The 72089-nt window shown below is 41.0% G+C and overlaps 1 protein-coding gene across 4 annotated transcripts; it reads right to left on the reverse strand.

Annotated features, from left to right (window-relative positions):
- Window positions 1–4869: 4869 nt before the first annotated feature.
- On the reverse strand, window positions 4870–45403 carry Txlnb (taxilin beta). Of its 4 annotated transcripts, none has more exons than XM_048425389.3 (10): window positions 45246–45403; window positions 42129–42571; window positions 35160–35251; window positions 29133–29303; window positions 20302–20496; window positions 17838–17957; window positions 15022–15096; window positions 9707–9799; window positions 7102–7197; window positions 4870–5927 (listed from the first exon to the last, which is right to left on the reverse strand). In XM_048425389.3, the coding sequence occupies exons 2-10, from the start codon at window positions 42556–42558 to the stop codon at window positions 5169–5171; spliced, it is 2031 nt and encodes a 676-aa protein (XP_048281346.3). In that variant the 5' UTR covers window positions 42559–42571; window positions 45246–45403; the 3' UTR covers window positions 4870–5168. The 4 variants fall into 4 exon arrangements, with proteins under 4 accessions (XP_048281346.3, XP_048281348.3, XP_048281347.3 ...); XM_048425391.3 differs by lacking the exon at window positions 45246–45403 and adding an exon at window positions 44285–44388; XM_048425390.3 differs by lacking the exon at window positions 45246–45403 and adding an exon at window positions 44232–44364.
- Between the last annotated feature and the right edge of the window lie 26686 nt (window positions 45404–72089).

Raw genomic sequence — 72089 nt, forward strand, 5'->3', positions numbered from 1 at the left:
CCTTTTCCCTTTCTGTCCTGTAATAGAAGTGTCAAGGTCATGCATTCATCTCTTAAAAGGAAACACTCCTTAGAGAGAAGGGAACTTGACCTACTTTCATGGTCTTGAAGATGTAATCAGAAATACCCAAATTCGCAAAGATCATCCAGTGCAAGTGTATTAGCTAACTGTTGCTGTGTACAGACACCTGCGGTGTGACCTTGGGGGAATGAGAACTTACTTCTCTGTGGTTGTAGAGGTGTTCATCCATCCCAGCAGGACCAGGATGATGGAAGAACTCGGGTCACAGTGACCAGGAAGCAGACAGAAAGAGAATGCCTTCACTGCCTTGCTCTTTCTTTTCTTTTTCTTTTCCCTTGGTAGTCCATCCAGGCTCCTCACCTGTGAGACAGCACTACACGTGTTTATATCTAGTCCTCCTGCTTTAGTTAGTTCTCCCTGAAAGTCTCAGGCAGTGGCAATGCTTCACTAACCCATCCAATGCTTCTCGATCCTATCAAGTTGACAGTCAAGATTGGCCATTATAAATCCTCCTCTTTGTAAGTAAGCTTGATACAAAGGTACTTCCTTAAACCGTAACCCCAAGGTTCTCATTTTATGGATAGGTGGCTGGGTGCCCAGAAATATTAGACTTTTCTCCAAAGTAACCCAAGTAGCTGGCAGCAACTGAACACTAGGAATTCAATAATGACCCTTGGAGTAGTGTCCTCTATTAGACTTGGGCAATGCTATGCTAGGGTAACTCCTTGATTAAAATGCTAAGTGAACTGAACATACTTGGATTCTCAATGTTCTTTTAGTACATAAAGGCTCTGAGTCTCTGGACTCTTTCATATTCTGGTTGATATACTAGCACACTCCTGTGATCACAATGGTTGCTAGACTGGCCATTCTTAACAATCACTTCAGTAGAGCACAAAACTACTGCTTGTTCCACAAATTTTGGAGGGTATATAGGCTTTTGTTGTTGTTGTTTAAGAACTGTGACTTGTAAGAACATTGACTAAGTAGTCAATGCTATAACTTTTGGAATTATCATTCTTATCACTTCATAAAGAGGAGTTTGATTTTTTCATTCTTTTTGTATTTATTATGTATACAGTGTTCTGTTTGTATGTATGTCTTCAGGCCAGAAGAGGGCACCAGATGGTTGTGAGCCATCATGTGGTTGCTGGGAATCGAACTCAGAACCTCTGAAGAGCAGCCAGTGTTCTTAACCTCTGAACCATCTCTCCAGTCCCAGACTTTATTCTTTTCTTAATTACATTTGTATGTATGTTTCTAGAATTGACCTTTTAATTTTTATTTTTTGTACTGTGTCAACTTTTATTTTTGTTTGATATTTTGAGACAAGGTTTCTCCATATGGACTTAGCTGTCCTAGAACTCACTATATAGACCAGGCTGGTCTTGAAATCACAGAGATCCTCCTATCTCTGCCTCCCAGGTGCTTGGATTAAAGGCATGCACTACCACACTCCGATCAGCTATGTCAAGTTTAACTATCTCAGCTATCCATTGTCCAGTAAGTAAACCTGAAGTGTGTGGAATGGGGATTTGTGTGTGTGCTGCTACATGTTTAAATGCAAAGCATGATGTTCCTATAGGCATGGTGTTCATTTTCCGTGGGCATCCTATTTATAGCTTCTTTCACAGAGCTCTGTGTTTTGACTTATTGCTATGATCTCTCTCTCTCTCTCTCTCTCTCTCTCTCTCTCTCTCTCTCTCTCTTTATCCCTTCACCCCCTTCCCTTTATGCCCCCAAAAGTACATATGCATTTTATTTAAAAAACCCGAACTCAACCAACAATAAAATAATGCCAGATTTTTTACTTGGTATTGTTGAATCATGAAAGAATAAAACAGAAAAAAAATTAAAACCACCAGAAAACTTGGGGAAAGAAGCCTTTTTAAAGTGGTACAAACATTATCTTATTACATTTAGAAAACAATAATTCTAGTGTTTCTAGAAAGACTTGGCATCTCTAAAAACAGTTGCATGAACTTGATAAAGAGATAAATTTTCTGCTTTCAGAATGTATGAGTTGTTGTAAGGCCAAATTTGAACACAAAGAACTCAATAAAACATTCTTTACTGTTAAAATAATTCTCCCAAAGCCTATATTAAAACCTTACAGATTTCAGAGAAGCTATAGCCTCTGAAACTGTGCCAAAGTTACATACATTTGGGATGTGCTGCTGTGAAACCCTTTTGGATGAAAATAATAAACTTTGGGTGTTAGAATACTTAATTTATTGGACATCAGCACCTCCTGTTTGTTTGTCTTCCTAAGCTTTAGGACCAAGACCTATTTGTGATGATCTTACTTTATTCTTTGAAGCTCAACTCCTGTAAACAGAAGAGATTATTATGGTGAATATTTGACTTTGAGTTAATTGAATGTTTAATTTTCAGTAGTGTTGAACTTGGCTGTATATCATTATGATTATAATATACAAAGCCTCCAAAGACACATGGATTCTCAAATAATGGCATCCTTTTTTCCTCTGATTTTTTTTCCCAAATGGTATTTTTGTTATTTCCATTACTGTCTATTTCAAACAAATTTTATACAGTTTTATAATTTTTTTTTTACCATACGGCCATTGCCTACCAGCTCCTTGTGTGCCTTGGCAAACAGCCACATGCTCCTCTGAAGAATGACTTCCTGGACGAGTAGTGAGGAATCTCCCTATATCCATTCTTCTGAGTTCAACTTTTTGTTTGGTTTGTTTTGTTTTTGAGACAGGGCTTCTCTGTGTAGCCCTGGCTATCCTGGAACTCTCTCCGTTGACCAGAGTGGCCTCGAATTTACAGAGATCCACCTGCTTCTGCCTCCTGAACATTGGGATTAAACATGTGCACCACACTGCCCAGAAAGTTCAACTTCTTAAAGTAATGTTATATTAGACATTCCTCTCTTGGAGCTCCTTCTGTCTCCCTCCTTTCCAGCTCTTTTGCTTTGTTAGCCTAGTTTATTTTAGCCTAGGCTGAGTAATTTATGCTGTCAGTGTTATTAGAGGTTCTTGTCAACAATGAGAGTATAAAACTCATGTGGACAATCCCTAGTGCTCTAGCTTTGATATCTATGGAATCCTGTTGTGTTTGAATTATGAGTAGGCTCCTTCCCTTTTTTAAATTTTTATACTTCTGCCTGTACAAAAATTCTTAGAGCAGAAAATGTGTTGTCTTTGTAAGCCTCATAACTTCTATTGAAAACGTGTGTAGATTTCTGTTTTGGAAAAATAACGTTTTACTTAGCATTAATTGAGATGTGGGCCAGACATTGATACAGAAGAGGGAATTCAGAAAGAACAGATGCTTTGGATAAAGACAAAATTAGAGACAGCAAGAAGTGGGTATTTTCTTGAGATATAAGTAGCCAAAGAGGTAAGGATGAGGGCCAGAATCTGTAGTCTGAGGACATTCAACCCCTCAAGTCCTAGATTCTTTTCCCATTTCTAGTCATTTGCTCACAGGTAGCCAGGAGTAGGCTGCTTTATCACAGGGAAGTGATGCTAGGAACCTGGGAGGAAGCTGGCTCAGAAGATGAGAAGAAACATGTGAAGGGTATTACCCCCTTGTGATTTTTCTCCTTTGCTGTCCAGGGCCTCTTGCTGTCCTCTTTGAGTATATATGCCATCTCTACAGGAATTCTAACGTGCTTGCTATTTCTGTCATTTGATCAGTTGGTTAAATTTCTTTATCTTAGATTAGGTTACTTTTTCCAGCCAAAGTAACGATGGCCTAAGTATTTGCGTTATGAACCTATGGTGTGGGAGAATTGTCTGTATTCTGTCAATCATGTTTTAAATAAACGTTGATTGGCCAGGCAGGAAGTATAGGTGGGTCAACCAGACAGGAAGTAGAAGTGAGGTGAGGAGAACAGGAGAAGGCTAGGAAGGAGGAAGCCCATTCCTCCATTCCTACACAGACCACCGAAGAGGCAGGATGTCAGTTGCCCTGCTGAGAAAGGTACTAAGTTGTGTGGCTAACATAGATAAAAATAATGGGCTAACATAAGTTATAAGAGCTAATAAGTAGCCTGAGCTAATGGGCCAATCAGTTTATAATCTTATGGAATTCTCTGTGTGATTTTCTTTGGGACTTGCCGGTTGAGGGGTACTGGGCGGGACAGAAACACCAACAAGCTGGCCCTCCATGTTACAAACCTATTTCTGATTCATAAAGCATTAGTCTACTATAGTCCAGAGTGTAAGCAAGAGAACTTTTGATCAGCATATAAATGTCTTATAATGGTACGGGAGAATTGTCTGTATTCTGTCAATCATGTTTTAAATAAACGCTGATTGGCCAGGCAGGAGGTATAGGCGGGAAAACCAGACAGGAAGTGGAAATAATGCAAGGAGAGCAGGAGAATTCTGGGAGGAGGAAGTTGATTCCTCCCACTCCTGCCCAGATCACCGAAGCAGCAGGATGTGAACTGCCCCATGGCTAACATAGATCAGAAAAATGGGTTAATCAAGATGTGAGAGTTAGCCAGTAAGAAGCCTAACCTAAAGGGCCAATCAGCATTATAACTTACAGTGATCTGTGTGTGATTTTTCTCTGGGACTAAACAGCTGGGGGGCCGGGCAGGACATAAACCCCAACAAGCAGACCCCTTCATGTTACATTGCAATAGGGAAAAATTTGTAAGGAGTGAAATATACTTGTAATGTATGATGACTTTATATACATGTAAGAAAATACTTGAGTGTATATACACATGAATGTATTATTTATCCACACATGCACATGTATATTATATACACACATAAGCACAGTGTATATTATGCTATTTAAATAGAACCTGAGTATTCATTATAGCTCTTATTATTTGTGGAAATAAATGTAACACTCAGAATATTTATATATTGTAATGAGAGACCTTTAATAACAAATCTTACTGTTAATAAACTGGATTAAGGTACCAGCTTAACGGGAAATGAAATGTGCATTTTCTATGGCTATGTTTGACTGCCAATGGAAACATTAAACAATTACAGAATATTTTCACGTTACTTATAAATTGTGAATAGCAGCAAAGACTCAGCATTAAAAATGTCTTGACTCTAACTTTCTTCCTAATCCTTGGAGTTCCTTCCACAGACATTCTGCTGTGAGGAAGATGCAGCAGGGTGAACAGCCTGAAGGGTGCATGAGGCTTAGTCCACTCCATCCAGACTGGCCTCTATGGGGAACCCGGTGGAAGGGCCTGGAGGGATCTCTGTGGCTGCTGGTGGGGGTTGCTTGCCTGGCTGTGAGCCAGGCACCGCAGCAGGGACTCTCTCACTCTCTGGAGATGGTGGAGCAGCGACTGTTGTCTCCACTACATCTAGGGAGCCCAGGGCTGGGGCCTGATCAGAAGCTTTTGCCTCTGGCTTCTGGAGCTTCTGGTCCAGGAGATTCCCAGAAGACAACCCCTGGCTTTGGAGCTCTGCCCCTGCAGGGGTACAGCTGGCTGTAGAGACAGGTGCAGCCTCACAGACCATATTGGCTCCATCCTGAGGACCCACAGGAGGTTCAGGACTCCCCAAAGCAGCAGGAGGGTTCGGAAGGGCTAGTTGGGGCTGCTGGGGGGTGATGTCACTTCCATCCTGAGGACCAATCACTGCTGGTTGTCTTTCCTCTGTTTGGTCCAGTGTAGACTCTGGATGATGAAGGATGGTAAAAGCTGTGCTCAGGGTTTTTATGGAGTTTTGAACACTGTTGGCTTCCTCTGCATCTATTTCTTTATCTTCAGAGACATTTGACTCTGGCTCTTCCTCAGAGGTGTGCTGACCCTGCTCTTCCTTTTCAGACATTTTTGCTTCTCTAATTTTTTTGTAGAGTTCCTTTCTTTCTTCTTGTAAAGCACGACACAGGTTCTCCAGCCTCTGGATTTTCATCACGAAACACTCATATTCCTTAGCTCTCAGGGCTTTCTGTGACATAAACAGTCAGACACACACAAATGGCATGAGCAGTAAATTCCCTAGAATACTCTCCAGAGATAAAACTATTCGTCCCAGAATTTGTCTACTAGGTTTGAACAAATATTTATGGAAATCCACTTGGTTTTTCTGTTTTGTTTTTTGCCCTGATTGTTAGACTAATAGAATTTTAATCACCATTGCCTGTTCTTTGGAAAAGGAACATGGCAAGCCTTCTTTCTGCTTCAGTGAAGACTCTGTCAAATCTTAACCTAAATGAATCTTCTGCTTCTAAGAACTGGAGGGTATAAGCAAGCATTTGAATGAAATGAGTGAGACGGACTGGGGCTTCACCCTCAGGACTCCTGTATGTGTTTTAGAGAATATGTCTTTTTCCTAGACACACTGCTGTATGCTAATCGCAGCAGCCATTTGACTCGTGTTGATGAATCATGAACACATGTCTTAGGAATTGGTTGCAACTAGGAATGAATAGTTAAAGTGTTAATTATAACCACAGAAACTCGCCACATGCTTTTTCATGATGTTGGCTGCTTCAACTGTTCAGTTCTTCTTTTCTCTGGTAATAGTGGCGTGGCTGTGAGCATGGACCTGATCCTAATCATCTTACTACTTACTCCCACCCCAGGTACCTTTTTTACTTGTTAACACGAAGGGGTCTTCACATGTAAGCCCTGTCACTCAGTTCAGAGCTTATATATCTTTGCCTTTAGAGCTGAAAAAGCCTGCAGGTTCCAGCATAATAGCAGCAATCTAATACCTACTGGAGCAGTTTTTAAAAGGCTTTCTTCATATCTGTCTATAAAATAATTTATATATGGGATATCTGGGTTGGTGTCTTCTCTCAGTACGGTCAAACCAATCCATTCATTGTACTTGCTGAGTGCTAAACCGTAGAAATTCAAGGTCAAGTAAAACCTCCATCAGAACCTTTATCTTCCAGCAGGCCTGGTGCTACAGCTTTCTACTCAATAATCCTGTGACTAAGGTTTACAAAGGTCTTTGACTCTTCCTTAGATTTCTAAATGACCCTTGATCCTATTTTCACTATATTAAAATGTGTCACATCTCTCTTGAAATTCAGCCTGTGTTCAAACATAATCACTTGCACTAGTAGGTTATAGTGACTATTGTGATAGGATGGGGGAAATGGATAAAAGCTTACCTCTTCAATCATGTCCAACAGAGCTTTGTTACAGTTCTCAAATCGGGCTTTCCATGTGGCTGTATCCTTCTCCAGCTTCTTCATTTTTTTAGTTGTCTACAGAAATTAGAGTGTTTTAGTGTTAATCCTGAGGAGTTAATGTCTCTAGGAAGCAATTAGTTCCACATGTGACACCAAGGGCAGTCTTTTTGCTACCAGCTGGCGAAGCAAACAAATGTTCAATGTCAACAATGAAGATTGTGGAAGAGGAGTGATTTATTTCTGAGTCCTCTAGATCAGTAATGAATAAACTTATCTGCACAGGAGCCAATTCAGGAGGAAAGAAACTACTTAGGAACACATTGTTGTTGTTGACTTCTCTTTCATTTAAAGTAAAAAATTTCCTTCGTGAGACCCATGAATACGCTTGCAATTTGAATCAGTTACTTTATTGAATAGAAGCTATCACAGTGAGAAAGCTGGAGTTGCTTTTAGGTATTAAATTGTAGATAATAATTTGTGTGTACACAAAAAGATGCTTTTCATCTTCTCTTTATTTATGCTTATAGGGTAAATTTAGGTGAGTTCACAGAATGATTGTTACACATTTATTTCATCTTTGAAACAGTCCTATGAGAAAAGCTCCATTTTCCTCCCTATTTAATAAATGGGGAAACTGAGGCTCAAGGACATGTATTAATATCTAAGTGAGTTAGCAAAAGAGATCCCTCATTTTCTGCAACAAATGAAGTCATTTTTAGTCACTGTGTGTAAATGTGGATGATATGGAAGTGATCAAATCTTTTTTTTGAGTGTAAGATTACTGAATATTATTTATTATAGTATCTCTTCTCTGCTTGTATAAATTGAAGGGTAATGGTCAGATGTCATTCCCTTTCGTGAACCACACCTGAGTGCTTGCTTCTTTTTTATTTTTATTTCAGTTATTTTTGAGACCAGATTTCATTTTGTTTTCCTGGCTGTCCTAAACTTGTGCTGTAGACCAGGCTAGCCTGGAACACATGGAGGTCTGCCTGCCTCTGCCTCTTGAGCAAGTGCTAGGATTAAAAGTGTGTGCATCCATGTATAGTTATATGCTTGTTTGTTGAGCAAAGTTATCTTAGGCACCCACTGAGGCCAGAGGCTGAGCCCAGACTATCAGCTCTTGCTCTAAGAGAAGCTAGATGAGTCTTGAATGGATTTTTTGTTTGGATCATATGTCAGCCAGATTAGGATTTGTCAATTTAAGAGGTTAATTTAATAATTTGATAAAAGATATAGGATCATATTGAAAATTACACAAACATGCATACCAGGGGTTTTTGTTATTGTTTATTATCTGGGAATTATTGGGTCCATAAATTAATTTCAGATTAAGAACACTTGATTTAATATCTTGTTCTCAGAATATGCAATCTTGAAATAAAATTTTAATATTATCACTCTAGAATTAAAAAAAATAACTAATGGATAATTCTATTCAGAACCAAGAAAACTAACAACAAATATTAGTGTAAAGGTTACATTTTTTCACTAAAATAGATTTTGAAGGATACTTCTTTCACTTATAATTAATGCCATTGCCTGTTCAGAAACACAATTTGTGTGTATGTGTGTGTGTGTGTGTGTGTGTGCATGTGAGCATGTGTGCATGGTTATATTTGTATAAGTCAGAGGACAACTATTAGGAATCAGTCAGTTATCTTCATCCACCTTGTTTTGGGTCAGGGTCTCTCGTTCCGCTGCTATGCCTCCCTGTGCTAGGCCAGCTGGCCCATGAGCTTCCAGACTATTTTTCTGTTTCTGCTTCCAATGTTGCTGCAGGAGTTGTAGGATCACAGATGTATCATCACCTCACCCAGCTTTGAACATGGTTCCAGGGATCTAAACTCAAATCATCAGACTTGTACAGCACGTGCTTTCATCTTCTGCCCTCAGAGACAGGATGCTGGTGCTGGCTTTCTGTTGTGAAGATACTGTTCTAAATATAATGTTAATATTATGTCTGTTGGTAGTATTTGTACCTTATGTTTGTAAAAGGTTTGCAAAAACTTTTAATAGATTAATTTAGTTGTACTTCACAGTTTTGTGAGTTATGCAAAAAATAACATCTCAGTTTATAAATAAGAAAAATAAAATTTAAGAACAGTAACTAAATAGCCAAACAGCACTAATAGAATAGTTACAAATTCAGCATTTGAACTTACTCTTCCATCTTCTTATTCATATTCTTATCCATCAGTTATATTACAATTATGGGAAGGAAAATATCAACACTACTGTTGTATTTTTAGGTACTTAAACATTTGTTTTTAATCATTAGAAGGTGAGACTTTTAAACTTAATGTAATTCTGTCCTTTTTAAAACTAGCTATCAAGATGAAAAAAATATTGTTCATTCCAGAAAAAAATGAATCCTAGCATTTTGAGACTGTTGATTAGGTTGATTTACTGGAAAAAAAATTTTAAAGACAAAAAACCACACCCACTGGAAGTCTTTTTTCTGCTTATAAAAATTTCACTGCATTGTGAAATGCATTAAAATACCTTAGCCAGAGAAAAATGAATGCAAAGAATTGCCTGTCAAAACAAAAAATGTCAATCTTCATGGATTCGCAGTACTCACTTTATCCATTTCCTGCTTGAAAGTGGCAAACACTTCGTTGCTTTTTGACAGTGTACTCTGGAACTCCTCAAACCTTCCTGAGTAGAGAGTGAGCTGTAAACAGAGGAAAGAGTACATCTATTTTAGGGCTACTTTCAGAATGCTTCCAGGAAAAAAAAATGTCATTGTTCATTATTTGAGAAGAAAAATGATTTAAAGGCATTCTCAATACAGGGTTAGTCATATGTTCAGTTACTATGTTTACTACGAGGTCAATGTAGCTTGGTGAACACGATTGAAATTTTTCATTTAAAAATTTGTGTGTGTCTGTGTGTCTGTCTGTCGTCTCTCTGTCTATAGGTGTCTTCTATAGCTCTCCACCTTACCATCTGAAAGAAGGTCTCTCAGTGTGGCTAGAGCTTGCCATTTCAACTGCACTGGCTGGCCAGGAAGACCCAGGAATCTTTCTGTCCCTTCTACCCATCAGTGCTGCAGGTATAGACATGTATCATCGGGCTTTTACATGGGTACTTGAGGTTCAAACTCAGGTTCTTATTCTTTTGCAGCAAGCTCTCTACTCACTCAGCCATCTTTCCAAACTCATCGCCATTCCCTCCGCTCCAGTTTCCCCCTTATTCCCCTCCACAACCTTTTTTCTTCCAATTTCTTGTGCTCTATCTTTGGAAGAATCTATTGATGCCTCTTAACATTGTCTAAAATGTTTTTAAAGAATAAAGTAACATAAATCATTACAGTTTTATTAACTCTTAATTTTTACAAACATTTATTGATCACGGAACATACATAAGCACCACATATATAGATATTTATTTAATACATGGGTCTTGTTTTTGAGGTTCTTGCACTCCTAATGGGAAGACAAACTCAATGAACAACTTGACTATGAGATGTTTAATACAAATTACCAAGTCAGAGCTTTATTTGCCTTGGATTTTCCATGTAATCAACTTTTACAGCCTAAGCTAATAAATAGCTGTAATCTTAAGTTATATACATTTCCATGCCCTGACCCAAGAATGCATATAATAATCATTTGCTGAAAACAACAAGTAGAGATCAAAATCAACCTTATACATGACTATCTCCCATAAATATTGAAAGAGGCCTTTGGATATTTCTTGATAGTGTTTATTTGTTCTTTGTTATCTGGGTCAGTTGAGGTCATTGAGATCAGCTGGAGTCAAGGATGACTTAATCCCTTAGACAACTGTTAATAATTTCTGTAAAGGTCCTTTCCATTCCTTTCCCATGTGATGTTTTCTGTGCTGTTCAATAATTACACAGCAAAGCCCTTCATTGGGGACAGACAAAGGGACAGGAACAGACTCACAAGACAGTTTCCAGGCAGGCAACAGATTCAGGTTCATACAACAGGTCCACCAGGATGAAAGAAGACACAGGGAGAGTGAAGTAGAGAATTCAAACCTGGCTCATGGTGCTGAAATGCTAGCTCAGAGGTTAAAACTTAGGGTCACAACCAAAATGTCAAATCTGGATTCACTCTTGATTAAACAATAACAAGGGTCAGTGCTTTGATTTCTTTCCTTTACGTGACACCAACGCAGATCTATTATTGACTGAATTTATTATTGTGTTCAAGTCGATGCACTAACTGACAATAGTAAAACAAATGTTTTAAATATATGTATTTAGTATGTGACGTGTGTGTGTGTGTGTGTGTGTGTGTGTGTGTGTGTGTGTGCCATGGCATGCACGTGGAGGTCAGAACACTCTCAGGAGTTGTTTTTCTCCTGGCCCCTTGTAGGAGTGTGCTATGTAGCAAACTCGGGTTGTCACGTTGTCACATTTTTACCAAGAATTGGATATTACTTCATCACCTTTAGTTTTTACTAGGTTACTCCAATTGCCCATTTTTGTTTTGCTTTGTTTAAAGATTCAATTGTGTGAAAATATACACAAAATTAATCACCCTAACCATTTGAAGTATGCAGATCAACACCGTTATGCTCGAATTGTTGTGCAGCCATCTCCAGAATGTTTTCATGTTGCAAAATAGAAACAATGCCACATTAAACAACTCCATAGACGTTAAACAACTTCTCATATACTCCTTTAAGTGGTCATGTTTTAATATTCTCCTTTTCTTCCTATTGGACCTCTTTATCAAAGACAGGACAATTTATGTAGCTTATCAATTGCTTAGGTAACTAGCACCAATGCTATTTTATTCTAACTAAAATTTTGTACTTCTTATTTCCTTGGTTGATATTTATACCGTAGAGTTGGCCTTCTATTATCATGTTGACACAATGTGTGTTTCATTTGACAGGAGCTATTTCCAATTTCACTGTGGGGTTTCAAAGAAATGTGGAAAGGAAATCGAGAAGTCATGCCAGGAACATGCCAGGGACAGAAATATAAACAAGTACTTCATGGTTAAAAGTTACAAAAATTGCTGCAAAATATCACCTTAAGCCAAAGGGCTCACTTTTATTTTTTTTATTTCCTTTTTTGTTTTTATATTCAGTTATTTGTGTTTGGGGGTTCATGAATGTTATGTGGATCAGTGGAGCACAGAGTATAACTTTCCAGGGCTGGGAATCAGCTCTCTCTACATATGGGATCTGGGGAATCACCAAGCTTGGCAGTAAGTGCCTGTACCCACTGAACGATATCAAGCTGGTCCTCATGTATTGCTTTATCTGAACACCAAGTTCTAGTTAGAGGAGGAAATGAATGGAACTGTGCCTAGAAGTTATTTAGTAAGACTATGAGGTTTGACATGAAAACAAGTCCTATCCCCAGACCTGTTGCTGAGGGCTTTCCCCTTGTCTATAGCTAAGGAGAAGCTATCTGAGTCTAGAGACTATGATTATACTTTTTAAACAATTTCCTCCCTGATCTTTCCCCTTGGGTGGTTGTTTGTGTCTGTGCTGTCAGATACTGCTGACATTCCACATTTGCTACTCTCTTCACCCTAACTGATCTGATGACACCCCATTAGTCATGACTGTTGTATCTAACTGATCATCTATAACAGCTGCTGTTGCCTCGGTTTATATAACTGAGAGCCAGACACCGCTTTCCTAAGTGAGAAACGCGTTCCCAGCTCGCCAGTGCTGCCTCATGATTGAAAGTGACTTCCAATCTAGGAAAACAAGTAAACTGTCCTTTGGTATTTTTCTTGCTCAGGTCTTAAAAGTGGGCATCAAGCCCTTGACTTCCTGCTGTACCTACTCCTTTAAGGACAATTAGAAACAAGGGAAGCGTGTAATAGAATTCGGTTATGTAAGTTGGACAGGTAACACGGCACTTCTGTGGAAAGAGCCAGTAACTCTGATCTTAATACCTGGACTCATTCAGGATCAGTGGGTGAGTGGGGGATCAGGAATGTCCGCCAGGTAAATACTTTCCAAGTTTGAATGGATAGAGTTGAGAAATCGTGCTGCATCTCTGTGTTTTTATTTCCCACATCATTAAACTCTCAGATCCTTGGTTCTATTGAGATGGTTCAGTCAGTAAAATGCTTGCTGTGCTAGCATGAGACTCTGACTCCGGATCCCCAGCACCCACCTTAAAGAAGCCAGGCACAGCAGTGTGATGGAATTACTAAAGAAACGGAAATAGGCGGCCATGGGTAGGGCTCGCTGGCCAGCTAGTCCGACCAAATTGCATAACTCCAGATTCATTTCAAGACATGTCTCAAAACATGAGGTGGACGGTGACTGAGGAAGATACATGATACTGATTTTTGGCCTCCACATACACATGTGCAGATGTGTATACTCACACACAAGGACATGGACATGCCACATATCTACACATAGACACAGCTGTTGGCAGCCATATACACACACCCTGGACCCTGTTGGCAGCTGAATAAATTGCTCTGTAGTCTAGAAACTAATATTAATCTATTCTATTCAAGTTAATTACCGGCCTTTAGCGAAGTGATTTCTTGTAGTAGACAATGTGAACAATGCCTAGCTTGAAGTTATCCAATGTTTCTCTCAAGCTCAGTGTTGCTAGTGGAGCAGAGATGGGCCAGAGGCTCCGGCTCGACTCTCTGGCTTTTCTCTATCCGTCGACAGCAGAGTCATACCTTTCCCCCACTGTCCACAGGTTAGAGGCCCACCACTGCTTGCACTCTCAACACCGTGATTTAATGAGTTCTACGACCAACTCAAAGGTAGCCCTGAGCTTGTACCTCTGAACCCTGTGGTTCTATGAAAATCCAGAAACATTATCTTTCAAACCTCTAAAAGTTGGAAAACTTTTCTTGAATGTTTTCAAAGGATGGATTTTATAGGAGAAAACAGTTTTCCATCATATTCTCTGTACACATTTCATAAATATGCTTTAGGAAGGCTATCCCGGGCAATGTCACCTGTATGTATGTTAGATGCAATTTGTTTATCCTTGATATATTTTACAGTAAATGGTATTTGTTGAATTTGCTTATTTATACAGAAAGTATGTACCTTTTGTTTTTTTATTTACTTAATTATTTTTACAAATAGTAGAATTTTAAAGTCAGGGCATAAACATTTACAGTCTTAATGCCAAGATGAAGTTCAACTTCTGATGCCCTTACCTTCCATCCATTTTCTCTGTGAACTCCCATCCCTTTAGGACTTGGGCATTTCTCCCAACATCAGGTCAGAGTCCCTCTATGGCTTGTGACAGAGAATATTTTCCAGGAGGGCCAGAACCCTGTGCCAATAAGGAAGATGGATTTCCCTGGCTTTTGCACACAGCCAGTTGTCCCAGGTGGTTATAGTTTTGAGCCTGAAATGGGAATTCTAGTAATCTGACAAATATGCTAATGACACCTGAAGCCAAATCAGAAGGATTCCTGATTTCCCACCACTCCTAGTCAGTCTCTGATTTAAAGGTCAGTCTCTGATAACACAGAAACTTGGCCTCCATTTTTCTCATTTTCTTGGTGTTATAGACAGTATCCAAATGTGAAGACTATTTAGGATTGACAGTTATAAATGATGCTTCTGAACAGGTTTACATTTCTCCTCACCTTGGTTGTGCAGTGGATCAGGTGACAGAAAAGAAATATGAGAGAGAAGTGGGAAGCTGGACTTTAGCTTGCTGTGGCTGACCTCTTCACTGACATCATTTGCCTGTGGACCTCTGGCCTATGTAATGTTGGTGGCATCATTTCTTTTGCATAGGCATAACACTCTACTTTCTTAAGTATAACAAATGTGAAGTTGTTCATGTCTCATCCCCACTCCCCACGCCCTGCCACTGTAAAGCTTTGCACAGGGATCTTGAGTCCCAGCCCCTTGGTACCAGAAGAAGACCACCCCAACCCTCCATATTTTGTCTCCTCACTTCACCTGAGACTGTAGCACTGTCTCTTGTTCCTTCAGCACTTTGGCCTGAAGTTTCCACTCTGCTGCCTGGTTCAACAACTAGGAGAAAAGAGAATGCGTGGGAAGAAAGTCTAATTGTTTCAAATTGTCATTTGTTTACCATATATGTATAAAACTTTCTTCTTACACTTTGTCCCTTAAGTATTTTTTTTTGAGGAGAGAGATTTTTGCAAAATATAAGTTAACAAAGTTAAAGCTAAGAAAACAATTAGTTTAATATGTTTGCTTTCCCAAGGAAAACTGGTGTCTTTAACAAAAAAAAAAAATTAAGGATCCAAATCAAGTATCAATCACTCAAAATGTAACCTCTCTCCAGTCTCATTAGTGAAAAAATTCCCTAGAAATTGCAGGAGCTACCCAAGCAATCCTCTCCCACAACCATCATCAACCTTAGTTTGAGCAGCTCCAGACTCTTCCACCGGGGCCTGACTGCATGCAACTGGTCCATGATATTAGGACATAGTTTTTCTCCAACACAGCCACAGCACACGTGATGCATTAAGAAATACACATTCCTTTTTTTTACCCATGGTTCTTGACATAGCCCTTCAAACGTGTGTCTGACTCTCCTCAGGGGATCACTAACGGGTAGACTCCCTCTGGAGAATAGAATCTAGGATGTATAGGGCACCGTTGAAATCAGTGCTTTTCCAATACCCAAGATGGTTTGGTTGCCAGTGACCCATGCAGCACATTTGAGAAATGGGGAAGTTGGATGGGTTGTTCTGAACCTAAGAGTCCTCTAGTCCTAAGAGTCCTCATCTCTCTCCCACGAGGAAGCCTTTCATAAGTAGCCACTGTGGTTAGACATGGTGGAACTGGGAACAGATGGGCAAGCATGTTGTTTTGAATTAAGGTCATATTTGTTTATCTGGTTTGACGCACAGCTATAGTCTTTGGTTTAGGTTTGGATCTTCTGGTTAGAGGTCAGAAAAGTTTTTCATTTGGTTTGTTTGGTTTTGGTTTTTTGGCTTTGGTTTTTTTAAAAATGAAAGTCTACAGTGTGCCATGAGAATTCTAGTTGTTTTCCAGATAATTGTGCAGTATCCTAGAGATACTAGTCAAGTATACACTATTGGTCCTAGGAGAGGCCCAAGACACTGTGGGGTACAAGACCTGTAGGCCCCTCTGGCCATCTGAGGATGTGGTAGAGGAGTGCTGGTGCCCACTCTTGGAGCCAGCGGTGCCAGTCTGTTGGATATCTCCGATTATTCTGTTTGTATGGAGAAACCTCCAGTTTGGGCTTGATGTCTCAGCAGAAGTGAGGCGTCATTGCTGCAAACTGAGAACAGGGAGTGGGGTGAAGGTAAGGTGGGGGTTGATGGGCTTTGAGAACTGGCAGTGAGGGTTTGTTATTCAAATTTTCTTTTTTCTGTCATATTTTGCAGTTGCTATGCTAACAAATTAAGCGATTCTAGTCTATTTCAGCTAAACAGTTTCTGGTCAGATGTTAAGTGGCATCATTTGAGTAACAGGTCTAACAACTAACTGTCTTACAGACCTCTCAGTCTTCACACACACATACACAGACACACACACACACACACACACCTCGCCCACCTCTCTTTTCCTCCAGCTATTGGTGTATATTTCACACACTGAAATATACCTCTGAATATGATGCAGGGCCACAGAGAGCTTAAGGCTGGGAACAGGTGCATATGGGTTTGAAACACACTATTTCTCTTAGCAGCGTGAAACCTTAAGCTCTGTACCGTCTTTGAGCCTCAGTTTTGTCATCTGTGCAATGGTCTTGTAGCTTTCGGTGGTTACTTGGAGGTAAGAACAATAAATGCCACCACTCAGTTTCCTTAACCTGATACTCGGAAGTCAGCCTTGATAGCACCCATGCTCCACATTGCCATCCTCTTTGGAGTGATGGCTGCTTTTACCCTGAGGTAAACTTCCCTGTCATCTCCGTCTCTTCTTCTTAGCTGCCACCTTCCTAATCCAGGCCATCATCAAACCTCATGTGGATTGTTCTGGGAACCCCTGCCTTCTTTGTTTCTAGTCCGCTGTCCATTCAGGAGACACATTAACCTGTCACATGGGGAGCCGGTGGTGTCACTTCCCTTTCTAGAATGCTCAGTCATTTCCCATTATATTTGGAATAAGATCCAACCGCCTCCCCAAACTCTACAAAGCTACCCAGTCGTACCCTGATTACCCCACATCTTGAACATTTCTCCACCCACATGCCCCACCTTCTCTGGCCCTCCCCTGAGTGAGGGGGATGCCGTGGTAGGTCTAACATCAAACCTTGTCGGTGACAAGATACCACTGTTGGAGGAGACTCCCACGAGGCAGTTCCTCAGAAGGCAGAACATGGCTCATACACCCTCGCCACCTGTCCTGATCACTCAGGCTAAGGAAGGCCACCTCCAGTCCCACCTCAGGTCTTCCTTATTTGCCTAATAACTTACTATTATCTAAATACCCTTCCTGGTTTGCTTGTTACAGCTTGTCTCTTCCCACTCTGCCTCTAATCTGCCTGGTAGGAGATGGCCCTTCTCTGTCTTCTTCACAGCTATTATCTAGCACCTCAGATGCTCTCAGCAGATAATAGGCACTTGAAAAACACTTGTTGAGGATGCTGAGTGACTGTTCTGTGTGAATAATGAAATAGGCCCAGTGTCTCCTACTGGGCTAGCCCATTGACTTCCCTGCAGATGCATGGGCTTTTATGTGAGTGTAGCGATCTGCCATGTCAGACTGCTTTCCTGGAGAGCCGCTGACAATGAGATGAATTGCATATGAACACCGACTAAAAAGATAAATACATATTCCTTTTCCCGTCTGTGCCGCTCCTCGGCTTCCTGCATCATTTCTTGGGCCTGTTCAAGTTTCGCATCCACCAGCTTCTGCTGCAGTTCTCTGTGTTTAAATATTTTGTCCAGATGCTAAGGGAAAAGAACGCATAAAAGCCAGGCTTATGAGCAATGCTTAGAAATGCAAAGATGGAAAATAACTCACATGAATACAAATTTCCTAGTCTTTATCATTCTAAAGAATAAACACTCTGGCCTCTCTAAGGGCTTTATATTAAAGCCATAAATTGGTGAGGAGCCCCCCCCTTGCATTGTTCAGAGGAAGCTTCAAAAGGTGGAGGTGACAGACGTCACCAGTATTAATGCCTAAAGGTACCAACATGATTTTTCTCAGTTTGATAGCCAGTTGATATGATGCTATTGATTATGCTTGTCCTCCCAGACAATGCTCCACTTTTCTCTGGCTTGGAAATGTAGCCCTTTTCATGACTGTACAGCCTTTTTTTTTAACCATAAAATGAATATAATTTATCATGGTGAATTCTCTGTGTATTTGTCTCAAGGGATGTAAGAAAGCCTTGTAGTACCATCATGTAGTCCCTAGATGTGTGTGGCTAAGGCCCACACACTTAATGTTTTGCTTACTTTGTTTGAGGCTAATGTAGTTTGGACCTGAATGTCCCCCCAAAGGCCCAAATAGTAAATGCTTGGCACTTTGGGATGTGGTATAAATTCAAGAGGAGGGGCTTGCTAGGAGACCCTCTAGTCTTTGGCAGTTAGTGCCCTCTCTTCCCAGTTGCCATGAGGTGAACAGCTTGGCTTTTCCCCACCTCTCTCACCATGGTGATGCGCTGCTTTGTCATAGGCCCCAAAGTGACGGGGTCACTTGCTTCTGGACGGAAGCCTTTCAGTCTGTGAGCAAGAGCAAACTCTCTTCTAGTGAGCTGAGTGTATCAAGTATTTCTTACCATAAAGGAAAGCTGGGAAACCCAGAGAGATGACATGACCTGGGCTCATCAATAAACTGATAAGCAGTCAGTCTCTGTCCTTCACATCTTGACCTCTAGATTACCTGTTTGAAGGCTATCTTGACTGTTAAAATGCCTCCTTCAGGAAGGGGACAGATGAAATATTGGATTGGGCTTTACATAGAACCAGTGCTGGGGATGTAAACTAGTATTGCAGGCCATGTCTAGCTGACCTTTCTCAGGAAATAGACATTTTCCCTTTGGTTCTTCCTTTCTTCTTTACACCTCTATCCCAAATGAACTCAAACCTTGTGACAAGAGAAGATGATAGCTAAGCATTATGGTTTGCTGTGAAGGGTTTCCTGACTGCTGTGACAATGTGATCCTGACTCAAATATTATTTTCTGGACAAAATCTTAGAATATTACCAACCCAGCTCTTTGTTGTCTCAATGTAAAATACTGAAAATGAAAATCTTTGTGACTGTAAGTGATATAGTTTCCAGGCTGCTGAATTCATACGTAAAATGTGGAAACGATAGTGTGGTAGCTAATATTGATAATTTGATGGGATCCAGACTCACTGGGGAAGAAAAGACTCCCTCTTTAAGGGACTGTCTACATTTGACTAACTTCTGGGTTTGCCTGTGAGGGACTGTCTACATTTGGCTAACTTCTGGGTTTGCTTGTGAGGGATTGTCTATGTTTGGTTAATTTCTGGGCACACCTGTGAGGTACTGTCTAGCTTGGTTCGGTTAATTGAGGCAGGAAGACCCACCTTGACTGTGGATGGCGCTGCTTCATGGCCAGGAGTCCTAGGCTGTTCTGAGCATGGGAATCCATTGTTCTATATGTTTTATCTGTGGACCCTGTGGAACCGGCTGGCTACCTGCTCTGCTCACCATTCCTTCCCATCCTACTCCCATACTGTCCATGCCACAGTGGAATAATCCTCCAAAACTGTAAGCCAGAATTTACCTTGCCTTCCTTATTTTGCTTCATTTTAGATATTTGGTCACAGAAAAAAGTTACATAAAGTAACTTCTATAGATAGTATTTTCTGTTTGACAAAATAACATATTGTCTGCAAAGTATACTGCCTAATACATTGCTTGACACACATTAAACACTAAATAAATGATATTATAATTATTACATTATTAATGCTAGTATCAGCTAGTTAATTGAGATGGCACGGTGATCCTAATGAAGACCGTAGAGTTATCTCTTGTCTGCATGGAAAGGATTTTTAAAGGGCCAAAGCACTGTGCAGGATAAGTGTGCCCACGATCTACCACTTTAGGTTTACTGCTTTTATTTTGAAGTGAGTTCAGCCAGGTGTTTTGTAGGATTGCCTGCTTTTGTTTTGGTTAGTGAAAGAAATCCAATCTTAACTATTAATTAATTGAGAGGGCTGACCATGAATTGTCTCTTAACCGAGCCCCTCCCTTTCACAACCCAGATCTGGGCCTGCTTACAGTTCTGTGAGCTGTTTGATGTGGTTCTCACCTCCTCCCTGAGCTCATACTGGTCGATGATGCTTTTCAGTTTTTCTGCGAGCTCCGTGTTCTCCTGGCAGAGCTTCATGTTTCGCTCACTCTGTTGCTCGATCTGAGTCTGGATATCTGTCAGGGTAGTCTGAAAATGACTCGTGATATCCTTCCTCTTCTCTTCCTCCTCACGTGCGCGCTGGAGGGTTTCCTCCTGTGGACGAATAGGACAATTGTGCCGGTTTAGAAGCGCCCATGGTTTAGAGGCCTCAGGGTAAGGTCTCAGAGAGAGTCAGTGAGCAGAGTAAGTGGGGCGTTTCTCTTCAGTTCTCTGCAGCTAAAGTTGCCCAATCCCCAAGTAAATGTATCAGGGCACTCCCAGGACAGTCACAGGCAGTCCTGTGCTAGCAGGCCTCCTTAAAGATGGCAGTCTCCTGCTGAGTGAATGGCCAGCAGTGACTTCTGACAGACAGTCACATAGTCACAAAACTTTGATCTCTTACTTGTGGCCTGGGAAAAAAAAGCCCACTGGGATTTGGTGAGCCATGGCCACAGATCATGAGTTGTTTGACTGGTGTGTTGCTATGAGGTGGGAAGCCATCGATGTAATATTACTCTATAAAGCCATGGAATACTGACCACATACTTGTATCACCCAGATGATATAAGAATAAGTGATCATAATATAAACTTTTTCTTTCTTTTAGGTTTTGTTTTCATTATGTGCATGTCTCTGTCTATGTATATGTCACATACATGTGGGGACCCAGAGAGGCCAGAAGAAGGTGTTGATCCCTGGAATTGAAGTTACAGGTGACTGTGAGCTGCCTCACATGGATGCTGGGGACTGAACTTCGGCCCTTCGCAAGAGCACCAAGTTTTCTTAATAAGAAAAGGTATTATCAGGAAGCTTTGATACACATTCAAAAATATAAAAGGGAATCTTCCCAAATACGATGGCTGTTTTATTTCTAGACAGAACTGTCATTTTAGGTATCATCTGGGATAACTAAAATACTTGTGACGTAAATTTTGAAATAGGCGGCAGTAAGTTTGAAATCTCTTTAACTCTTAAATGGTAACAATGAAATATTTTCTCAGCCCCCCCCCCTTACCACTTGTTACCATCAAGAAATTGGAAGTTTGCTTTTATATTATTTCTGTTCTTTTTCTTCTTACATCAAAACTCCACATTCATTGCTAACCACTAATAATGTGCCCAGATTCCTCTCTCTATACCAAGAACTATCTGCGTTGTAATTAATTGTTCCTTTCATCCTTTTATAATAGAGGGTTTGCTCTTGCTATATTATCCCAAAGATAGGCACGTTTTCACTACTGACAGATGATACGTGCATTTTCGGATTCCTTTCAGTCCTGGTTAATTGTTAATAGGAAAGCTTGTTTCATTGTTGGCAAGTAAAATTACACTGCATTTAGTTGCCTACCAACTTCAAATTATGTAACAGGATTTTAAAAGAGAAAATTATTTTAGCAGGAGTAATTGCACAAACCTTTATTAGGATAGAACAATGTGATCAAAACAGAAACTGATCTGGAAAATACATGCTCTGGAAGGATTTTCACTTAACACTCATTTCCAACTTCCCTATATAATAGTATATTTCTTGACTTGTCGGCCACCAGAATTGTAACTTCCTCATGCTACAGCCTCTCAGAGATATTATAAAAGACACTTCCTGAAGCTGGGCAGTGATGGCGCATGCCTTTAATCCCAGCACTCGGGAGGCAGAGGCAGATTGATCTCTGTGAGTTCGAGGCCAGCCTGGTCTACAAGAGCTAGTTCCAGGACAGGCTCCAAAGCTGCAAAAAAACCCTGTCTCAAAAAGCCAAAAATAAATAAATAAATAAGAAAAATAACACTTCTTAATCTCAAGACTATTTGAGATAATATTTATCTTTGTATACCAATTCTTATTACATATATCACTAAAAATGATTGCAGCCATTAGTGAAAGAGTAACTGAACATACCAGTCAGAGTGATTGTCACCTCATTGCTTCTGATATACTTAAAAGTTCCAAAATTATGAATTGTTGGACTATAGACCATGTACTTAATTTCATTTTTATTTATAAAGATTCCATGTGTAAGTGGAAAAAGCTATGTCATGCTCCTGAGAACATTTGAGATTTTCCAGATGTTAGCAAGTTATTAAACATGTGTCAAGTGACTCAGTTCTGGTTTATTAAATGTCAGCTTGAATTTGGTACTATATTGCCTCCCCCGCTTTTAATAGAAGGAGGAATACAAGGTCTTGTGAGGTAGCCCAGACTATCTTTGCACTCGTGACCCTCCTGCCTCATTCTCCCAAATAATAACATTCCAAGCTATGTTGTTTTTGCAGCTAGATAAAAAGCGTTGCTAAATGTTATTAAATTGATTTCATTAATAAATAACTTGCTGTCACTTGGACAATGTCTGAGATAATTTTTTAAATTAATCAAGAATATATGCAAAGAAGATATTACTAAGACTGAGAGGCAAAAGCTGAAAACAACTTTGCAAACAACATCACGTATCTTAAAACTGATGCTGTGCGTGGCAAATAATCCATAGGTATTCAGTAAATGTTTATTTACTGATTAATACATTATTAACTTGTGTACAGACACATGAGTAGCTTGGATGAGATGATTTCTATAGTCCTTTCCACATTAAAATTCCTTGATAGTCTATTAACAAATACTACTTGTTTATTTACCAAAATCATATCCCTTAAGCCACCTACCCACAATGTACTAGAATGTTCTTTTTCAATATAGTACCAGGCTCAAAATGTACTCCTTTAAGTACTTGTAGGAGTTGCTGAAATGAGTACCTGGCTAAGACCTTCACTGGCCTTTTTCTAAATTGTCCCAAATTGTTAAGGTTTGTATTTGTGTTTCACTCACTGAGGGGGGAAAACTTTATAAGAAATGTAAAAGTTAAAATGTATGATGGTTTAAAGACCTGACTCTGCATTCTTTTTCCATGCCATCCCAAGCTTCTAAAGCTTGGACTTTAAAGCCAGGTACTGAGACTGCCCTAATAGCATGGACAAAGAAGGCCATGCCAAGTTTAGTTTTCTACAAAGAACAGCCTTGAACTCAGGAGGCCAATTGGCACTTGATATATTGTAATTTAAATTTCTCGCCCCTTCCCCTTTTAAACAGATTTTAGCTTGTAGGAAGACTTGGAAACAGACTGGGATATGTTCACCTTCCCTAGAACATCTACCATCTTTCAGATAGGAAGAGTGAGAAATTCTGGGAAACTGTATAACCACTGAAAGATGAGAAGAAAATTCAAGGAAAAGAGTCAGAGAGGGAGAAAAACCTGAAATCTATGGAGAAAATTCTCCAATCTCTGAGCAACACTGATCTACACTTCTACAGGATGGATTCAAAGCAATCCAACTAAGGAAAAAAATTGACGGACATTTGGACTGCTGTCCTGTTGGGGCTGCAGACCCCTGGCCCCTTGACTTTCTCTGCCTGCCTCAGACCCTTTGCCTGCTGGAGTGAACTGAGCAAAACATCTTGTTTTCCTGTGCCTGCAGCTGCTCTGAGCATGAGACCCTCCTGAGTTCCTGATGGCAGGGGAGTGAATTCTGGTGGGTTTTGCAGTTGAAAGATCCCGAGAGCTGGGGTGTGGCTATTGGTTAAGGATCCCTATATAAACTTCCCTGGAACACAATAAAGTTGGCATTCTTATTTCAAGGACGACCCATGTCCCTGTGTCTCTGTCTGTGTGTGTATGTTTTTAAATTTCCAGCCTAGTTCCTGGCTTGCATACCGTCCTGTAGTGCAGGCACTACACTGTCCAAGTGATAAAAGTTCATATTTAAAGCAACCATACTAACTAAATTAAAATCGTCATTATTTTCAAGAAGAGTATAGTTAGGGTTTAGATATATAGTGTATATTCCAAAATCTCATGTGTTGGAAGTCTGTCCCTCAGATAGCTGGGTTTTGAGTGGTGATTCTACCATGACGATGCTAATTGCATCAGTGGATTAACCCACTGATGCCTTTGTAGCTTAATCATTGTTCAGAAGTGGGCCTTAGCTGGAGGAAGTAGGCTCCTGGTGCATTCTTTTGAAGGCCCTGTCTTGTCTCTGGACCCTTTTCTGGGACTTTCTGCCTTTTTTTCACCTTAAGGTGAGCAACTTTCTCTATTGTGTGCTCCTGATGATGATGCTCTTCTTCATCTTGGCCCAGAATCAAGCAGCAAATGACCATGGACTGAAATGATGTAGGAGAGTCTTCTATCTATCTGTTGCTTTCATTGGTTAGTTAATAAAGAAAACTGCTTGTCCTGATAGGTCAGAACATAGATGGGTGGAGTAGACAGAACAGAATGCTGGGAAGAAGACAATGAGGCAGATCCATGGTGACCATGGATCCAGCCACCAGGTCAGACATGCTGAATCTTTCCCGGTAAGCCACAACCTCGTGGTTCTACACAGATTACTAAATATGGGTTAAAGCAAGCTGTAAGAGTTAGCCAATAAGAGGCTGGAGATAATGGGCCAGGCAGTGTTTAAAAGAATACCATTTCCGTGTAGTTATTTCAGGTAAAGATAGCTGGGCGGTGGGAAGCCGTCCGCTGTTCCTTCTACACTAAAATCTCTGAAACTGTGAGTCAAAGTAAACTTGTCCTCCTTTAAGCTGATTTCCGTAAGGTGTTTTATTATACCATCAAAAGATAAAATAACATGATAATAAAATTTGGAGTCTCCATGTTGTTATACCATCTAGGATATTGTTGGCAATGAGCTGACATATGAAAACCCTATCAAACATGGCACATTATCAAAAGAAAGACAGTAAACAAATAAACAACTTGTTTTACAATGGTCCAAATATGAAAAGAGCAGGAAAGAATTATAAAACTGGTGTTATAATTCTCTTCAGTGATGTAAAGGAAAATATTATTCCAATGAATTAAAAACAGGAAATCTCAGACAAGGAAAATGATCTTTAACAAGTGGGAGTCCTGGAACTTAAAACTCTGTCGTTAGAAATTTAAAAGTCATTTTATGGACCTAGAGCATAGCAGAGATAAGAGAGAAAGGACAATGAAGTGACCTGATCAGAAGTTTGAAGAAGGCAAGAAGGGAGCTGTGGGACTCTGTCACATGGTTGATAGAATTATTGCAATTAGAATCTCAGGAGAGGGGAGGAAGGAGAACATGGATTAACAAATATATTTGAAGAAATAACATGATAAAATTCCAAGTTTGATAAAAAAAAACCAACAACAACACAGATACACAAAGCTCAGCAAATACCAAATGGAATATATGTAAAGAAAACCTTTAGGTATTGGAGAGATGGCTCAGTGGTTAAGAGCACTGTCTGCTTTTGCAGAGTTTTTGGGTTTGGTTCCCAGTATCCACAGGGCAGTTCAGAACTGTCTGTAATTCCAGCTTCAGGAGATCCATCACTCTCTTCTGGCCTCCATAGGTACCACACATATATGGCATATTTACACTCATACACATAGCATTTTTAATTAAAAATGAAACCATTAATAGATATGAAGATTCTGAAAGTAAAAAAGAAATCACTAGAAAGACTTTAAAAATAGCCGTAGAAAAGTGACATGTCATAGGAGGAGTAACAGCTCAAGTTACTGCTGCTGCCATCATCAGAATTATGGAGACCAGAAGAAAATAGAAGATCCATAAACAGATGCCATCAATGGTCAACTTCAACATCCAATAATTACAGTTCTCAATAGGAAGAGCAATGAATAAATAAAAGACATCTTAAAGATAAAGGACAACTAAGAGAATTGATGGCCAGCCGAGCTAGAATCCAATAAACTCTAATGGGGAGCTCTTTAGACTGAGAGGATATGGTGCCAGACAGAGCAATGATATTTTAGACCAAATAAAAAAGGCATCAGGAAAGTCCAGTATCTGGGAACAGATAAAAGGCAGTTTTCTTTTTCATTTTTTAAGGAATACAGATGATAGTAAAGACAAAAAATGATATTGTCATCTCATGGGCTTTATAAATGCATATACTTGGAAGTTTCTAGCTTAAAGATGGAAACAATTGCACTTACTTAGCTTTAGTGTTTCTATGCATGTGATGTGGTTTAATATTAACTATAGACTAGGAATTTAACTAAAAATGTTGATTGTAACCAAAAATTAACCACTGTAAATAATGAAAAGCGATATAATTTTTAAATCCAAGAGATAAATTAAAAAAGAAAGAATCTTCAAATTGGAAGGCAGGAAATGAATAGAAGAACAGAAGAGAGAAAGGTTGAGGTTATAAAGTTATGAGGTTAAAGAGAGGTCATATATGTTGTAAACAAATAAACATGGTATTTATAATTTAATTGAGTCAAATCAGTCATAGTAAACATAGTAAATACCATGTTTATTGTTAAGGTACTGTTACCTCAGTTAAAGGAAGATGCTGTGCATATGAAAAGAATCAATATATAGCTTTATCCTGGCTTTGTGTGTTATGTATTTTATAGACCCAGGTAGAAAATGAGCAGATGAAAGGAGATATACTGTGCAAACAAACAAATAAAAAAGAAAGCTTAAAGGGCTGTATTAATGTCAAATAATGTAAATATCAAAATAAAGATTATTATGGGAATGTTCTTAATGATAAAGCAATCAGTTATTAAATAAGACAGAAGGTGACCATGAATAAAACTAACTTCAGTGCTTCAAGAAACAAAAAAATGATGTATTTGCAAGAAGTAGACTGTTGATTATACTGACAGTTCCAAAGCTAGTTGTGGCTTAAGGAACAATGCATACACTGGTTGTCCATCAAGAGAGAATATCCATGATGGGCTGATGTGGGATTCTGCTCTGTATGCTGTGAATGTGCTTTGTTACCATTAGTTAATAAAGAATCTTCTTTGGGCCTATTGCAGTGCAGAATAGAGCAAGGTGGAATTCTAAGCAGAGATATAGAGAGAAAGTAGGTGGAGTCAGGGAGATGCCATGTAGCTGCCAAAGGAGACAAACACCCAGGAACCTTACCAGTAAACCACAGGCCTCATGGTAAAATACAAAATAATAGGAATGGGTTAATTTAAGATGTAAGAGTTAGTTAATAAGAAGCTTAAGCTAATAGGCTAAGCAGTGTTGTAATTAATATAGTTTCTGTAATTATTTTGGGCCCGAGTGCCTGGGAATGAACAAGCAGTCTCTGCCTACAATGAACTATACAAATTAAATACACCCCATACATGATAGCCAATGCAAATTAAATATGTACCAGCCCATGGGTAAATAATCAAAGACAGATTAGAATTTTGTTTTTGAATTCTTATTTTGACACTTCAAATAATTTATTTGTGGCTTTAAATTAATGATTAGAATCACTAATTCTTCATTTCCTTGTCAGTAGAGATTCAAACCCTCTGAAGGCCATTTGTGTAGACCAAGGGACATCACATGTGAAGTCCCAAAGGGTCAAAGCCACACTCTTCTTCTCCCTTGGAATCTTTCACCGACACACCCCCCACCCTATCTGATTTAATTTCCATTTCTTCACTGTATGACATTGTAGAAAGACTGGAGTCTTCTGTAAACAGAGAACACTACCTTGTGAGTTGAAGATGATGCACCTGTCTCCAGGCCTCCATCTAACCTGGATTTCTGGTGGTGCTTAGCACAGTCATTGAAGAAAGCCCAGATGTCCATCCACTGAACCTTGCAATGTGAGAGTCTCAGTTCATGGCGTTAGCTTCCCATTTCCCAGAATGGCAGGATAATTCAGCAATGAGGGGCCACTAGTTTTTCCTGCTTGTCAAAGTAGTTAATGATCTTAATGTCTGGTTTTTTTTTTAAGCATCTCCTTGTAAACACATATAGTAATAATGTCCCTGCAGGAATATTGTCTGATTAATTACTGTGTGTCTGCCGCTTTGGGATCTACCACTGGAAAGAGGACTGTAGAGGCAAGTTGACTTATTCCGAAGAACCCTATGCCTTACTTTTGAATGGAGCTGGTACTTAAATTAAATACACTGCTAAGGACCCATGCTGTAATTAATGAAACCCATGCAGACATAATGAAGTGATTAGACTATTATTTTTAAATTGAGTAATTAAGTCTTAAAGAGTTAGTCAGTGTTTGCTAAAGTAGCTTCTTTCTCTGACAATTATTGATATTTTGGGCTCACCACCTCACTGTAGCATGTCAATTAGCTTTGTGTTTATGCCCTGTTATGTAGAATTCAGTAAATAATTATAAATGCTGAATTTTTACAAATTTTTAAGAGGAAATTGAAGGCTGGAGAGTAGGTTCAAGGGTTGAGCGTTGGCTGCCTTCCCAAAGGATCTGTGTTCAATTCCCAGCACCCACATGGCAGAGTGCAACCATCTACAATGCTAGTTTCTATGCTGTCTTCTGATTTCCTCAGGCACCAGGAACACATGTGATGCACAGACATACATGCTGGGAAAATACCCAAACACTTAAAGTAAAAATAAAGACAATTAAATAATAAATGAAGGCCTATCTTCTGTCAATCAAAACAAACAAACAAAAAAACTCAACCTAGCAAGAAAGAAAGATGAATGGCACTTACTTTACTCGGGGCCTGCACTGCTGTCATGTGTTGGCCCCTTGCATGTGGAATTTCATTTAGGTTTTCCCTTCCAGCCACACAATCAGATGATGGGGGAACCATTTACAGAGGTAAAAACTTGAAGATCACAAATGAGCAAGTGTCAGATCCAGCATTTGACTGCACGGCTCTCTGGCTGTAACTCATGGTTTCTCCAGGTAGCCGAGATCTGTGTCGATGCAACTAGCTGAGACTAAGACGCGTGTCATCCCAAGCCAGGGTACCACATACCTTCAGGGTCTTGTTGTGCCTCTGCAGCTCCCGACACAGACTCTCGAGTTTGCTCCGAGCCAGGATGGCTCGGTTGTGTTCACTCTGCAGCTGGTCCTTCTCTCTCTGGGTCTGTGCCTGCTGCTTCCGCAGGAGCTTTAGTTTCTTCTGCTCTGCACGATGTTCATCCAGCTAGACATGGGAGAGGGCAAGCAGCAAAGAAATTACCAGGAATGTCTTTGCGGTTCACAGGGAAGAGGCAAAGCCCAAGGACTTTCTGTGTGGTTGTTTGAACTATTTTTTGTCATTATCCGCCTCTTTGGCAGCTCATGACTTCAGAGTATAATGAAGCTCATGACTTCCTGTATAATGTGTAGGTATAGTTTGTGTAGATGGAAGCTTCTGGCCCACCCAGTCCCACAGCTGTTCAGTCCCAAAGAAACACACAGAGGCTTATATTAATTATAGTTGATTATAAATTAATTAAAAATTATAATTAATTGGCCTATTAGCTCAGCTTATTATTAGCTAACTCTTACAACTTAAATCAACCCAAAGTTCTCATCTACGTTTAGCCACATGGCTTGGTACCTTTTCTCAGTGAGGCATTCTCATCTTGCCTCCTCTGCTTCTGGCTGGTGACTGAATCTGTCTTTCCTCTTCTCAGAATTCTCTCAGTCTAGCTGTCCCACCTATACTTCCTGCCTGATTAACTGGACAATCAGCTTTTTATTAAACCAGTATGAGTGACAAATCTTTATAATATACAAGAACATTGTTCCACAGCAAGAACATTGTTCCACAGCAAGAACATTGTTTGTAGAGCACAATATGATTTTTATGATTTATGAAAATTGTAATATGTGATTTTTCCATAACTATTACTTCTATTAGCCTCTTCTTTATTTGACTATTTTATTTTATTTTATTTTATTTTTGGATGTCTAGGAATGTTTTCTTTGTTTCTGTCTAATGATGTTATCTAGTACTGTCCATAAAAGAAAGACACGCTTGAGGATCTGGAAATTGCTGGAGTTCATGGCATTATCTTGTATTCAGAACACGGCCAACTATTTGTTTGCTTGGCTCACATGTTGCTCTCATAACTCTGTCTCAAAATAAGTCAACAGTGACACTTTTAAAAATAGGAAAGAGAGAAACAGCCCCTTGGAAAAACATAAAAAGCAGTTATTGTCTTTGTATTTGGGGGCTTTAGATGCGGACTCTTTGGGTATGGAAAAGCAACAGAAAATACAACACCCAAACACACAAGCCTTGATGGTTTTTTACCAAAGTGTTAGAAAAAGCCATGGCACAACAGAGTGGCACAAAAAGAAAAGATTTACATCATCCCCTGCTTTCCAACTCAGTCCTCGGCCTCTCTGTGGCAACAGAAAAGATACTATGACCCTTGTTTCTGACCATCCAGATATACTTTATTCCCCTACTGGCCATGTTGGGATGCTAAAATATGAATGTAGAGTTGCCAGATATAATACAGGATACCTAAATAAATTGAAATTTCAGGTATCAAGGAATAATTTTAGTATAAGTATATTCCAGATATCGAATGGGCCACATTTTTACCAAAAATGGCTCATTCTCTAAAATGTAAAGTTTTTTATCTTTATTTGCTAAATCTGGCAACATAATTATGAGATCTTAGTTCTAATGGAAGAAGCATGGGAAACAGCCTCCAGAAGTCACCAGAGAGAGACTAGTAGACTCTAGGAGTACCAATGTCAGTCTGAACACTAGTGTGATCACATGCAAGCAGTAGACTTTGGTCTAGAATTGTTCACTCTACTGGACTTAGGTTTCTTTTGTGCCTGGGTATTGCTTAAGCCAGGAAGGGACTTGTTCTATTAATAGTCATATTGGCTAAGAGCAAAGAAAATTCCTGGGGAGTCTCTGGGATTTTTTTTTCCAGATGCCAGGTGTTCCTGGTGCCTCACAGAGCCCAATGTAAATGGATATACAGTCCACATGGATCTTGACCATGTCTTAGTATCCATATTTTAAAAGCCTTTTTTCCCTTGAACTATTTGAAAATTGTCACACTTTCTTTAATTCATATCTTGTTTTATTCTTTTTCTTCTACCATGTTGAATAACTATTAAAAACCCTCTTAAGATGAAGCCAAGAATGTGTACATTTGATAGTTTAGGTTTATACCCATGAACAATTTCTACTTTTTAAAAATTAATCTTGGAAAAAGTGAACCGTGTTACTAGAAATAATGATTGGTGTGATCGTCCTTCCTGAAAAGCCTGTGATCTTACACTGTATATTTCTCATGTTGAACTCTTGTTCATAAGATAGCTGTAGTCATTTTATTTCATACCGTAGTGATCAGACAAGTTATTTTTTTTGTGATTATAGTAAGATTTTTCTTCCTTAAAATTGATGTATTACTATCGCCATTATATGTTAGATTTTATTTTTGAGAGCTAATCCATGTCAAACTTTTCAAGTTCATCACTGTTGACACAATAGGACATATTTTTGTATTGTGCAAAGAACTCTGTATTATAGGCTATTATGGTACCACCAACCTGGGCCCCTCTGTGTGACAGTAACATATCTAGTTGTGACATGCAGAAATGTCTTCAGGCAGAGACACCTATTGCTCCTTAGTAGACAAGACTAAAGTTTTCTTTGTGTGTCCTGAAGCAAATATATACTTTATGTGCTTTCTAAGTCAGAAGACAGATGATTTACCCTTTGCGTTATTTAATCTTTGACTGTGTTATAGGACCATACATATTAAAACTTTAGCCAGATCTATTTTCCTTAGATCTATTAAAATGAAAGACACTGAACTTCCTGTACTTTTTAATGTCTAGGTGATTTTTTTCAGATACTTCAGATTTCTATGCCTTTATATGAATGCAGGGGCCTTTATGAATGAAAGTGAATGCATTACAACCAAGTCAGCCTCAGCCCAGAGCTGGCTGTGAGGTTCAATGATTCATGTAGGCACAGTTCTGGAAATTTGTAACAGGTATATAGGATTTTATCTGAAATTTCTTTTTCCTTCTTCTTCACTAAGTTAAAAGAAAAGCACAATTAGTGTCAATGACTAAATTAAAATTGAGTTAGTGATTCTTTTAAAGTATATAGAAGTTGAGGAAATTTCCAGAAAATATTTTTCTAAGGCCATTTCCGAATGTAGTCATGAAGTATCCTTATTTATTAATGAACATGTCCTTACTTATTGATGAACACAATGACAGATAATATTACTGGCTTCAGGCTCTGTAAGCGTGAGTGAACGAGAGTGTCAGTTTGCTTTAAAGAATTGGCGTTGACAATTTTCTCCATTTTACCACTATATTTCAGACATTTTCTATACTAATATCCTAATCAATGAGCAAGGAAATAAGCTTTTATCTCCGAGTAAATAATTAAATTTTTTCATGATTTCTTTTTCCCTGAAAAGAAAATATAATTGGTCTCTTGGGTCAGTTTTTGAGAATTATCTTTTAGGTCTTAAAGTTTGTTATAGGGCATAAGACAAATGCTGTAAGGCTTGAACTGGCTTGTCTCTGTTAGCGTGGTCTGGTTAGAACAATAGGTAGGTACAGGGACTTCCTGGGACCAGGGTAAATAGCCCTGGCTCTTGGAGAAATCTCCCTCAGACTGGAGAAGGAATTCTTCTCCAATGTACTGCTGTGCCAATGTAGCATTGTAAACTGGGTGTCAGGTGCCAGTCAAGAGTACTTCCTGGTCCTGCCAAGTATAGCATATGGTGCTAGAAAATGAACAGTAATGGCCTTGGCGTGTAGTAGTTTAGTTGAGGAGATGTTGGGCAGACAGTACAGAAAATACTGAAAAAAACAAAGATAAGTAAGTGAGAGTCGTGTGGTGTGCAAGAGAGAATGCAGCCCAGATTTAGGGGGAAAAGATCTTTGGCTTCCAGCTTATGTTATGCAAATTTAAACTGCTAATAGCCAATGTTAAATTGCTTTGTAAATTTCAACCCTTCTTTTGGCAAGCAACATGGCCATAAAACTGAAAAACAAACATTCATCCTGCTTGATTCAGTAATCCATCTCTAACTTTTTCTTAAAATCTTAATGGAGAAGGAACAAGTCTCCTAAATGATGGTGTTCACTGTGGCAGTGTTTTTTGGATGTGGGAGGACACTGTCTGCCACATGGGTGGATCAGCACATAGAGTCACTTAATGAAATATGACTCAACTTTAACAAAGTGCATATGTAGACTGAACTACATGGGAAAATGCCATATGAGCCAAGAAAACAAAATATCAGTTTGTCTGTACCGCATGACAGGAGTGACTCCATCACCGGCTGCCTAGAGCTGGAGAGCACCAGGCATAAAACAGAACTTGTGTTTTAGATGATGGATTGGAGATAGCATGTTGTGTCTTTGGAACTCTTACGCCATTGCGATGTGGCTTGTATGATTAAAAATAACTAAAAGTTAGGTGATCAACATGGCACTCAGGGGTTTAGAATTGTATTGCGTTGATGGCGTCACCATTCAGCATACCAGAATGTGTCAAGACGGAAGGAAGGAAAGAACATACAGGGATGACAGGACGAGCGTCAGTGAAAAGACAAGCCATCAACAGGCATAGAGTCTGTGGGCCTGATGCTTACTCAATTTGGGCTAGGGTGACAGGGGACACATGCTACTAGTGGGAGGCCCCCACCTGGAGCACCCTTAGATGTAAAATACATCTACCTGGGAAGGGGAGGTGGTTCAACTCCTGCCGGGACAAAGTTCTGTGCTGTGTAGAGCCTCATTTGTATGTTGCTGCTTCTCCAGAAGAGACAAGTCAGTGACTTTCTTAAAGAGTATTCAATAAGGATAATGATAATAAGTTAAAAAGCAGCTTGCTGTCTGGTTTCTGGGAGTAAAGGAGGAGAGTGGTGTACAGTCCTCAGTTGGTACCATTTGGCTGCCCTTCCCTGCTCATCACAGCAGGTATTCGTGAGGTTTCCTTGATACCAATGCACTGTCCTCACCAAGCCCTTCCCTTTTCTCAAAAAGGCCAATTAAAGCACAGAAGAGAAGATGACAACCTGCTGGGATTCTTGGATGGTTTGAAGCAGCTTCCTTTGCTCCCAGGACTCTGAGTATGGAGAGCGAGGAGGACATGGAGCTGGGCACTAAACAACCCCATAGATGTCTTTGTAGGGAAGGGAAAGGATGAGGAGCATTCTTCAGAAAAGAACTGAAGAAATGGCCCAGGCCAGACAAGAAAGTGCCATGAACTGTGAAGTGGCCTTAACTCTGCTCTGAACTTTCCCTTGTAGCCCTTGACAAATGTGGGTATAGAATCTAAATGAAAGCTTAATATTCATCTATCTTTATAGAGGCATGTAGGGACATTTCATTTGTATTTTAATAAATTCCCAGTAGCCACATTAGCTTGCCATAGACACTAGGCGGTGGTGGCTACTGGGATTAAAGGTGTGTGTCATTGCTGCCGGGTCTGTAAGGCTGGCCAGTGTGGCCAGTACTTTTCTGATCTTCAGGCAAGCTTTCTTTATTAAAATACAAATAAAATACGACTACAGAAACAATACTTTTTTTTCTTTAAAATTGACAGGAGCTTTAAAATGTCTACAGATTCAAATGATCTCTACTCCCCTTTCTTACCTGCCCCCCAAATGACGCACATAATTAAACAGAGACCCTTATCCTTTCTTCCCTCTCCTTCTTTTTTTCTTCCTCTTTCTTTCTTTTTTCTTTTTATTTTCAAGACAGGGTTTCTCTGTGTAACAGCCCTAGCCGTTCTGGAACTAGCTCTTGTAGACCAGGCTAGCCTCGAACTCACAGAGATCCGCCTGCCTCTGCCTCCCGAGTGCTGGAAAAATAGGCCTGCGCCTCCACCACCCGACCTTCTTTTTCCTTAAAAATACTTTCCTTCTAGAATTCCGTGAATCTGGTTTGGACTTGTTTGTGGTAACTAGCTGTGTTCTATAATGATGTCCATGAGAAACGACGGTTTCCTCTTCTCGGCACTTACTAGAGCTGGGAGTTTCTGACAGAAAGAACAGATCAAAGCTCTTACCAACTCAGCATACTTCTTGAATAAAAAATCAAGCTTTTCTTCGGCTGTTTGCAGCTTGTTCAGATTTTGCATGAGCAAGTTAGCTTCTTTGCCTTGAAAAAAAATGTAAAGAATTAGTGCTGACCTCGTAGTAGGATGATAGGAGTTGGTATTTGGTATTTCCAACTGATCACTTGCAAATTAGGATCAACCTTCTTCAAAGTACGACCAATCTCAGCCAAACCACTAACTTTTCTGAGCCTCTGATACAATTTTCCCTTCCTACAAGAAATGACCCCTGCCTTTCAGAGTGAGGTTTAGCTCATGCAATGTAGGGTCTAACTCAGGGTAGAACTTGGATATATGTTTGGTGAAACAGTATTCCCCAAATTTCCCATTACTCCTCCTTGTGTATCCTTAATATTTTAAAGGTAAGTGTGTAACAACACTGACTTTATGAAATGATAGATTACCTATTTCCCACGTCAACTCATAACAAAGAAACAGAAAAGCTAACTAGAGTTCCTGATGAAGAAGAAACAGCCAGTGTCAGTACATGATGTTGGGAACTTCAGCCCAAGCAGAGTCTGTTTATCCTCTGTTGTCTTGGTACGTCCCTTTGAACCAATCCTCCCTGATAAGCCTATTCATCAGGTTTGGGTGGGAATAACTCTGATCATGTTGCGTACCAGAGAATAAAAAAACAATATATAAGGGGAAAGATCCAAACCTCGGAGATGTTTCACCGGTGTGTGCGTGTGTGTGTGTGTGAGTGTGTGTGCATGTGTGGTCTGTGACTTTGGGCTTCGCCTTCCCCTGCAGTCGTTTCCTCTACCCAGACCTTAATCTCTGCTGGCAGTTTCATTTTTTTTTCTCCCCAGTTGGACATCAAGCTACATTTTAAAACTCATATGTTCCTGATTATTTAACAGAGAGATTTAGGTTCTCCCCTGCCTTCCTCCTTCTGTCTCCTTTAGCTTTGCCCCTCTGTGGTGCTAGTTAACCATCTGGCCAGTATCAGGAGGGAAGTCTGGGATGCTTGGACCCGCATTTACTACTAATCACATTTTTGTCAGCCATCCTGCAGAGGCATAGGATTTTTTCCTTCCTCACCTCTCTGAGACAGGCACTCGGTCTACTCACAGTAAGGAGGTCAGGCCACTGATGGGAGCCCATGCTTACTGATACAAACCTGTAAGCAACTTTGCAAACTTTTCCCTAATAACTGACATTCCTCTGGGCCAGAATGCTTGTTTGCCTCCTGGAGAGTTAGGATGGCCTTCCAAAGACAGGGTATGAGATACACATGTATACAAATACGTTCATTGTTTACTCACAACTCAGTTCTAGTGGACACCTTATATTCTTATTTGTTAAATATGGCAAGCTCACTTGCAGTTACAAAATTTTAGGTCGAGAAGGATCTTCAAAGACATCCAGGCTAGCCTACTTAATTTTCTAGATGAAATATACCCGGCCCAGGAAACACCAACAACACATGATTAATCCTGGCCTTGCAAAGACTTTAATCCAAGGTGACTTGTTCTAAGATTTCACGTGGAATTTTGGTGGTAGAGAAATCTAGTGAAACAAGAGGAGTGTCTTTAGAAGAAAATGACCTCATTCCTCCTAATGTTCGGTCTCTTGGCTCAGGGAGTCAGTTCAGATCCTAAGACAGGAGAGAAGGTGACTGTGAGCGGGGCTGCACTCAGCTCCTGGCTCTCCAAAGCCCCTGCACATCATGCTATCCTTTGCAGTTGATGATCACTGATGCTTGGTCCTGCTGGGCATGCACTTCAGCTGCTCCTCTGGCAGCTTGGGTGGTCGCCCTGGTCAGACCATCATTTCTCCCTTGGCTTCAGAGCCATGAATGTAGGCATGCGAAGGTGGCTCTCCTGGGCCATTTTTACCTACTAAAGGCAAGGAAATGCTCTGTTTCTCGAATGAGGGCCAGGGCCTAGCATAGTGCTTGGTCCATGGCAAATGCTCAATAACACTAATAATGGAGCGAAATAAAGCCAGCCAGAAGACACAGGCATCAGACAAATCAAATGACATTGTCCTGAGTAAGTAAAAGGTAAACCTTTACCTTTACCTGGAGATTTAATGTGTGAGAACACTTCTCCTGGTGAGCATTAACGTATGAAGCAGTCGCATATCTTATTGGAAGAGCAAAGAAATGAGTGACTTCACTGTTTTCTTCTCAAATTAAGGGCTGTCTCTTTAGGTTATATTTTCTGTAGTTGTACACAGAGCATTTTATTGTACTTATTGTATAATCTTAATGTTAACTGAGACCCCATTCTGCTCTGGTAATCGATCACTTTGTATAGATGTCTATCTATCATACCAGTGTACCAATACGTTTTCTAACATTGTTCCCAGCCTCAAAAGAAAATTCAAGTAACAAGAGTGAGGTGTATGCAGAACCCATCAGAGATGTTCAATTTTAAACTTGCATGGGTTCTGTGGGACTAGAGTGCTGTGTAAGACACTCATAGAGGAGAGGAACAGGCAGAGATGTCCTCAATCTCTAAGAGAGCTGTTAGTGCATTTTCGTGGAAACAGAGCCATGTGTTGATTTATTAGACAAGAGGAAAACCTCGCTTTACTCCAGGACATTTTATCAGGTGGGCACCATCTGCCTTCTCCTGAATATACCATTCCGAAGGAAGCCTCATTTCTCCCTGTAAAAGCGAAGGAAGGCATGCAGCGGGCGTGTAACTACCATGATGCAAAATGCTATTTGTTGGGAAGCTGTATGGAAGTTGAAGCACCTGTGCAACAAGGACCGCACTGCGGCATTTGGCTGTGACCGCTGGCACAGTTGTATTGGAGCATGAAGGGCCTATTTTTACAAAAAAGACATTTATAAAAAATCATTTTTGGTCAATCATTTGGAAAAGAAATTAAAAACCTTAACTTTTAGACAGTTGAAGCAGCTGTAGAAATGTGAGCTAGGCTTTTTCTCAATTCCAGTGATACTTGCTTTTACTAAATGTCATGACTGCTTACCTAGATTTAATGTATCTCTAAACTTATGTTTTTCCTCTTCCAATGGATTTCCTTTATTTTATTTGTGGTAGAGGGCATAAAATTTGTTCTCGTGTACTCGCTTGTACAATTTTGTATTTCCTTCTTGTCCAGCTATTGTGGATGAGTGTGTCCTCTTTCAATGTTACACCCAGAGTCACATTTTAATGTTAATTTTTGTCCTCCTATTAGTACAACTGAAAAATCAGTAAGTGTTAAAGAATTTCTAAACATTAATAGATATCTTTTCAGGAAAGTACACATCTAGCTAGGAGACCTAAGTTTTAGAATCATACTTCCATCAAAAAAAGTTGAGCAACTTTATGGCCTCAGTTTCCTTGAATATCAAACTAAATTAATGAATTGATTGAATAGATTCTGAACCTAGTCTTTAGGGTTTGGTGACTCCACAAATGACATAGGTTTAGCCATGTATAGTCTGGTATAAATAGCAACGAGGGCCAAACGACAGCATTGTTTGAATCATTTTGTCATCCTAGGACTTTGAATATTGATCTTCCTTTTAAATTAGTACTCTTACCCCCACTGTCACCTCTCATAGTAACAGTGTCTGAGTGTTGAGCTGGGTTTTAACGCCCCAATCAATTTTGGAAGATCTACTCTGCCTGTGTTTTTCAGTCGCAGCATCCTCCCTTACGCTGACGTTTTGTGCCTCTGGAATTTGAGTGACCGCGTCAGAGTTGCACCTGGAACTTCACGCTTTCACTCACGGAGAGAGCAGACCTGGATTTCTCTGGGGTCAGCCGGTGATGTATTCACACTGCTACTAATCATGGAAAACGTTCAGAGAGAGTAATAAGGTGTTACAGGCACACTGTCTCCTGTGCTCAGAAGACAGAGTCGTTTCACTCGAGACTTGCTTACTTGAGCCCTGACTCTGCTTCTCCAACTCCTCTCTCTACTCAATTCTGACCCAAGTTTCAGCTTCTCTGTGAACCAACTCATCCATCTTTGAATTCCACTGGACTCTCACCTTTCCCTCAAGAACATTCAGAATTCATATCAAAGCTGTGGGTTGTTGTCCTCTCAGACTATATATAAATCAACCAGAAATGGATCAGACCATCTGGTGTGTGTGTGTGTGTGTGTGTGTGTGTGTGTGTGTGTGTGTGTGTGTGACTGACTATCTTCTATGGAAGATGAGAAGTAGTAATGAGTAGCTGAAGATGTTACAGTATAGAGTGAACAGTGTCCTGCCTGTGGGTTGCTCAGTGTGCGTATTGAAACTTACCTGTAGAGGATGAAGGTGAGTGAAATATTCCACAACAAACCTGTTTCTCTGGCATTATTTAGAACTATTACTCAGAAATGGCCACCCTCTGCAGTCACCGGGATGCCTCTGAGAACTTTTCTTTTATAAAAAGACAGTTAAAAGTGTCTATTTTAGTAAATGGCAGATGTAGACAAAGTCTTATCTTGTCTGGCAACCTCCTTCTGCCCAGGGAAGTTTTTTGCCCAGGAAAAAGCCCGCAGCCAGAACTTTATTACTTGAAGATTGGAAGGAACATTTCTGAGGCCAAAGCCCCCTTTTCTCCAACAACCTGCTTCCTGCCGAGTTGTCACAGTGCCCTGGGCTGGCTTTATGCACACCAGTTCTGAATTGCTGTGCACGGCAGAGTTTTGGCAGGTTCTGAATCTGATTTAAACACACAGCGAAGTTTATAGACAATATTGCAGTGCCATGTAATTAACCAGTAGCCAAGGAGTTTCCTAAAGCCACTCGTAGGCAGCGAAGTTGGAAGTGGTGGTTTTGTGTGTAGGCTTGCCTGAAAATGTTGTTATCACTAGGAGCATGGCTGAGACTGTACTGTGTGCAGTAGAATATGTTAATGATGCGGAGGGGGCGAGCACAGAAAGGCCATCAGCCCACACATGCTGAGAGTTGGCCTCAGATGCACAAACAGAAACTCTAGCCAGCTACGCTGGGCTGGAGCTGGCTAATTTGTAGAGTGGCAGGAAAAAAAAAGGGTGTAATATTTTTTTCTCACTCTGAAAAACTGTCCTAATTATTTGGTGATTATAAGTTTTATACAGATTTATAAAATAATTCATGGGAGAGAATGTAGACGCTCCAATTGGTGGTCTTGAATTCTCCCTTATTTTCTTCATATTGTGTCCCTTAGTATAGCAGACACACACAAATCCCTGTACAAATGGTTTAGGATGATATGCGCAATGGTTCTGGAACAGTCTGGGTCCTTAGTGTGACAGCGCCAAGAGGCACATTCCAGATGATCTGTGAAAAAATTGCTCTTTAACACGGAAGGACATTATAATGATTCCCAGTGTTCTAGAATGATTCAGTCTTGCATTTTTGGAATATGAAAATATATTAAATGTTGTTGTGATGTTTATGTGTGTGTGTGTGTATGGGGGATCAGGTGTATTACTGGAAGGTGTCATTTAACCCTTGCAGAAATCCTTTTCATGGTGAGTTTTATGTACACAGTGGTTCCCCACTCAAGTGTCGAATACTGGGGTTTACAACTAGAACTCTGTTACTGGAGTGTGTGGAGTGTGAGCAAAATGCTGGCCCAATGCCCTTGGCATTTCACTCTGCCGTGCCGTACAAATGAATGAGATGTGCCTGCTACCCTTGAGAACCCACCCATCTAGCACAGAAGCGGGAGAGAACTTAACGGAGAAGCGAGAAAGGTGCGGCTAACGACGTCTTACACGGGAAGTAATCTTTGAAGTGAGGGTTGTAGAGGCAGTCACTAGTGGGGACAGACTGAGGGAGTCTCCTCTGCACAATAATGTGTTCTCGGCCATAGCTACAAAATTAGCATTCTTTCCCTTCATTCACAGTTATTGTTGGTGCTACCAATCCCTCACGCTCTTCAAAAACATTTCACCTCTGCCTGTTTCTGCTGCACAAGACTTCATGTGTGTGCTTTTCTCTCTCTGTACCGAGAGACTTTTAACCAAATCATCTCTTTCTGTGCTCCCAGCACAGTGCGTCATATCCAGGTATTAAATAGTCATGAGACTAATGAATGGATGAGCGCAGGTAAGTGTCTTCTGCTATTCTTGGCAAAAGTAATCATATTTTTTGTGATGTGTGCTTAATCAAAAACATTTTATAATAAGTGATCTAATTGACAATTATTTTATCAACAAACATCCCTATTTATTTTATTTTGCTTATTTCCTAGGTTTGCTTTAAATTTCCCATTCATTTATTCTTCCTTGTAGCAAGTATCTATTGAGCCTTTAGTTTGTCATCTCCCATCTTATAGCACAGGCATCCAGTGATGCTCGGAACACATACACACATTGTTCTTAAGACTGAAAAGAACTTCACCTAGGACTTAGATACATTAACCAAACACTGTCCCCCAAAATGTGTAGTTCACAATGCTGGTTAGTACTGTGAAGGACACATGGTACAGTGCAGACCCGAAGAAGTTAGAGCTTTAGAACAGCTAAGAAACTGCCGGCTGGTTATGAGCTAAGTGGTAAGTAGGGGTTCTATGCTCCAAATGCCGGAAGGGTGGCAGAGCGAAGTGGACAGAAGTTTCTAGGTAGAATGTGCTCAGGCCTTTGGAGAAGGGAACAAGGAAGTTCAAAGAGCCAAAATGGAAAACGAGAATGGCTGTAGTAGTGGTGGGGTCAGGGACAGAATGACAAAGAATGAGATGCTGGGGATACCATGAAATGGGGTGAAGCTTAAACTGCTTAGGGCCAGACCAGTTTAAAGGACTAAAAATGTCTTAAGAACTTTGGATTTCTAAGAGCAATGCGAAGCCATGTGGGGAGAGTAGATAGGCAAAGTGGTCAACTTTTACTTTAGTTTTATGCAAAGGAATGGGGGGACAAATACAGCCCCCAAAGAGGGTATTCTATGAATCCAAATTTATTAGATATAGATTTTAGTGACGTTAAAGCAAATGGAATAATTAAGAGAAAAGCCATGTATTAGAAGATAATACTTGCCGAATCCCTTTAGGATCTTCTTCTCCAGCTTTTGCTCTTTACTGCTGGCAGGCTCCCTGGCTGTGGCTGCCTCTTCAGAAGCACTGGGTTCCCTGTCTGCCCCTTCAGAGGTTTCTTCACAGTCCCCATCCTCATTGTCCAGTGCCTCTGTGTTTTCGGGCTGCTCCTGAGTTTCCAGGGTGCCCTCTTTCCCTGTGGGACTGGCAGCAGACCCATACATGTTTATGATGTCTTCCAGTTGTTGGTTCAACTCTTCTGAGATGTCGTGGGTTCCCTTCTCAGGGTGTACACTTGTCTCCTCGGGTGCTCCCAGCGAGGTTGAGGGCTGCTGGCCAGCTTGCTTTTCCAGGCCATTTTGATTGAGTGATGAGCTGTCTCCTGCAGGTTTTGGCTCTTCAGCTGAGAGCTGCTTAGGGTGATTGGTCTCCATATGGGAGTGGTATCTGGTGGGGAGCACAGTTAGGTTTTAGGTGATGAACCTACTAACAGATTAATGATAAAGGCATCTCTCGGATAGGTACCAACTAATTTTAGTATCTATTATAGAAAAAAATGAACTTTCATATACCACTGATACTAAAAATGAAGTCATGTTACTGTCATATTTTGAGTGTAATCTTCACATTTTAGGAGTTTTTCTAATTGCTGAAATAATCTGAGTTAACTCATGGTATTGTTTTTTGTATGGATATATTTGTTAATTTGAATCAATATTTTCATGTGTAGACTTCACAGTCCTTAGAAGTATAGACATTCTCTATATAAGTATATATATATAATATATCATATAGGCATTCTCTTTCAAAGCTAAAATATTTACTACAAGAACCATTGTGCTTACTTAAAATCATTCATAATAGTCATATTCCTAAGCTATTTTTAATCTTTAAGTACAAATTTAATTTGCATACTTTAATATGAATACATTATTAGGTAAAAATCACTTTTCTCATATTTTCCTGATAATGAGCACCACATAATTATCAAGGAGCAAAAACATTTTTTTGAGCTTCAGACTAGCATTATTTTTTAAGTAAAATGGAAAATGAGGGGTTATATAAATAAACCAATACTATGGAAGAATGCTGGTGCTTATAAGTGTATTTTCATGTATATATATGTGCATGAGTGTGGTGCACACATGCACACGTGTGTGCACAGGTGCAGGACAGAGGAGGATGTCAGGTGTCCTGCCATACCACTCTCCACCCTATTCCTTTGAGACAGCGTCCCTCACTGAACCCGGTGCTAGTCCCGGGTTAACTTCCTATCATTGTTCCTGGCAGCACTGCGATTCCAGGCGCATCTGCCTACATCTGGGTTTTTACATGGTTGTTAGGGTCTGAACCCAAATCCTTATGCTTGTAGGGTAAGTACTCTTACCCACTGGGCCTTCTCTCCAACCCACTTTTAATATTAGTTCCTTAAATTGACTTTATTCTAGAAGAAAAGAGATTACAGTTTTCTAAGTCATAAAATTTTAGGAAATGGTAAGAATTTTAAGAAAAAACAATGTATAATAAACAGAAAGATCAACTAGAGAAATAATTCAAATACAAAATAGGTTCAAACCAGGTATAGTGGGCTATGCCTGTTATCCTACATGGAGGTAGGAAGATCAGACATTCAAGATCATCCTCAGCTGTATAATGAGTCCCAGGCCTGCCTTGGCTTATGATCCTGTCCCCACCACCAGCATCATCATCATCTTCTTCAACAGCAACAATAACAACAACACCCAGGTATAATACAGATTCTGGAAAATATGGAGCAATATAATACATTGCATTAAAGAACCCAGGCTTTGCTCTTACCACTCGAAGGGTGTATAGATTTGGCTTAGGTTTTTTTTTTTTACAAAAAAAATTCTGGTGCATTTTGTTTGCAAATAGAATTTAATAGTGATGCTGCTAATTTGCAGCCTAAAAATATGGCAGAGTCCTCAAGCCTCACAGGTTTTGCTGTGTTGGCATGAAAGTGAAAACAAAAGCATGCTGTTTTCCAAACGGCTCAGCTTCCTTGTCCCTCTTTTAGGGTAGTAGGTGTCAGAATGCTTGAATGCCAAGAGAGCGGAAAAGCCAGCGAGTAGACACCGCCACCCACCTGTGGTGCTCACCCAGCCTTCGCTGACTTGGACGGAAGTTCCCTAGTTTTACCTCGTCAACTTCTTATTCCATAATGTGGCAATGTTTCCACCACGCCAGGCAGTTTGTATCCTGACCTCTCCTTTCTACGCTTCCGTCTATATATAACTCCTGCCTCTCCCAAGTGCAGAGAGAGACGCGTGTCACCTGCCGTCCAGCCAGGAGTTATTTTAAGCTCTTCTAAAATGAGCCTGACATTTACCCTCGTCCCTGCAGTCAGGAGAACAGTGACTAAGTCGGACTGAACACAGGGAACATTCACTGGCTTGAACCCGTACGTGAGCTTGTACGTGGAGGGGAGATTATTGTTGGATGAAATCTAAAGTCAAGCAAACCTCAAGGCAGCTATTTCAAACAGTCCCTAGGCATTTTCCTGTGAGTACGTTTCGTGAAAGCATTTGCGTGGTCCCTTCAGCCATCTGTTGTTCTTTTGTCATACTTAGGTCCATGGATAGTTTTTTAAATTCCTGTTCTATGTTAATTGGTGTGTGTGTGTGTGTGTGTGTGTGTGTGTGTGTGTGTGTGTGTGCGCGTAGCACCGGGGATCAATTCCAGGACCTCAAATGCTCAACTATTGTGTTATATCCCCAAACACAACTTTCTTTTCAAACAGAGTAACCTCCCCCCACCAAGGACAATTTACTGACTAAGCACAGTCCCAGAACAAATTAATAAGAAGGAAAAAACAAATACAAATAAAACCAAAAAAGCTTTAATGATCCCTTTTTTATAGTAATTTGTTTTCTAGCAAAGAAATCTGTCTTTTCCCGGCTTTATTGGCTCTAGGGCCCTCCCTGTGAGGAGAAATGTTTCCCCCGTCCTAGGCCCTGCAGCTGCTCACACACACACACCCCATCCCTTCCTGATCCACATGTTGTCTTTAGAAGTTGAACAATGGCAAATCCTTCCACGGTTCCCCACAGACTACAGGCTGCACCTGGCAGGGCTTTGGGGAGGTGTTTGCCACACTTACCAGAAGGAAGGGAGCTAAGCAGGAAGAGAAAAGAGAGGAAAGAAGTGGCAGAGAGTCAGGGCAGCGGCAGCAGGAACGGGCAGCGGGGCTGTGCTCTTACAGGGAGCAAGACACTGCACACACACACACATACACACACACACACACACACACACACACACACACACACACACAGGCCCACAAAAGGAGGGGGTGGGGAAGGGAACATCCCATGACGCAGCAAGACAGAAGTCCTCCCACGCTTCAGTGGGTATCGCCAGGGAAATATCCTTTCAAAGAAAAGCAGCTGGTGGACTGTGACCTTCTCCATGGTCAGTCCTCTTGAAAATCCAAGCCCAGAAGAGTGGCCTCCTGGTGCGGTTTCCCACCACTGTTTCTTTCGGATAAACTGGGGTTTGTTTGTTTGTTTTGTTTCTTGGTTTATCTCCAGTGTGGTTATGATTCAGTCCCTGTTCCGTGGGCTGGACTAGTTAGTGTCAGGTTTCTTTCAAGAATCACTGAAGACGAAATGCGGCCTGGCACCCAGAGGCGGCAGAGACGCTGGTTCTGAAACCACCGCTTTCTTGCTGTTCTTATTGCTTTTGCAAAGTTTGAAATACACATTCGGCTGGCTGTTTTGGAACTGTGGTTCAGGTAGTGTTCACAAGTGTGGCAATTGGTGTGTCTAACACTGACATTTCCATGAGCCCACTCACCATAAAAACACCTTGCTCAGGCCTGGAGGCAGAGGTAGGTGGTTCTCTGTGAGTTCAAGGCTAGCCTGGTCTGCATGGTGAGTTCCTGGACAGCCGGAGGTATGTGGTACTATCCTGTCTAAAAGAAGCGAGCCTTCCTCCTAACTCACAGTCATTCCCAGGTTTCTCAAATTTTCTGGAAAATGTATTCCCATGCTTTACCAAAGTAGATATTTTTTTTTTCCTGTCAGTTTTTGCTCTGGGAATAATCTCTAAGAATGCAGTGACCCCAAAGATGTCCATGTCCTCGTGGGGTAGCTCACGAATCTCTTACTTGACATGAGAAAGGGACTTGCAGGTGTAATTAAGTATTGTGAGATCGAGAATCATCTAGAATTATCTGAGCAAGCCCTGAGTCCTTAAACATGAGTCAGGTAGACTGAGAATCAAAATGACACCTTAGTTGATCTAAGTGGTGGGGAGTGAGGGGGTGGGGTGATGGAGTGAGCTCCTGAGCCTAGGAACATAGATGCCTTAGAAGCTGGGAAAGGCAAACAAACACTATTCTCTCCAGCCCTGGGGGAGATGCAGTCCTGCTGACAGCTTGACTTCAGACCCTGTGAGACTCACTTTGGACTTTCAACCTCGAGAACTGTAAAGTAGGAAGTTCGTGTTGTTTTAAATTTCCCACTGTGGTGGCAGATTGTTAAAAAAAAAAAAAAAAAAAAAAAGGAACAAAATGAGGCTAATGCATTCCACTCCCAAGTGCTTTCCTGCTTTCCTCTGAGCTCAGGGTGACGCAAGTCACAGAAAAGGGCACCAGGCTTTCAAGGACGCAGAGGAGAACCAGCCTGACAGGGGGAAGCTGTGCAAAGACTTTGCAGTGACAAACGCAACCAAGCCGATGAAAGGGAATCTCTTCTCTTGTAATTTCGTGGGTAATTGGTAAACACCACAGGTCAGGAGACAGCACATCCTGGATTGGCACAATCAACCCAGTCAGGTCTCTGAGTAAACACAAATAGCAAATCATAACTAATCAAATTTAAATAAGGTGCAGATTCTTTACACAAAAGAACATTGAAACTAATTAGAAAAAGAAATCTAATGACTGAACTGTTTTTTTATGTTATTGTATGTATCAGTATGTTCTAATATGAAAACAGGAACATCTTTCTTATACCTTTCTTATAGTTATTCTAAAATATTCATTTTCAAATATGTATTGCTTTAAAATTTCACAAGACTGAATCACAGAATGACCCAACCCTCTCTAAAGAATTTTTTGTAGGATTTGGGCACTGTTAAACACAGTTAAGGTTAATTCCCTAGATTTTTATTATAAACATCCTTTGATATTTTAAATGGTATTTTACATGACAGGTGTGGGCCATTCAACTGCTTGCTTGGTTGACAGCTGACATATTCTCTGCCCTATGTGGCTGCCTGGAGTAGAGATCCCAGGTCCCCCACAGAAGCTTCTCAGGCCCTCCAGGTATAGGCAAACTTTTCTGTCCCTCCAACTAGATCCCAAATAACTACATAGAGACTTTAATTATAAATGTTCAACCTTTATTGTTACTAACTAGCTATTACAACTATTAAAATTAACTCATATTTCTTATCCAAGATCTACCATGTAGCTCAGTTCCTTTGTTCAATATGGCATCTAGTCTTGCTTCTCTCCGTGTTTCCTGGCGATTCTGCCCTTCTTCATCTCCACATTCTCTTTCTGTTGGCAAGTCCCACCTAACCTCTTCTGGCCTGGTTATTGGCCATTTAGCTTTTCATTAAACCAATGAGAGCAGCACATCTTCACAGATTGTTCCACAACATCCAGCAATCACATGACTTCAGTTTCAAGAGCCATTGCAATCATGACTGCAACTGAAGCCAACAAGGCCTGCTTGGGAGAACATGCTCCAGCTATGATCTCTTTCTGCACAATTTGTACCAGCTTTGGAAGACTGCAGATGACGAGGCTAGACAAACCTTAGTGAACTGGGCAACTCCTCCTGCTGTGACTGAGCAAAAATTCTGTGAGTGGCTCAATGGGGAACTCGCCATTGGTCCTTGCAAGGCTTGGGACTGGTGGAATTGGAAGATGTGCATATGTGGGACCATGGATGGTGGAATTAGACTGAACACAAGCATCTGAGCCCCTCCAGGATTTTTAAGCAGACTGCTTTTTAAGTCTGGGTAGCTTCCGCCCCGCTCGGTCACCTGGTATTACAATGTGAGGCACTGATAAAGACTTTGCTTGAGTGGTGTCTTTGCCTACATGGGATCCTTATCAAAAATAGAATCGGCTGGGATGGTTGCACAAGACGTCAGGGTCTCAGGTATTCTAGCCATGTTGGTATGGCGGCCACTAAGAATTCCGGAGCTAAAAGCCCTGATGCCCAAAGCTCTGAACTGTATCGGTAAGAGGCTGCAGAAAGAGATCAGAGGGCTACCAAGGATAGAATCTGCAAGGACAGAATCTGCAAGGACCTTAAGGGCAGCAGGGAAGTTTTGCTCATATAATCTGCCATGATTTCATTGGACAGATATGTGCCCCTGATCATTATTCTGTTTGTATTTCCTCGAAGGTGACATTGGGAGGTTGGCCTTTGGGAAGTCATTAGGCAATTTGGATAGAGACCATGTAATTTCAGTTGGGAATCCCCTTCTACAGGGACTTGGAGGAACATCCCTTCCCTCGTGTGAGACTACAGCGACAAGATGGCTGTCTTTGAGTCCTCCCCAGATGTGGAATCTGCCTATATGTTCATCTTGGGCTGCCAAGACTACTGAACTGTAGGAACTCATGATGTCCTGTTAGCACGAGTTAAGTAGATGAGGGAAAAACAGCAGCTATATGATAGCTATCCCAAATATCCAGAATAGATTTATATGTTTTCAAAATTTACAAAAGTGTGGTTCATAAGAATCTAGGTGTGGCTCAGAATTTTGCATAGGCTAATAAACGAAGGTAAGTTAATAACTCTTTGTTTATTGTTAAATTAACCTTAAGAGTTTATAAATTAAAAGAGTGATTGTAAGGAGTACATTTAGTTTTCTAAAATAACAGTTTAATTTTTATGTAAATATAGGCAAATAGGTTATAACACCAAATGTTGCGAAGCTTGTCACAGGAAACAAGAATTTTGTGTCTTCAGACTCCTCCTCCAGCCTGACTATACCCTCCAGAGGCAGAGATAGCAAATTATTGTAGATATTTCCTGCAGGACTTACTTTTTCATTTGAAGTAAAATGAATACACGGTCACCCATTGATATTCTTATGTGCTTGCTTTCTTAACGTTTTCCCCATACCAAACTGCAGATATTTCAATGCCCTTATATAAAATGGCATCATGTATACATGTATTATGATATATTCTCCTGTGTGTGTTATGTCATTTCTGGGTTATTTCTCATATTTACCCAATAGAATACATACGACATGCAAATGGCTGTTATAGTGTATTTTCTAGGGAGTACTGACAAGAGGGAAAAATCAGACTGTACATGTTTGATACAGGTGCTTTGTTTTCTCTTCGCCTTGTGTGAGCACCCTTACTATAGTCCACACCTCCAGCCTGCAGGCACATTTAAATGTCTTTGATCTGTCAGACATTGAATCACGAGTCTGGAATTGGCAAAGGCAGAACACTAATTGTATTGCTGCCAACTGTCAATATTTGACATTATCTGTTGTGTTCCCATAATAATAAAGATGTTTATTACTTATACTCTCTTCTTGTTCATTTCCTCCAAAACATCGAATCTCAGTTCTTGATTCATCTTCTGTTTCCAGTACTGCAAGGGGGAAATAGGCACATGCTCCCATCCCTAAACAAGAAGCTATTGCCACTGACATTCACTTGCAATGGAAAAAATAGTTTTTTCTAATGGAGTCTCACTGGATATACAAACCACACTTAAGGGCAGGCTCCAAGCCCAGTAGTAGATGGCCAAGGCTAAACAAATTCATGGTATTTGTAGACTTTTTGTCTCAAATTGCTTTTTTGTTGTTATTGTTAGTTTTTGCCTTACTGGCCTTTTACTTGTATTCCGATTTTGTGTTTTTATGGATTTGAGGTTTTGTATGTTTGTTTTGTGTGTGTGTGTGTGTGTGTGCATGCACGCATGTGGTGTGGTGTGTTTTTAGTGGTTCATTTGGGTTCATTTGCCTGTTGCTTTCTAAAGAGAAAGTGTGGACTTGGGTGGGTGGGGAGGTTCTAGGAGGAGTCGTGGGAGGAGAATACATGTATACATGATATGAATGCAGTGTATGAAAATTTTGCTGTTGTTTTTTAAGACAGGGTTTCTCTGTGTAGCTCTGTAGACCACTCTGGCCTTGAACTCAGAGCCCCGCCTGTCTCTGCCTCCCAAGTGTTTGGGTTTAAAGGCGTGTGCAACCACCGCCCATCGGAAAAACTTTATTTTCAATGAAAAGAAAGAAGTGTTATTTTCTGCTAAATGAGGTAGTGTTGTGGCCAAGCTTCCATTCTTGTGCATTCCATTCTGTTTCCCTTGAAGTTAGTTTTGCCTTTTCTTCTTTTATTTTCTTTCCCTTTTTCTCACCTCCTAACCTCTCCTCTGGCTCCACTCCTTCCTTCTCTTTGTCTTTTTGACAGAGCATAGCTCAGACTCGCTATTCTCTCGTCTCTGCCTCCCAAGCCCTGGAATCCTAAGTGCATCGCCACACCTGGCTATGTTTTTGTTTACTTAAAATGGGGACTTCTCTGCATTCCCCAACTGCACAAGAACCCTGTGAATTATGTAATTCCCCCAGGATCAAAACCATTAGATAATTCACACATCTTAGAACTACTGTGGCTATTTCATCTCCACACCCAAATAGTTTCGAGATTTGATCTCTGCGCTGGTCAGGTTGCTCCCAGGCCTGCTCTGCCGCACAGTTGTGCCAGCTTTCTCTGCCACCTAAGAATTCCCTTTGTTTCTCTCATTTCTTGGTCTCCCCTTCTGCCTCTTTCTTGACTTTATTTTCTCATTTGTTGGAGCATATCTTCTAGTGTCTTACTGAGACAGCATTTATGGGAGATTTTTTGTGTCTAAAATGCCACAGTCTAGTCTTACACTTGGCTGATCACTTGTCTAGATAATAACTATAGATTGAAATATCGTTTCTTAGTTTTTTTAAAAAAAATAAAGTTGAAAATGCCTGTTTTCTAGTTTTCTTTATTTTCTTTTTACAAGTATGAGGTCATTTTTATTCCTGATCCTTTGCACATGATCCATTTTGTTCCCCCTGGAACGCTCTGGACCATTTCTTCTGTCTGAGTTTCTGGAGTTGTGGTGATAGTATTTGATATAAACCTTTTGTGATTCATATTGTCTGTGATGTTATGGATTTTTTTAAATCTGGAGTCTGATCTTTGAATCTCCTTTTTTGTCATTGTTCTTTGTGTCTGTCATCTTCTGGAACCTTCTGACTATGTTTCTTGTGTATCCTGAAAAACACTTCTTTTTTGTGAGATGGAACTGTGGACCTTTGACTCCTAGTTTCTAATATTTTTTTTTTCAATTAAAAATTTCTTTTTATAAAATATATTTTGGCCATTTTTCTCTCCTCCAACCCCTCCCAGATCCTACTCACCTCCCTGCCCACTCAACCTTACTCTCTCAAAAAAAATTAGAAAAATACAAAGCAAAAATAAAAATAAACCAAAGATCAAAATAATAATAATAACAATAAACATTTTTTAAAAAGCCAAACCAAGAAGAAACAAAATGCATGCGTGCACACACACACACACACACACACACACACACATACACACACACACTGAGTTCATTTTGTGTTGGCCAAGTGCTCCTGAGCATAAGGCCTGCTCTGCCGTGTGGCCAAGAGATCTACTCCATTGGAGAAAGCTGATTTTCCTTTCGTTGGTAGGCATCAGTTGAAAACAGCTCCGTGGTTGAGGACGGGATCCTGTGACCACTTTCCCTTCTCAGTGCTGGGACCCTGTCAGGCTGGAGTCTGTGCAGGCCTTGGACACATTGCCACTTTTGTTCTTTTTAAAAGAATATGATGATGGGATGTCCCGGGCAGCTCGCAGAGTCCGACAAGGATGGCCGTGAGTCCCTGCAGCGCCATGCGGCCGGGGGAGTCAGGTGGGCGGTTAGGGCAGATAAAAGGCTCACAAGACATAGTAAATAAACATAAGGGTAAACATTTATTACTTAAAAAGAAATAAAAAAACAGAGAGACAGAGATAGACAAATATAAAGACATAAAGACACAGAGACAGAGAGAAATGTGTGCACACGACAGGAGACAACCACACAAGAGAGAGAAAGATGGCGAAGGGGGAGGTCAGAAGTGGCTGGGTGGGCGTGGTTAGTTCTTAAAGTGGCAGCAGAAGACTAACAGCCACAGTCTCTGTGAATTCGTGCACGCGGCAGTACAAGTGTGTCTGGAAGACACTGTTTCCTTGGAGGCACCCATCCCCTCTGGCTCAGGGGAGAGCTTGGATGAAGACATCCCATTAGGATGGAGTGCTCCCAAGTCTCTACTCTCTGCCCATCATCCAGGTGTGGGTCTCTGTATTAATTACTATCCTCTGTAAGAAACAGTTTTTCTGAAGATGGTGAGCTGGGCCCGATCTATGAGTGCAGCAGAATGCCATTAGGGGTCCTTTTCATGCTATATTCCTTTAAGAGAATACTAGCAGTAGGTTTCCCATAGCCTCATGACCCATCTAGGTTCAGGTTATCGGCCACTGAAGGGGCGGGGTCGATCGGTAATTAAAGATCCGCCAGACTACCTTAATTCAAAAGATACAGCTTTAATAAACAGAAGGAAAACTTACACCAGAGTCCCAACGGTCTGTCCGGAACGTAGGAGCCAAGCGAGAGAGGACCCCCCCCCTACACTGCCAGGTTTATAGGTAAATTTTTGCCTTAGGGCAACATGCCCCATGGACAGAATGTGATTGGCTAAACTCCCCTATCAGGCCACTTACACAGCATAACATATCTTTGTATTAAAGCTGAAAGACCTGGATAAATCCAGATACCCCTAACAGGAAAATAGAGCCAAAAATCTAGCAGGAAGAGAAGAATCAGAAATCTAAGGTTAACCAGTTCCAGGGTCCCAGGAACTAGCTGAAGATAAAGGTGGATTGTAATCTTGAGAGACAAAGAGATTCCCCCTAGTAATTGTCACCCCCTAGTAATTATCACCGGAATAGGAACTAGCTGATTACGACCTTTGAGAATGATCTTGAGAGGCAGGGAATTGCCCCTTTGTAATCATCACTGGAATTTTCGGAATCTTCTGTGACATCCACCCTGCCCCCCCTTTCGGATTACTGGGCTATGTGGTTTCTTCCTATAAAAACTACTTCTCCCGGTCACTCGAGGTCGAACGCTTCCCCTGCATGGGTTATGAGTCTCAGCCCCAGTGCACTGGTCCCCGTCTTGTCGTCTTGTCATTAAACCTCGTGTGATTGCAGCAAGGACGGTTTCTCGTGAGTTACTGGGGGGGGGGGGGGGAGTCGCGTTATCCCAAGGCTCAAGTGAGAGTCTCTCCAAATCGGGGGTCTTTCAAAGCAGTCAAACCAACTGACAGCCCTCAAATAGCCCTCTCATGTCTAATATCTCGCTGTACCTTTTAGTAGCATTTGTGTTCATTTCAGCATCATTAACCTCTTCAATTTATCAGCCACATTATTGTGCCTTTTGCAGGTGGCCTGCCTACTGCCCGCCGGTCCCACGCCTCTGAAGCTCGTTCTTTTCTTCCTGTTGGATCATTTAACTGCTCTATGTTCTAGTTCTTACCACTGTGGCTTGGGGTTTCCAGCTTCAGTTCTCCTCTTTTTCTTGACATTATATTTTCTTTTACTGCTTCTTGCTGGTTTGTGGTAAATTCTAGTGGAGAAAGAGGTTATAAACATCATTACCCTGCCATTTTTGAGTCAGAGAGATCTGTTTAACCATTTTAGTGGTTCAGTAAGCAAATGAATTATCCTCCAAAATAATGAACTTTGGCAATGGGTGTTTTAGGGATACTGAGGGATTTCTACATGGAGCTAGCTGGAAGAAGGGGGTAAATAAATAAATGATTCATTTAAAGATCTCTTTAAACTATCCATTCATAATCCCTATAGTTTTCTACCATGACCTGAAGTAAATTAATTATTATGATTACATTATAATGAGATGATTATTACATTATAATGAGATATAATGGGTACAGTGAGTTCCATCCCTGGGGTCTAAATGGTAGAAGGAGAGAACCAACTCCTGAAAATTGTCCATTAACTTCAACATCCACACACTTCCATTTTAATGAATAAATAAATGTAATAAAAATAATGAAAAAGACAAAATATATTTGTTGGTGAGCGTCCAGAGGGATTATAAACTTTTGCACAATGTTTATGGGAATATAAATTAGTACACTCAATACAGTGACTCTTCAAAGACTAAAACTTGGGGCTGGAGTGGTGGCTTCACTGTTAAAAGCAGACATTGCTCTTGCAGAGGGCCTGAATTCAGTTCACAACATCCATATTGGATGGAGCACAATTACCTGGAGCTCCGTCTCCAGGGGCATCCAATGCCTCTGGCTTCCACAGGTACCTGAACTTACATGCACCTACCCTCACAATATTTACACATAATCACAAAATAAATTTTAAAACTTTTAAAAGAATAATCATATGACCCCGAAATTCCACAACTAGGTATATATCGAAAGGAATCATTATGTTATGAAATCACAAATGAAAACAATAGACGAAATCATTATGTTATGAAGATATTTACAATCCCATGTTTATGGCAACACTTTCACAACAGCTATAATATCGAATCAATCCAGATGCCTTTCGTTTCCAGATGTGGGAATACAGTCTGTGCTCGATGTGGTACTATTGGTCATAAAAATGAATGAAATTCTGTCATTTGCTGCAGTGTAGGTGGAACTGTGGATTGTTATGCTGAGTAAAATAAACCGGCCACAGGAGGGTAAGAGCATATGCTCTCCCTCGTTTGTGGAAACTAGTGTAAATCTCCCAAAATGGGATGGAGTCCTCATCGTTAGAGGCCGGAGGTCAGCATAGGAAGGAGTTCAGTGTAACATGACGGGGGCCGGCTTGTTGGGGCTTCTGTCCCACCCGGTACCCCAACAGCTGGCAAATCCCAAAGAGAAATTACACAAAGGACTCCATAAGGTTATAAACTGATTGGCCCATTAGGTCAGGCTACTTATTAGTTCTTATAACTTATCTTAACCCATTATTCTGATCTATGTTAGCCACATGGGCTCATTACCTTTCTCGGTGTGACAGTGTGACAGCTTACATGTTGCCTCTTCCGTGGTCTGCACAGGAGTGGCTGAGAGAGCTTCTGCTTCCAGAATACTCCCAGTCTCTTTGCTCCACCCCTACTTCCTGTCTGGCTTTCCCGCCTATACTGCCTGCCTGGCCAATCAGCGTTTTATTAAAATATGATTGACAGAATACAGATAATTCTCCCGCACCATTTCAGCAAGGGTCAGCAAAACCAAGGGTGAAGGCGTTTCTTTTGGTTCTTACAAAAAAAAAAAAAAAAAAGATTTACTTTATTTATTTATGTGTGTGTGTGTGTGTGCACGTGCATGCTATAGTTCTGTGTGGAGATCATAAAATGACCTGTGGGCGTCAGTTCTCTCTTTCCACCATGTGGGGGCTTGGGGAACAGACTCTGTCTGGCTTGTGAGCAAGAACCTTCACCTGCTGACTCATCACTGGCCCAGGAGTGCAAACTGTCGGAATCCAGTGGCAGCCCAGACTCTAAATTATTTCTCTGAACCAGATCCCAACATAAACTATCTCTCTGGACTGGCGTGAAGGCGTGGGAATAAAGACACAACTCACATGGCTTTATCGGGAGGGAGATTCTCCATGATCCCTCATGAAGTCCTGAGTTCACATCCTGAAGAATTCCTCTCATTAATTCTCCAAACAGCTTTTTTTTTTCCTTTTAGTAATTTTATTAAATTATAAAAAGTTTCCAATTACGCCCCTCCTCCCAACGCCCTCCCACTCCCCCCCTCCCTCTCCTCCTCCCTCTTTGTCCCCAAGGGAAGTCAGGGTCTCCTGCCCTGTGGGAAGTCCAAGTTCCTCCCCCCTCACTCCAGGACCAGGAAGGTGAGCATCCAAACAGACTGGATCCCAAAAATCCAGTATATGCAGAGGAAACCAGTCCCAGTGTCATTGTCAATGGCTTCTCGGAAAGACTGCAGGCCAGCCACATTCAGAAAATCCAGCCACATTCAGAGAATCTGGTTGGATCACATGCTCGTTCAGTCACGGTCCATCTGGCCTTGGTAAACTCTCATTAGATCCGACCCCTTGTATCAGTGGGTGATAGTATCCCTCGCAGTCCTTCGTCATTTTCTTCCTCCTTTTGCTCCTCGTTTGGAACTTGGGGGGCTCAGTTCGGTGCTCCAACGCGGGCCTCCATCTTTATCGTCATCCAACGCCAGGTGAGGGATCTATGGTGATAAGCAAAATATTCATCAGTATGGTCACGGGCCAAGGCCGGTTCAGGCACCCCCTCCTCTGTCCAGAGAACAATCTGGGGATCTCTCCTTGGACCTGGGATCCCATATATAATCAAGTTTCCTGTAAACTCTAATATGACTCCCTTAGTTGAAATATATTCTTCCCTGATCCCACATTCATCCTTCCTCCCTTTCCCCCATCCCGGTCAACCGAGCTTTCTCCATTCCTCCCCTACTCCCTTCTCTCTAACCCTCTCCCCTTCCAACAACCCTCCCACCACCCCCCCCCATGCACCCAAGGTTACCTGGGACTCTTGACTATTTCCTACCTCCTGGCGGATAGGTAAATAATCTTCATCAGGTTCGTCTTCTTATTTAGCTTCTCTAGGATCACGAATAATAGGCTCAAAGACCTTTAATTATGGTTAGAATCCACTTATGAGTGAATACATACCGTGTTCCTCTTTTTGGGTCTGGCTTACCTCACTCAGTAAAGCGTTTTCTATGTCCATCCATTTGCATGCAAAATTCAAGATGTCATTATTTTTTACCGCTGAGTAAAACTCTAATGTGTATATGTTCCACACCTTTTTTAACCATTCTTCTATTGAGGGGCACCTAGGCTGTTTCCAGGTTCTGGCTATTACAAATAGTGCTGCTATGAACATAGTTGAACAAACGCTCCAAACAGCTTTTATACCAAAACATAAACTGAGTGGGAGATACATTAGCATTCTGTCTCCTAGGTAACCAGGTGAATGGCTTTTAGTCATGTCCACAACTACCTGTGTGTTCTGTAAACTAGCTATCAGGTAGGCTAAATTAGCATTTCTATCAGGCATCCTCCGAATTACAAAAAAGGAGCAAAACAACGTCCTGACCTTTTGTAGGTTAGCAACAGCCTGTCTGGAAGAGCTACTGACCACCTCAGGTGGAGCCTATGGCTTTAGAGTCTGGCTGCCACACCATATAGAAATATGGGCCTACAGCAAACCTTTGAATACTTTGTACCTACTCGGAGAACAGCATCTCTGCCTTTCCAAAGTAGGGCCAACTATGGGCTGATGGCCAAGTATGGATTTTTTTTTTGTTAGCTTAAATACAAACCATGCTCTGAGTTATAATATTCATTTCCTGTGATTATAACTCTTTAATTGGTGCTAGTTGTGGGCAGTCAATTTCCAGATGTGAAAAGACTTTGGTTTTTATTACTTTTAAGCTGCAATTAGGCAAACCAAGATTATTTCCAATAAAGGGTAAAGTGGACCCGCTTTCGTGAGTCAAATAAATTGTTTGCAATTTGCATGAGTGCTGGGTTCTGTAATTGCATTTTACCTGGAAAGAGCTCTACGTCTTAAACAGCCTTATTAAATTACACTTTAACTTTTTCGTGGTAACAAATTAATCGCGGACGTCTGATAAATAATGCAGGTAAACTTTGGCTTAAGCTATTTTTTATTGATTCTTTGTTTAATCAGAGTTCAGATTTTGCTGCCAGCATTCTCCGTGGGAGGGTATGCTCATGTCAGTATTTTATCTCAAGCACAGAGTGAAGTCTGTCATCCTGCAGGAATACGGGGTCTCCTGCATCTTGAGGATTCCTTACTGAGTCTATTGCTGGATGCTGTGGAGACTCAGGAGCACTACCCTGTGGGGAATGCTGTCTGGAGTAAGCCATTGCCCTCTAGTAGGTGCTGGGCATTAACTACAGTAATGGCATCCCCATCCCGACTCCTGCATACCCGAGGACTCCTGGACCACATGACGGGAGGATGGGGACTTTTCTCCTCATCTTCCCTTTAGAAACATGTATCAGTGGCTTGTCCTGGAATGTTCTTGGCTACTCCGAGCAGGGATTTTTGCTCATTTATGCAGATGGTAGGAAAGACCCACTGGCCTTTGCACATTCTTAACATAACCTTATGGTTCTGTACACAGACATACAAATTTGCCCATCTGGGCAAATGCTATTTGGTGGGAAGAAGTCATTCCTCCCCAATGAAATAGTCCACTTACAGTAGTGAGGTAATAAAGTCTCCCAAACGGAACGAGCCATAGTATTGTGCTATACAAGATCTGGGGCTCTTTTTCAAGGATTCAGATAGGAAGTTTGAGGTTTTCTAACTGCCTGAAAGATTTCTCTATGTGGTATCAGGTGGTTTTGGTGTTTAGTTCGGATTAGTTTGGTTTTCTTCCACAAGGATCACAAGATCTTCTATCCCCCTCTTGAGTACCTCATCAGGCCCTTTCTTCCCTACTGATCCCAAGGCAATTCTCCAGAGGAGTCTGCTGAACTTCTGTTAAAGGAAGCCCTGTTGTTGTGATGTGCTGAAAATCAGAGCTGTGGAGACCACTACTTATGAGCACTAATCAATATTTTTTCCTTATTGCAATGAAGTTAAATAAAAGAACATTAATACATTTTTAAAATCATAGGCTATGGTTTTTACTATACAATAATTTTGGTGTAGTTTTGATAAATAAGATGGACCCTGACAAGGCAACATGTCTTCCCACCTCATTATATCTTTTATTTCCTTTTTCTTTGTCATGAGGGCATGCCTCGGCTAGTGCTACCCCTTGGTAATCTCTGTTAACTTAGAAGCAGACCATTAGCACATTATCCCATCTAGTTTTGAAAGTTTTCCTGCCCCTAATATCTCTTCTGTGCTGGATTCATCCCTAGACTAGCTTAATTTATCAGGTTGGTCCTTGTTCAAGTTCACAGACTCAGAAGGAAATATTACATCTATTTATCACCAAACCATCCTATGATCCTAATTCTATATAAAATTGGAATTGTTCCAGCTGTGTTTCCAACCTACAGCTGATCTACAGCTGAGTTAGTTAATGCCTAATTCCACGGGTTTCTATTAGAGCAGAATAGATGTGACCATCCTGAGTTCTAGACTAAACCTGGGACCTTGATTCTATGAACTGTGGCCAGATGAAATAACAAACTCTCACAGAAACCCAAAAGACATCACTAGCCATTACAACCATGAAAGAAAACACAACTATTATTTGAAGGCATGCTACCTATTACTGTAAATATGAGTGCTTGATTGCTTATTCTTCCCCTCACTGTTAAGTAGAATGCCCCACTCCAAAGCCAGTTTTTGGTAATGGCAATCCAAATTCCCTTACTTATTGTTGTGTAACAACTTATACATAGAATGTTTTATAAAATGCAAAGTTGTTAAGGCCTGAATTCAAGTCTTCATGAATGCTAGATGAGCACTATACTAACTGAGCTACTACTGCCCTAGCCACAAGCTTAAAAAAATTAATTACATTATGAAAGAAATCTAAATGGAGTAACTAAATAATGGGAGAGACAAAGCCCCCAGTGGACATTTTATGCCACCGAATGAAACCTCCAGTGCCAGGGATGAGTTACATCTAGTTGGTTTATTGGTCAAAAGGGTACCATGAAACCCCTCCAAACATCTCAGGCTGTTGCTAAGACTTGTTTATCTTTCACAAAATAGTGGTAAGACCTTATTGCTGAAGATAACATTTACATAGCCCGTCAAACATAAAGAAGTCAAGCTGGTGTCTAAATAGAAGTTTCTCTCCTGTTGACTAGCATCCATGGTACTGGAAAGTACTCTGCATGCTACCAGAGGAGAAAAGTAATCATCATCCCAACTACAAACCCCGTGGCCTTCAGTGATGATCTGCCTATGAGATATACAGATACAATAGTGGCACAAACATGTGGGAGTCACCAACCACTCTCTGATTAAATTTAAGGCCCACTCCATGAGATAGAAATATGCCTGACACTGCAAGAGTAGTCAAGAACCTAAACCTGGATAGGTCATGGGCCTAGAGGAAAACCAAGTATTATTGACCCACTAAAGGAGCATACCAACAAAATGATCACTAATGACATACTGCTATACCCTTAGATCAGTGCCCCTCAGTCATCATCAGAGAAGCTTCTTGCAGTAGATGGTAGCTAACGCAGAGACCCACAATTAGACAATGTGCCGAAGGTTAGAGATATTGGGGTACTCAATTCTAAATACCTTTATCAGAGCCCTACCCTCAGCGATCAGGGGTCCATACAGAAGAGGACTTAGCTTTAGAGACTGAAAGAGTCATAGGTGATAGATGACTCTAAGGAAACAGAGTCCTCCTGACTTAGTAGTACTGTTGCACATAGGAAATGAGGGACTGAGGCAGCATGTGCAAGGCTTTCACAGGTTAATGCTAGACATGGTCCCAGAACTGAGAGGGTAACAAGCCCATGGTATCTTATCCATAACCAAGAAGTTATATGCAATTGGTAACTACTTGCAATGAAAAATTATCTTCTTCAGTGGAAGCTTACTAGGTGTTGCTTGGCCCTAATGTCTTCCTCGGGGGAGGTGAATAGGCGCTACATCAGCAAACACAGACGCCGGGAATCAGGTAGAAGGCTTATAGCAGAACTGTTTATTTAACACCAGGGAAAAAGTTATATACTCTCCCAGCACCCAGGTGTTCTGATCCATTGACAGTTGACATTTCATGTTCATCCCTCATTGGCTAGGTATAATCAGGACCTCTGACAGCATCTATTGCTAGGCCCTCAGGAAAGACGACTTGGTCACTCTTTATTAGCTAGGCACAGTCAAGACCTCTGACAGTGCCAGGCAGACTCCAGGTTGCCTCCTTTTGGCCTGGTAGTTCTTATCTACCTACAGCTGGGCATATTGACAACCCTTGCCCAGCAGGAGATGGCCAACACAGAACAAGATCTGTGACACTTTTATAGACTTTTGTCTCATGTTGCTTTATTTGTTTTTTTTTTCTTTTTGCCTTACTGGTCTTTTGCTTGTATATAATGGTTTTGTAAAGTTGTTTTTCTTTTTTTCTGTGTGTACTTCATTTGCTGTTTAAAGAGAGATATAAAGAAAGGACATGGAATTAGGGAGGTAGGAAGGGTTTTGGAAGAGTTGGGAGAAGGGAAATGTGTGATTCAAATATATTGTTTGAAAACAAATTTTTTCAATAAAAAGTTTAATGTGTTATATGTATATATTGTATAGTAAATTGGAGAGAGATTAGGGTTACTGTCAATATTTTTAAATATGTTTATATATAGGACATGGTCAATGACAATTTGATAATAAATTTTAAGAAGGAAAGTCACTAAAAATTTACAGTGAAATATAACTATATACATTTAAAGTTTTCTAATACTCTATTAAGAATGTTTTCTAAATAGTTGAATAACATGGACTGAACATTGGAAAAATCTCAAGTGTGAAAAATCTTTAAAACAATTAAGTTGGAAGCCGTCTGTATATTTTATTAGGCTATTAATGCTTAGAGTGGAAACCATTCCCTGTGTAGAAGTCTCAGTCACACTGCATGGTTAACCCTGGACAAGAGTTATAGACTTCTACAGGGGGTTGGGAGAAGTAAATGCTGTGCATGATGCACACTCAAGGACTCGGGTTGAGTGATAACTTCAGCCAGAGTTGTAGACTAGCACCATGACAACTGGAAGCAGAGCTTTGCACATACAAACAGTGCTGGGAAAGCATCCAGATCCTCCATCTGGCTCTGATAGTAAATAATCCCAATTAATTAGGAAGGCGTTCGTCTTCTTCATAAGTGTGCATCTTTTAAACCCCAGAAGATAACGAATTAAATATAGATAAATGTTCAAGAATCAAGAAACAGTCTATTGCTATTTGTCTTAAGCTGGGGATGATACGATCTGCTTAGGTGGATAATGAATGGGTGGATGAGGTTCTTAAGGTTTTCGTGAGACTTGATTTTTATCAATCTTTCCTTCAGAGACCGGAGAATATTTGTCTCTTCTCAGCACTACTGAGTGGCTCTCTGAACCTTCTGCCTGTAGCCATCTCAGCATGCTGTAGAGAGGTAGCCTCTCATTTTTTTTGTTGTTGTTGTTGTAATGTCTAAGGCATGCTTATAGATGGAAAGAATAAAATTTCTGGACCCTTTGCTCCATAAACACAGTCATCAACATTTTCTGTGAAAGGATGTGTTGCACAAAATGTGTCTGGCAGCAAGTGAACTCGAGTTGAGCATAGGTTTCCACTCAGACTCTGGCTAAACACTTGTTCTTAGCAGCCATGGACAACAAGCCCAAAGTCATTCTTCATGATGGGCTTTCTGGTCTTTGAAAGCCACATGGGCGTTTATGCAGTCATTCATTTGCTCTTATTTGATATGACGGTTCATCTTCAGTGTCAATTTGGCTAGATTTAGAATCACCTAGAAAATTGAAACATACTTCTGAGCATACACATGAGGTACCTCAGAGGTCTAATAAGGGGCCAAAACCCCAAATGTGGGCTGTGGGGGTCACCGTTCCACGCCACCCACCTCCCACGAGTTCCATATTGTCCTAGGGGTTAAAACACAAGACGCACACACAGATACAGAGTTCGAGTCATCCTCAAGAAGAGAATGCCCAATTTATTCAACTTGATCAAGGGTTAAATACTTTTGGCCCCAGTAAAGAAAAACTCCTCCCACCCAGCAGAGGGGGCTGGGGAAAAAGGCGCCTGTGAGAGCTTTTCCGCAGACAGGTGGTCGAGGGTGCAAGGCAGTGTCAGACAGGGTAGATGGGCCTTGGTGCCTGAGCTTCTTTCAGGCAGGTTGAGAAATTACCATTTTAAAGTAAAATAGACCAGGCTGTAGCAGAATCAAGCATGAAACTAAGCAGGAAGCTTAGCTGGTTAGCGTAAACATTACTTGAATCCTGTGTTTTGGCCTCAAGGAACAGGGAGGACAGGGCCTCACAGTGGGCAAGCATAGCTGGCCTCCTGCTTTCTGTTTCCTGATCCTCTTTGATGTGAACAGTCTCTGCCACACACTCCAGCCGCCATAGTCTGAGCTGCTCCATCACTGCTGTGATAAACTGAAACCATGAGCCAAAATAAGCTGTTCCTTCTTTAAAATGTTTGTGAGTGCTTTGGTCTCAATGGGGAAAGTAGTTCATAAATGTCCTAGACGCCACACTTGGTTCCACTCTTTATCCTGCAATAATATTGCAGTAAGTAGAAGAAGCGAGCACAGAATGAGGATGCAGCCTAACCAAAGTAGAGAACACTGGTGTAAACCCTCAGGGCAGGGTGTTCCCACTGCAGTTGAGATGACATCATTAGGGCTGGCAACCCCATCATGTTCTTGCCTCTCAGTGCACTTACAGCTATTCTGTCTTTGTGTAGATATATTGTTTTATCTGTGTGTGTATGTGTTTTATTTGTGTGTGTGTCTGTATACACTATCTATATGTATGTATGTATGGGATGGGGAAGCCTTGTTAACCAATTATCTTTAAGAGGTGGGACCAAGTTAGGGTGTGGCTTTCTGGGACCTGGAGAAAAACGGCACACCGCCCAGGTGCTTGCTCTCTCTGTGGTTCCCTCGCCACACAGCTGAGCTTGAACTTCTCGTTCCGGTGTCGTGAGTTTTCCCCTTATAATAAATAAAAAATATAATTGTTTATTTTTTAGCTAGCCTGGTTATTTCCTGAATCGAGAGAGAGAGAGAGAGAGAGAGAAATGCAATGTGTATGTGACTGATTGTGTGTACCTCAGTGTCTATTTTGTGAAAATAGAGGACTGCTTTCTGGAGTCTGTTTTCTCCTTGGGCTGTGGTAAAATAAGTTCTCTTTTTTTATTTCTGTCACTCCCTGCACTCTAAGATGGCTGGTCTGTAAACTTTTGTGTGTTTCTTCTTTCTCTGCCTTTCCTCTTGACATAGAAATACTGGGATTACAGATATATTCTACTGCATCCGGCTCTTTCACAAAGGTTCCTGAGACTGAACTCGGGTCCTCAGTCTTGTATGCCAAGCTCTTTTACCTTCTGAGCCATCTAGCCAGCACTCTTGTTTAGGATTTCTTTCCTTCTTTTCTTTCTTTCTCTCTCTCTCTTTCCTTTTCTTTTCTTTCTTTTTTTTTTGGAGTCTTGTTAGTGATAGCTCCTCCACCCCCTCTTCCTTCCCCTCCTCTTTGAGATGGGTTTTCATTGTGTTGGTCACACTAGCCTCAATTCATGCTTCTGTAACATCAGCCTCACAAGTTTCTGTGAGTACACAAGTGCCCTGTGTTGTTTTTTAAAGGGAAGTTTGTAAATCACGGTTCTCTAATTCTACATGTAAAGCTAAGGATTTAGCTTGTGTTGAGGGAGTTTCCATCACATGGTGATACTCCAAGACTGTTAAATAAAGTTTCCCTTGACTCAGGGGGTGCAGCTAGTGACTAGCTAACCAGAATTGGCTATCGAAAAGCCAGCAATTTGGATAAAGAAGATGCACAGGAAGGACAGGGACTTGGACTTGAGTGTCTTTTGATTTGAGGACAAGTGAAGAGACACATCTCTAGCCAAAAAGCAAGATCAACTAGTTGCTTCTTGACTTCTCTGATCTAGGAGTTTTTCAACCCCACCATTGATTTCTGTGTCTCTTGGTAAATAGAATGATAGCGACTTAGTTTAAACCTTCATACCTCACAGCCACAGCATTGTTGTGCCCTCAGGACCAGGAGGTCCTCCAGGCTGAGGCCTAGGGGGTCAGTGGGTCATTGACTGTGGGGCTGTGGAGCCAAAGATAATAATTAAAATATCAGTAGATTCATGCTAGGCCAACAAAAAAACATCAGCTTGTATTTGTATTTAAATGATGTATTTGGCTCGTTTTTCTAAACGATTGGAGCATTTTGGAATCATAATTCAGCTCTTAGTATTTTAAAACCTGAGTTTTTGACATCTATACTGTTGATAAACTTATACCACATGTTTATCTGAACATTGATAAAACTATCAACCAAGACAGGCTGAGGGGAAAGTTCATAGAAGCTACTAGGGCTCAATAAAAGTCTGTGAATCATCGTGAATCCGGGTGAGGGAACAGAGTAGACTGTAAATTTTGACTGTGCTCCTTCACTGAAGAGAACCTTGCGTTCTCAGTCATCCCACATAAAATAATATTCTTGCCCAAGAAATAAGTGTATTGACTTTCCAGATTTTTCTGGAAAACTTTACTCCATTTTTACGATCCTCTATTCATTGTTTAGCTAGTTTGCTTTGGAGACAGGGTCACACTACATAGCCTTGACTGGCCTGGAGCTTGCTGTGTAGACCAGGCTGGCTCTGAGATGCTGCCATTGTCAGGGTGGCTCAGGCAGAGATAAGCAAATATGTCCCTGACACTCCTGTGCTTGGCTCCAGGCCTTACACTTTCCTGCCCTAACCAGACCTTACTTTTTAGAGAGTGGTCTTTAACCTTGCACAGCAAACTTGAGGTTCTCAGGCTGAAGCTTTTGCATTCAGCTGCTTCAGCCATGCCCAAATATGTCCAGAGGGAAATTAGATTCTTGACTTCGATATCTCTCGAGATAGGAACTGTCTACTCGAAATACAAATTCCTTCTCCTGTGGTTCATTTCGTCTCCAGTAAGTTCTGGCAGTGTGGGCATTGACAGCCTACCTCTCTTTCCAGTTATGAAGGTATAGGAAGACCCAGTCACTTGTGATGTGTGTGTGTTACATGTGTGCCATTGTGCAGGCGTGTGCACCTGGGTGAGTGTATGTAAAACTTAACTTCCTCCATTGTTATCTGCCTTGAGATAGGTGTTCTCACTCACCTGGAAGTTTGCCTTGTATCAGTCTGGTTGGATTGTCATTGAGCTCCAAGATCCCCTTATTTTAATTATTGTGAAAAGGACATTTAGCTTTGCTGATAGCTTTCAATACTATTGTTATTAACCGTAAAACGTTATTTTATTTTAATGCCACACAGTTGTTAAACTCTTTTATATTTGCATGTAAGTACTAATATATCATGACCGAAGAAATAACTATCAATTATTCTGAAGTTGGAGTAAATTTGCAAGGTCTCCAGCCTGTGGAAGAGTTGGCCAGCCTGCTAGCCCTTTGTCTGTACTATATCTTGTGTCACCAGGTAAAAGAAAAAAGAAAAAGAAAAAGGAAAATATGACTGTTCTTGTGAGGGAGAAAGTTTTTTTGTAGATAAAAGGGAGAGCATAGCCAGAGGTAGGGACATCTGGGAATCCAGTGTGAACATGACCCTGAACTGGTCCATGTGAGGAGAGGGTGGAAGGAAGGGCCGGGAGACCAAGAGGGAAAAAGTGAAAAACAAAACAAAACAAACAAAAAACAAACAAACAAACAAAAAAACAAAAACAAAAACTGGGTAACCAAAATGGCTGGATTATATAGGGAAGGGCAACTCAGCCCCTGAGCTGTAGAAGTTTAGGGCATGGGGCAGGGAGTGCCAGCCATCCCCTGTAACAGGTAGGGATTGAGGGATGCTGGGAGAACCTGGAGGCCAGGTCTACTTTTATATGCTAAATAGGCCCCTCTGTTAGCCATTGGTCCCAGATTTGAGATATAACACCAGGAATGCTGACTGACTGTGGATTTTAAATTTTGCTAACTAGAAGATCTTAGTGATTTTGAAATCTCAGTCATGGGAAGGTAGAGAAATGACAAAAAGTGGCCAACAATCCTGCTTGTCAAAATAGCCACTGCTTACCGTTCTTTTATTATGCATAAAACCTCTTGAATAGACAATTTAGTTATACAAATGTAAATCAAGAATCTGTGGTGGGACCTGCTTGCAGAAAAATATAGACTACTATATCTGGTGATACAAGCTGGAACATTTACTTAAGCCCAGGTCACACTACAGAGGCTTTGCCTTGTGATTGTGTGTGTGCGTGTATGTGTGTGTGTGTGTGTAATTTTATAAATTTTTGAGTCCATTGCTCAAAAACCTCTTCAATGACCTTGCAAAGCTGTCTATATTAGGTCATACATATTTTGCTGTTGCTAGTTTTATTTTTACATGAGGTGCACTGAACTGGGGAAGACAAAAGGACAGACATTCAGAAAGAGCCCTTGGTTCACATGAAGAAGGAAATACCCATGAGAGCAAGACTAGGTGTTGTGTGTCTACGCCAGGGGTGGTCTTTGCAAAGTACCACAAACCTTGGCTTAAGCAACACACATTTAGTTATCAAACTCCTTGGGGATAGGGTTCTAAGATCATGAGGCCAGTTTTACCAGTCTCTTGCTGAAAGCCTTCTTTGTGCTTTATAGAGAACTCCTTTTTTGGGTTCTCACATGACAAAGAAAATGTTGAGTTTCGAACATGGGGGAAAACCAACTGAGGTGCCTGTTCAACACATCAAAGTAGAGTTGGCTTCCAAGTTCTCCCAACATCCCTCAGTCCCTATCTGCCGCAGGTTATGGCTGCTAAACCCCACTGTTGCCCTCCACCCTGAACTCTCCAGCCCAAGGGCTGGGCTGCCTTTCCCCCAGAGACTCTTCCCTATATAATCCAGACATTTTGGTCACCCTTTCCTTTTGTACCTTTGGCCTTCTGACTACTGCACCTAGTTCCCCTCTCTACCCCCTCTCTTCCCCTCCCTGTCTTCCCATGTGGCCCAGTTCAGGGTCATGTTCACCCTGGACTCCCAGATGTCTCTCCCTTTTATCTACAATAAACTTTCTCCTCCACCATACCTGGGAGCAGTTATGTCTTTCCTTTCCTTTTTACTTTTTTTTTCATTCGAAAGTGAACTCTAGTCATCTTTCTTTTCTTCTAAAAGCACAGCTTTCATCTTGTCAGCTCCATCCTCATGGTCTGATTGAATCTTAGGTTTTAGCACACGAATTTCTGAAGTCTGCAGTCATGTAGTTTATAACCCATGTTGTAAGTTAAGGGAAGAACCCAAGCTGGTTGTGATGGTGTGGGCCTGTATGCCCAATTATTCAAGGACCTAAGCAGGAGGATTACTTAAAACCAAGAGCTAAGGCTAGTCTAGGTTACATAGCAGCAGCCCTTCCAAAAATACACCTGTCTCCCTGTCTATCTACCTAGTCATCCATTCTGAATAACTTGAGATGATTGACGCTACCCTATTGTGTTTGGGCATCACTGTTCTGATGGGATCATGATATAAAATCAAGAAGCACTTCCATGAATAAGAGGCACACTTTCCTATGAAAATGACATTTCTATATAAAGGAGTCACCACAGGAACCATTAGACTAACAAAACCCAGTACCAGACGTGAGGAACCGCTGTAAAATGAACGGCGGGCTGCTTCCCGCCGGCCGCCTCCCAGCTAGCTTTACCCCTGAAATAATTACATGGAAACTGTATTCTTTTAAACACTGCCTGGCCCATTATCTGTAGCCTCTTATTAGCTAACTCTTACATATTGATCTAACCCATTTCTAGTAATCTGTGTAGCACCACGAGGTGGTGGCTCACCAGGAGGATTCTAACCTACAGCTGTCTTGGAGAGGAGAGTCCTGGCGACTGCCTGCCTCTGCTTTCTTTCTCCCACAATTCTGTTTTGTCTACTCCACCCACCTAAGGGCTGGCCTATCAAAAAGGCCAAGGCAGTTTCTTTAGTAACCAATGAAAGTAACAATAGACAGATAACCCTCCTCCATCAAATCGCCTTTCAAAGGGTTGTTCGGGGTAATCCAAGTGATTCCTGAAAAAAATATAGATTATCAGTGGAGCCTTTGGTGGTCTCTCAGAGGTTGGTGGTGGGTCCCTATTACTGAAGGCACTGATAAGTTTTCGATCCCCGGTTATTGGATATCCACTGCCACTGATATAATAAGCCCATCAAACTGAATTAATAAATCCATGTTTAATGAACAGAGCAAAGTACTCTTGAGTGACCCTCAGGAGGGCAGGAGAGGAATCATGTGGCAAACATGCCTATCATGTCTTAACCTATAGGCATGGTCTTGAGCAGCCCCTGGGGGAGGAGCTGACCCTTGGCAAACTTTCTGAGGGGAGGGGCTGCTGCTTGGTGGACTTTTTTGAGAGGGTGGTATTTAGAATGGGAGGGGTGAGACCTGAGCATGGAATGGGGGCCCAAGCTGGACATCCCCAACAGACACCGCACACTTAGGACACACAGTTCAGATGACTCAAGTTGGACCTGACCAGAAAGCCTCTTTTCTGTGGTCTAGCAACTAGAGTTCCAGAAAATACTATGGAAACTGCCAACGTAGGGAAGTCATTGAACAGTTCCACCAACTTCAGCACCTATGAACCATGACAATTAACAGCATGGCAAGAAAGGCATAGAGATTGTGGTAGTTTGACTGTAATTGACAACCCCCCCCCATAAGCTCACTGGGAGTGGCAGTATTAGGAGGTATGGCTCCTTCTCCTCTCTCAGCATCTTTACCACTACCACATCTGCCTGCATGCCTCCATGTCCTGCCATGATGATAATGGACTGAGCCTCTGAAAATGTAAGCCAGCCCCAATTAAATGTCACTCTTTTTATCACAGCCATCATGGACAAGGTGTCTCTTCACAGAACTAGTAACGTTAAGACAGAAGTTGGTACCAGAGACTGGGCTATTGCTGTGATAAGCCTGACAATGCTTTTGTTTGAAGGAATATGGAAATATGGGATAAGACAGAGTTACAAAAAGTCACTCAACAGGAGGGAAATCATGCTTGGTTCTGGAAGCCTTCCCAGGGCTAGTTAAGTCATGGATCTTTGAAACGAATCTACTGCTGCTACTTTGCTAGACCAGCATAATTCCTTACTATATTCTAAATCTTATCCTTATGCCCACAGGTAAGTGTAGCTACCACCCCTCATCATAGAAGTTTCTCTTTACAGCACATGGAAAGCATCTCAGAAAACCACAACTGGACACAAGGCAGAGACCAATGGATCATGGGGAGCCTGGTCCCAACAATTTATCTTCATCACAGTTCCTGTATCTGGAACTCAGGGAATGTTATGGAAGAGGACTTGGGAAGATTGTAAGAGTCAGAATACCAGGAGGTCTGCTGTGAAGTCATCACTTATGGAAATGGCTGCATGAACAAGACTGGAACAACAGCAACATCAATGAACATGCTACTGTGGAAGGGGGAATTTCAGAGTCCCACCCCTAGATGAACGGCTACAGGCGACTATTGATTGCTGGGAGAATTGCTCTCTTCCAGGGACGAGCCCTCTTATTTGTTGTCCAATATAGGCTGATCAGCAGGTTGTATTTGTGTGTGTGTGTGTGTGTGTGTGTGTGTGTGTGTGTGCGTGCGTGTGTGCATACAAGTGCACGTATGTAAGCAGACTTGTGGGTAGCTAAAAGAGGCTGGAGGGAGGCAAGGGAGGGGAGAAAAGTGATGCAATTCTATTTCAATTAAAAATATTTTAAAACAAAGAAGTCAAAAATTAAAATGAAAGAAAATTAAGAAGTAAAAGAGGCGACTGAAGACCTTAGGCTAGAGAATGAGAGATAATCCTCTCTCTCCCTCCCTTCAACTTGTCTGAATTCTTATGTGGTTGCATTCAGAGAATTCCTCTTGGTTAAAATAATGAAGCCCCATATTCATGCCAGAGATTAAATCTGGATCCCAACGGAGCTGCAGTTTTGTGTTTAAGTCACCTGTGTGGCAGACGGCCCTGCTGCTCGTGTCTAAGTTTTTCTTTGAAGAAATGAGATTTTAGGCTTCATGGCAGCTTCTGCCTCGCACCATGCTAAATAATTTTCCCCATCTTTTTACCAACATAAAAGATCTTCAAATTTGAGGAAAAATTCATGAGCCTGGTATTTTTTTGAAAAGGTCTATATCCATGTAATTATTTGTTACACATCTCACTGAGAAAACTAGTCATATGAAAGATATAATAAATAACTGAATATTAATTTCATGCAGGTCGAATATTGATAGCACCCTCGAAGAGTCTGCACCTCAGATCCTCTGGAAAAGTAGAATATGTTATGAAATTATGAAAGGTAAGGGCAAATGTTCAGGGCTTTAATATCTCTGAGAAAATAAAATTGACAGTAGAAAAATAATATAAGTTGAATAAAATGTATGAGAGACTCACTGAAAATAATTGTTGTTACTTTCGAAACAACTATCTTAGTCAAGAAAGTTATTTTGAACATAGAGTTTCCAAAGGGAAAATAGATTCTGAGCTTGCTGATAAGCCCGAAATAAACAGAGTTAAAAATATTATAAATTTAAATATAATGAAAGGTATCAAGTATATACATATTTTAAAACGGTTTTACATGTGTTCATTTCATGTGTGTCTGTGTGTGGGTGGGAAGTGCCTGAGTGTTGTGGCGTGCATGTGGAGGTCAGTGGGAACTGGAGAAGTGTGTTTTCCCCTTCCACCCTGGGATTCCAGGGCTCAGACTTAGTTCATCACACTTGGAAGCAAGTGCTACAATTACTGGGACAAATTCTGGGAGCCAGAGATTTGTATTAATGTAGCCAATGTTTCTCACTGTGGAGTCTGTCACCGAGTTCCCAAATATGCAAGTTACACAGAGTAAGAGGAACGTGGTGGGAAAGGGTTTAGATCAGCGGTTCTCAACCTTCCTAATGCTGTGACCCTTTCATACAGTTTCTCATGTTGTGGTGACCCCCAGCCATAAAATTGTAACTTTGCTACTGACATGAATTGTGATGTAATCTCTGTGTTTTCTGATGGTCTTAGGCAACCTCTTTAAAAGGTCATTTGAACCAAGGGGTCATGACCCGGAGGTTGAGAACCAGTTGATTAGACCTTCCAGAGGTCCCTGAAATGAAGCTGAGCAAACACTGAATTTCAATATTACTCGGAGGTACAAGGACTTTAGTACAAAGAAGCAAGTCAGGTCTTC

Source organism: Myodes glareolus, chromosome 1 (assembly GCF_982192425.1).
Source record: "Myodes glareolus chromosome 1, mMyoGla1.1, whole genome shotgun sequence".
Lineage (NCBI taxonomy): Eukaryota > Metazoa > Chordata > Mammalia > Rodentia > Cricetidae > Myodes > Myodes glareolus.

Bases quoted from the DNA above. Each gene is read 5' to 3' on its own strand.
- Txlnb (XM_048425389.3), bottom strand. From the start codon at position 42,558: ATGGAGACCAATCACCCTAAGCAGCTCTCAGCTGAAGAGCCAAAACCT. The intron at 29,304-35,159 runs GTAAGAGCTTTG...TCCCATGTCTAG, and splicing joins TCAAGAAGTATGCTGAGTTG to CTGGATGAACATCGTGCAGA. The intron at 20,497-29,132 runs GTATGTGGTACC...ATTCGTCCACAG, and splicing joins GGCACAACAAGACCCTGAAG to GAGGAAACCCTCCAGCGCGC.